We start from the raw sequence: 60,948 nt of genomic DNA, 5'->3' as shown, positions 1-60,948 counted from the left end.
GTTCTTAAAACTCAGCCTTGTGCACTATGATTTCTAGCCTTGGTGTTTTGGCAAGTTATTCACCTTTTTAGAAATAGCTGAAATATTGAAGCAATTACTGTAAACATTAGGCCATAAAAGAACAGGCTCAATTGTTGTGATAATCGACATCGCTGCAATGCTGAATCATGAAAGAGTGGAAACAGTTGTCTGGCATAGAATAAAATAGAATAATACTTCCCAAGGGACTTTCCCAAGATACGAGGAGATAAAACAACTTAGCAAGATAAGAGGACCTGCTTCATAAATGTCACCTTGCTGAAATGTAGACCTATTAGTGCCAGTCGTAGCTCATTAAAGGGGCAGTATGCGATCACTACATACGTTTTTGTACTTTTTACAAATGCTTTATGATATTAGCTTCTTTCACTCCTTTGTTTGAAAATCTAGTAAACAAACACTGTGTAGCCTCAAAACACAGTTACAACTGTCATGTTGATCTTGGATCCATAGCTCTGTCTATGAATTTGAGAGTGGTTACATTTCTCCAGCTCCATCACTCAGCTATTTACCAAATCAATGTCGAGGAGAGTACTTTTGTTTGAATTGCTGATTTCCCATTGAAACCGAGGTGTTCGAAAGTATTCTGTCTCTCCAAACCACAAATATCACTTCGAGGTCTCCTGTGGCCACCAGAACACTATCACAACACACCCTCCTCCTCTGGCATAGCTGCCCGTATACCATCTCCTTGGGCTGTGCCTGCTAGTGTGAAGAATACGAGAGAGCCTTTCCCTCTCTCCTCTGAAAATACATTCAACATGCTATTGTCACCCCTCACGTGGTTTTCAAACACTGGTAGGATGAAACTTAATAACCAGTACACTATGTCATATGGAGCACCTTTCAATCTCCTCAGGGGTTTCCCGTGCTAGCGTGCAGGGGCTACCTCCTCCCGGAGAGTTCCAGCCCTGCGTTATATACACATAATCTTAAATATTCTGTTCATTCCATTGTTTATTTGACCTTTATTTAACTAGGCAAGTCAGTTAAGAACAAATTCTTATTTTCAATGAAGGCCTAGGAACAGTGGGTTAACTGCCTGTTCAGGGGTAGAACGACAGATTTGTACCTTGTCAGCTCGGGAATTTGAACTCGCAACCTTCCGGTTACTAGTCCAACGCTCTAACCACTAGGCTACCCTGCCGATTGTACCAGTCATGTGGATCTGAAGTATTTAATGGTCTAAGTATTTGACTTACAGTACCGTGATAATGTATTTGCCCCCTTTCTGATGTTCTGTTCTTTTGCGTACTTTTTTATACTGAATGTCATCAGATATTCAACCAAAATATTAGCTCATGGGAACCTGAGTGAACAAATAACACAACAACGGGATGCTTATTTCATAAATAAAGTTATGTAGCACTCAATGCCCCTGTGTGAAAAGTAGTTGCCCCCTTTACACTCAATAACTGGTTGTGCCACTTTAGCTGCAATTACTCCGACCAAATGCTTCCTGTAATTGTTGTTCAGTCTCTCACGTCACTGTGGTTGATGTTTGGCCCACTCTTCCATGCAGAACTGCTTTAACTCAGCGACGTGTGCGTTTTCCAGCATGAACTGCTCCTTTCAAGTCCTGCCACAACATCTCAATTGGGATTAGGTCTGGACTTTCACTAAGCCATTCCAAAACATAAAATGTGTGGCTTTTTAGCCATTTTCATGTAGACTTGATTGCGTGTTTTGGATCATTGTCGTTTTTGCATGACCCAGCTGCGCTTCAGCTCGCAGATGGATGGCCTGACATTCTCCCATAGAATTATCTGATACAGAGCTGAATTCATGGATCCTTCTATTAAGACAAGTCGTCCAGGTCCTGGGGGCAGCAAAGCATCCTCAAACAGTCACACCACCCCCATGCTTGACCGTTGGTATGAGGTTCTTACTGTGGAATGCAGTGTTTGGTTTTCGCCAGGCATAATGGGACCCATGCGTTGTGAGATCTTATCATCTGTGCAGCTGCATCAGTACTAAAAAAAAGGACAACCTGGAACCTTACATGTGTGGTTGGGTGTGCTAGTGTATGGTTATAACCAGCTTTGTCTCTGTGTGTGTCTGTCCACTAGGCACAGCCTTGGTGGTCCAGCGGGACCAGGTTCACCTGCACGACAGTGTCAGTCAGTGCCGGTTCACCTTCTAGACCTCTATGCACAGTGACGGAAGCATCGTCTTCACCTACAAGGAGGTGATTCTCCTCTGGCAGTCATACATATCGACTGACTTTGGTGTGCTTGTTCTTGTGTTTAGGTTCCTATTGACATCAGTAAGGTCAGTGCAGTGAACCACCCAGTCGAAGTGGGCGTCTCTGACGGGTTTGTGGTGCTTCATGAGACTGAGCAGACACCCAGTGAATATCAACGTACTTTACTAATCTACTGTCTCTGTGTGTCTCTTCTCTCTGCATCCCTGGTCCTCCATTATGATTAGAACACTATGCCTGACCACAGTCTGACCACCATTGACCACCTAAGTCATTATGACAGATGTCCGCAGGAGGACCGTCTATGAGTACCACAAAGTGGGCATCCTTAAAAGTCCAAGATCTCCAACTCCACTGCGGTCGAGGTGCTTCCTCTGCCCAGTAAGTCAAAGTCTGCCGAGCTCTTTACAGTAAGATCCATATGGTTATTGTTTGTGCTGGGTTGGAACGAAAATCATACATTTTCGGGGTACTCCAGGGCTGTATTAATTTGGCACAAAACAGACTGAAACGGGGCGGACTATTTGAACTTGTGCAAAAAGAAGCATTTTAGTTTCCTTTGCGAAACACTTTGCTCCAGTGTGTTCTAATGAATATTTCTCTGGCCTAGGGTTCAGGAGATGTTGTTCTATTGGAAATGCCTTCTTCCTTAGTCTTTCATTGTGTGTCCAGTTCTCCAGCTGTGGTCCTTTTGTCTCTTCTGAGATCGGCTTTAACTGCAGCTCGTTTAGTGGACTGCAGAGGTAAATAGTGAAGTCCAAGTAAAGGTTATTGCCATTTGTAGGTAGAGAATACACTGGAATGTTGCTGTGAAGAACCCAAAAGAAAAAAGACCAACCTATCTCTCCCATATCAGCTCTGTGTTTTCTCATAGTTGCTGTTCTCTCCTAATCAGGTGCTCCAGTGGCTTCGACAGACATCGCCAGGACTGGGTAGACGGAGGCTGCCCTGAAAAGAAGCTTGAACGATTCACTATTCAATTCATTAGTTTTCTTCTGCTTCAAGGAAACTCATTCAAAACTGGATACTAATTCACTCCGTCTTGATTTCACAGGGGGGGGGGGGGGGGGACAGAGCTGAGTTCAGATGGTTCACACCAGCACCAAGCCACCTTACATTGTTACTCTCACTCACACTACAACCACTCCAGTTGCTCCGACAACCACAGTGAGACAACGACCGCCACTTTCGTCGCCACGACTACCTCCACCACCACCACCACCACTACTACTGCAACCAGACCCAGCACCACGGTCTCCACCGCCCTGCCCTTCACCAGTGCTCCTCCAGTGTGTTAGTAGCACTACATATCTGGCACACTTTCTGACCAAACGCATTCTCCCCAAAGCGTGCACTAGTTATATTCCTCCTCGTGGATTTACTGTAAAAAAGGACTGAATTGCGTGAAAATCCCACTTGTGTGAAAATGTGTCCATGCTTGCCAAAGCCAATCCAAAGCTTCTAAACCCATGATGTGGAGTGAAAGAGTGCGCACTCCAGGGAGACGGGTATAGAATGGGAGTTGTGCTGAGGTTTGTGTTTAGCTCTGGCTGCTCAAGGATGTAGTGATGGTGAGGGTATGCATCTATATGTGGCTCTGGTGTGAACATTGACTGCAGCCCTCTGACTTGCCATGAAATGATCACTAGGTGTCCAAACAAATCCTTTACCCATCTGTATGTTGTTTTGTTCTTTCAGATCACACAAAGAAGTGGTTGCCAATCTTATTCTAATGAATAATACATATGATCACGATAGGCAGGGCGTGCACTTTTGGGACTGTTCCATTGGTTCCATTAGGCTGGGCAAGCAATTAGCGAGCGCACCGAAAGTACTTGAATGAACGCCAATATTATTTTGACCCAGATCTGAGCGGCAGCCCAGCAAACTGAACATTCCGACAATGTTAGGTAACGTCCCAGCTTGTCCCCCTCCACAACACATCTAATTTTATATTATTTATGCTAAACACATTGTGACATTTAGGACCTTCATCAGACAGAACATCAGATATTGTTTATGCCTACATGGAGTAGTTACACATTTTAAGGATGCTTCTCTTACACAGTTGTTTGTGCACAAACCTCCTTTCAGTTCTGTGCTTCCCCCAGAGGCGGCTGGTAGGCTGGCCTGCTATAAAGCTGACATCCCGTCAGAGCTCGCGGAACCCTGCGTACTCCGAGGTGGAGTAGGGTGGAGTAGGGTGGTGGAGAAGGGTGGTGTGGTGATCATCGACCCCAAACAAGGGTTCATTATCTCTGACCGAGACCTCAGGGAGAGCTTCATGGACGGCAAGGACAGTTTCAATGACCCCGACCAGAGAATACGCTTCGTGTCAGACCAGTGCTGACTGGAACTAACCGGATCTGACCAGAACTAACCAGACCTGACCATTCAGGGGGCTTTGGGGAGGAACTAGTATTTTATACTGGAAGGAGAATGTATGCTTCCGCTACCTCGCAGTCCAACCAAGGTGTAAGAAACTGGTACTTTCTACCGTGGAATTGAGATTGTAGGCTATCGCTACCTCGCAGTCTAGTGAAGGTGCATGAATAGAGGAACAGCCGGAGTTTGTGAGACAATTCAGACACTTGGAGGACAAATTGAAGTTTGTGAGAGAAAAAAAAACACGCTTTGGCCTTCTTCAGTTCTTCCGTGGAATTTATTCAATGACCTTTTATTCAGCATATGACAAAACCTCCAGGTTGATTTAAAAAGCAATGAACGATATAAGCTAAGAATGTCATCAGCATGATGACCAGGTTTCGTTTTCCTGGTGGTCTACACTACTACAGCCTGCTGGAGATGGAAATGGCGGTGCCACAGGAGAGTCTCACGCCTATGCAGAGTTGACTGAACTCAACTACAGTGACAGAAAAAGCTGGAACAATGTACTAATGATTCTCTACTGTAAATATGCTTTACCCATTGTCATTTTCATGACATTTGTAACATTTCTAATTTGCGTGAGAATGCTGTGATTGCAGAGGACTGGACACAAAATAAATTAAACGGGACAGATGATTTGACCTATTCCTCTCCGGTCATTAAGTGATGTTTACTGTAATGCATACCTTAGTGAAGGTAGGATGAAGGTAGGATGCTGTCGAATGTCTATGGAAAACAAAGGCAGGAGCACTGCTTGATGGAAACAAGTGGGTGTTAAAGGTAGCACCCATTGGAACATAAACTGTTGTATGTTTGTTTCCATAAAGATGGATTTTATTTCTCCAGAAGCCCTGTGTGCAGATCCCCGGCTCCATCAACACAGGTGGTGCCACTTCCTCCTCTCAAAAACCCAAACAAATGTCTTTCCTCGTCTCTCTAACCTAAAAGGTTAGGCAAGCTCTGTGTGTGTGGATGAATCCCAAAATTGATAACTTCAAAGGCTTTATTTAGTTCATGACTTTGTTCCCACACTTGTAATAGTGGAAGACAAGTAGCTAGCCTTCACATTGAAATGTCTGTCTGTAGGAGCACAATGATAAGCCACAAGTTACTTGACTGATTATTTTATTGTGCACTAGAATTTTCAATGTAAAATCAAACATCAAATGTACAAGGTTAGAAAGAACTAACGACCATAGCCCTTTATTGTGGGACTTTCTGTTTACCTGAAAATACAAAATGACGTATTACGCATATTCAACAGATACTTAACATTAGACAAATCATTGATGATTAAGGATGTAATTTGGCACTTTTTGCAATAACTAACTCATATGTAATTGTTCCCATAATAATGATAGACTATTAAACATGTTAAAGGCCCAGTCTAGCCAAAAAAGTGATTTTTCCTGTGTTTTATATATGCATTTCCACACTGAGGTTGGGATAATACTGTGAAAATAATGATAATGTGCTTTTAGTGAAAAGGCTGTTTAAAAAGAACACCTGCAATTTCTGCCTGTTTTTGTGGGATGGAGTTTAGGCCTGCCTGGTGGCATCAACAGGTGGTAAATTAGTTAATAGACCAATAGGAAATGTCAGTTAGTTATTAACAGCTGCCAATAACAGCTAGTTTTCAGTTTTCCCCCCTCCACTCCCACACAGTCCTAGCTAAATTCTTGCTTGAGAAATTGCTATTCCCTAAGAAGATATTTTTGTTTGTTTTAAATTCAAATGGTAAAAAAAATTCACAGTTAGCTACTTAAATGTTTCCCAGAAATGATTTTACATTGAGATAAAAATGGCTACATTTGACCTTTAACTGTTAAAACAAGTTAAAACAATCAGTAGTATTAATCACAGCTTTCAGCCAGGAGCAACACAGCTTGTTAGTGTCCGTTCTCTTCATTACCTTATATGGCTATATTGTTACTGATTGGTTAAAAGGTCCAATAATAAAGAAATTATTGACATGTCACTTAACAACATGATATTTACGACAAATATTCTATACGAAACCAGCTTTGTTTTTAACTTCATCCATTTTTTTTGACATAAAGTATTTACTTTTTTTTTTTTATCTCATTATAAAACAATCTACAACTCTCGTCTATGTCCACAGTGCCCAAATGAGTGGTAATACTGTCAGTCTGTACTCGGCATTGTCCTGATGGTTGGTTAAAGGCAGGTAGCACTGGTGTGAGGGGAAGCTAGAGGTCATGACAGGGGTCAACATGCCTGATCAGTCTGGCTTAGGTTTCTTTATCTGAAAAAAGACAAGGTATGTGGGTCAAAATACAGAACATATACAGTATGAGACCACACACAATTGAATACAGGAACTAATGAGTTTGTAGTACATGTGTGACTATCATGGCATGCAGCATATATATATATATATATATATATATACTGGTACTGTTTATATATATATGTGTGTGTGTGTGTGTGTGTGTGTGTGTGTGTGTGTGTGTGTGTGTGTGTGTGTATATATATATATATATATATATATACAGTACCAGTCCAAAGTTTGGACACACCTGCTAATTCAAGGGTTTTTATTTGTACTATGTTCTACATTGTAGATTATGGCATCATGTAGTTACCAAACAAAGTGTTAAACAAATCGAAATATATTTATATTTGAGATTATTCAAAGTAGCCACCATTTGCCTTGATGACAGATTTGCACACTCTTGGCATTCTCTCAACCAGCTTCATCAGGTAGTCACCTGGAATGCATTTCAATTAACAGGTGTGCCTGGTTAAAAGTTCATTTGTGGAATTTCTTTCCTGTCAAGTTTCTTCAAGTGCAGTTTCAAAAACCATCAAGGGCTATGATGAAACTGTCTCTCATGAGGACCGACACAGGAAAGGAAGACCCAGAGTTACCTCTGCTGCAGAGGACAAGTTCATTAGAGTTAACAGCCTCAGAAATTGCAACCTAAATAAATGCTTCAGAGTTCAAGTAACAGACACATCTCAACATCAACTGTTTAGATGAGACTGCCTGAATCGGGCCTTCATGGTCGAATTGCTCCAAAGAAACCACTTCTAAAGGACAACAATAAGAAGAAGAAAACATGAGCAATGGATATTAGACTGGTGGAAATCTGCCCTTTGGTCTGATGAGTCCAAATTTGAGATTTGTGGTTCCAACCACCGTGTCATTGTGAGATGCAGAGCAGGTGAACGGATGATCTCCGCATGTGTGGTTCCCACCGTGAAGCATGGAGGAGGTGATGTGAGGATGCTTTGTTGGTGACACTGTCAGTAATTTATTTAGAATTCAAGGCACTCTCTCTTCTATTATTCTACAATAGAACAAAAAGTAGTTTAAAAAAATAAATAGTACAAATAAAGGAAAACCCTTGAATGAGTAGTTGTTTCTAAACTTTTGACTGGATTATGGTTCATTGTTTACCTAGCTAGCTAGCTAATGTTAGCTGGCTAGCTAGCTAGCTAGCTAATGTTAGCTGGCTAGTTCGCTAGCTAATGTTACATGTATGATCTTATTATTCGTATCTCAGAATAATTTGCTTGGCTAGCTATAGCCAATGTTAGCTAGCTAACATTGAACCTGGTTGGTTAGCTACTTGCATATTTGCGCTCTGAATGCTCCAAGAGCGAAACGCTCTGAATTAACGAACGAACAATCTGACAGCACAGTTGCAGTCACCAAACGCTCTGGATAACATAACAGCCTAACCAGCTCTGCTAGGACAAGTAATGTTAAGTGAGCTGTTCTCTCATTTGTGTCTGGAAGTAGTTACCAAGTTAGCTTGGGTGCTTGGCTGCTGTTGTTTCCACAGAATGCTCAGATTAATCCTTAAATAGATGGGTGGGGCTAAAGCTTAAGAGGGTGTGAACGATGCTGAATGGGTGTAGACAAAGAGGAGCTCTCCAGTAGTAGTACCAAAACATTCAAAGGCCATTTTCTCAAAAGTGAGTTTACAAGTTTATCAATGATCAAAGCAGAATGACTTTCCCTCTGTTCTTAACTGTAATGTATGATATACTATTTTGTAGCTCTGAGTCTCTACTTTAATCCAGTGTAAAATTTTGCTTCATAAGACCGATTATTCTCTATCCCTTCAAGAGTGGGCAGGTAGTCGCCTCCTCTCTGCCGTGACGAGACCAACATTTGTGGCTGCAGAGAGTCACGTGACACTTGATAAGTTGTTGTTCGAAAATCACAAGATATGTTTATAATTGCTAGTGAGTGACAAGTAGGGCCAGGAGTTGTTCCTGACCACATGACCTGACCAAACTCCTGGTCCTAGTGCTAAGTGACCTGGTCTGGTCCAGTACCTTAGGCTGTTTCTTGGGCTTAGTGAAGCGGTTCTGTGGGACCACGTTGAGACCTGCATTCTTCAGAGCTGTGATCCTGGCTGCAATGTCCGACACCTACAACAAAGTGCGTAACGTTAACATGAATATTCTCTCACTCAGATCAACTTAAAAGGACTTAAAAACACCATTGAATGTATATGTTTGTATGTTTTCAGGCAAATATCCACATTATGGACATCTTTCTAATTCTTTCTTTCAATCATTTTATTTTTTCTAGTTTCATTGTGACAATCACCAACATTCAAACATACAATTTTCTAGTTCTAATGTCATCATACCCGAGGTAAAACCAGAGGTAAAATCCCCCGCTTTCTCCTTTTTTCCAAAGCAAAAGTCTGCGTCTGAAATGCCACAAAGGGCTCGGGTCAAAAGTCGTGCACTACATGGAGAATAGGGTGCCATTTTGGACACTAACTAGCTAGCTATGAGACACAGAGGGCATCCAGACTTGAACACACCTGGAGGTCAGACTGATGCACCTGGGCGGCAGCTGATGCCACCTGCTCCTCCAGGTAGGACAGCTCCAGGTCAGAGGTGGAATCGTCGATGGCACGGGCACACTCCTCCAGGTCATCAAGCTCCGCCTCCAGGCCGTACGCCGTGCCCGCCGCCACATACACCTGAATGGCACAATTAATTTGGTACAGACAGATAGACTGACTGTTGGCATTTCAGTTTTATAACATTAACAGAGGTTAGCATCACAGTGTTCTTGAACCCACAGGGAATGTGAAATATTGGAAAGGCAAACACCTGTCTATATAAGGTCCCACAGTTGACAGTGCATGTCAAAGCAAAAACCAAGCCATGAGGTCAAAGGAATTGTCCATAGAGCTCCAAGACAGGATTGTGTCGAGGCACAGATCTGGGGAAGGGTACCAAAAAATGTCTGCAGGATTGAAGGTCCCCCAAGAACCCAGTGGCCTCCATCATTCTTAAATGGAAGAAGTTTGGAACTACCAAGACTCTTCCGAGAGCTGTCCGCCTGGCCAAACTGAGCAATCAGGAGAGAAGGGCCTTGGTCAGGGAGGTGACAAAGACCCCGATGGTCACTCTGACAGAGTTCTAGAGTTCCTCTGTGGAGATGGGAGAACCTTCCAGAAGGACAACCATCTATGTAGCACTCTCAGTCCTTTATGGTAGAGTAAAAGACACATGCCAAAAGCTACCGTAAGACTCTCAGACCATAAGAAACAAGCTTCACGTCTGGAGGAACCCTGGCACCATCCCTATGGTGAAGCATGGGGGTGGCAGCATCATGCTGTAGAGATGTTTTTCAACGACAGAGACTGGGAGACTAGTCAGGATCGAGGTAAAGATGAACGGAGCAAAGTACAGAGAGATTCTTGATCAAAACATGCTCCAGAGCCCGGACTTGAACCTGATCGAACATCTCTGGAGAGACCTGAAAATAGCTCTGCAGCAACGCTCCCCATTCAACCTGACAGTGGTTGAGAGGATCTGTAGAGAAGAATGGGAGAAACTCCCCAAATACAGGTATGCCAAGCTTGTAGCGTAATACCCAAGACTCAAAGCTGTAATAGCTGCCAAAGGTGCTTCAACAAAGTACTGAGTAAAGGGTCAGAATACTTATGTAAATGTAATATTTCAGTTTTTTATTTGTAATAAATTTGCAAAAATGTCTTTTTGATTTGTCATTATGGGATATTGTGTGTAGATTGATGACAGGGGAATTTTTTTTTTATACATTAGAATAAGGCTGTAACCTAACAAAATGTGGAAAAAAGTCAAGGGGTCGGAATACTTTCCAAAGGCACTGTGTGTTAAAGGTTATACAGACACAAAGACAGACAGGTCTTACATTCTCCTCCAGTCTGCTGAGCTGTTCACCCAGCCTCTTGGTGTCAGTGTTGAGGGGTAGTGAAGGGGTGTAGGGAGGAGAACAAGCGTAGTCACCCTCTTCCACCCCCTGGAGTAGGTCCTCTGTCGCATTCAACACCGTCAGCACCTCAGTGGTGATACTGCGCAGTGACATCGCCGAGTACCTCTGCACACACGCAATTGGATTTACACAAGTTTTATGTAATCCCTAAAAGCCTACGGTCTCTGTGTGGAACACATCCATTCATGTGAGAACAACACTTTTAGACAAGCAGAGAAGAGCCAAAGAGTCAAGAGAAAGAAAGAGTGTTTGACTGGTTGACTGCATATGGCGCTACCCCTGTTGCCCAAAGCACGGTCAAGTTTTCAGTTTGCTGTAGCAAAGCGGAAAGGATCTGGAGTGTGTTTTCTAGGTCCTAATTGATATGACTATCCTAACACAGAGTAATGGGAGGGAGGACAGAGGGGGGAAAAAGAAAGGGAAAGTAGTATGGCATAGAGGAGCAAGCACAGAGTTAGTGTTACAGCTGTTAGTTGCTTTGAGGTTAGAAATGTCGAAAGGGTAGATCCACAGAATTACATAGCATTTTAGGCATCTCTATGGGTAAAGCTAGGTGCTTTTCGTTTCTTACATTCTGGATCTCCTCTGAAGACAGTATCTCCTCCTGAACACAGGGGGCGCTCTCTTCTGGGTCCTTAGTTCGGTTGCTCTCAGTTTCTTTCTCGTCTGTATTCTTCTCAAAATTCTCCCCTTCGCTTTCCCCAAAATCATCCATCTCCTTCTCGCTTGTTTGCTCCTCTACCTCCCCACCTTCATATCCCCCTCTTTCTACTCCCTTGCTTTCTTCTTCCAGGTCTCGGGAAGTCTCGCTCTTTGTCTGGTCTGATACTTGTTCCTTTCTCTCATCTAAATGCTGTGGTCGGATGCTTTTATGGGTCTCTGTTTCAGCTTGCTCATCTTTCTCTCGAGCCTCTTTCTCACCTCGCTCCACGACACACTCTACTGTCTTATTCAAACTGTCCCTTACTCTTTCCTTCCCTCCAGCCTTCTCTTGAGGTTTGACTCCAGTCTTATCTAAAGTGCCAAACCTGTCTGACAGCTGTTCTAACATTAGCATCTCATTAATTATTAGATATTCATCTATCTCTTCTTCTTTCTTAAACTTGCTTTCTCCAACCTTTGTTTGATTCTTATCCTCTTCTCTCCCTTCTCTTTCAGGGTTCGCCACCATCTCTCCATCCATCTCTACCTCCATCCCACCCAGTGTGTGCTCTAGGTTGCTGATTATTTTGTCAAACATCACCTCTCCCTCCACAGTGTCCACACTTTCTGTTGTTTCTCGCTCTCTTTCTCCCACTTCTGCCTCTCCCATCCCTCCTCCCACCTTTCTCTCTGCTTCCCCTGCCCTCTTTCCTTCCTTTCCTCCTTCAAACATCCTCTCCATCATCCTCTGTACCTTCATGACTCCCTCTTCCTCTACCTTTGTGTCCATCTCTTCGCTTTGCAGCTCTCCCTCTTTCTCACTTTCATCCTCAAAGTCAAAGAGTCTGACGTCTAGTTCTCCGATGCTATCTCTCCTCTCCTTGTTCATCCTCCTCCCTTCCACCTCCATCCCCCCCAGGTACCAGGGCTTCTCTCTCACCCTCTCCAGCTGTACCCTCCTCCTCTCTCCCTCCATCTCTCCCCATCTCTCTCCATGCCACTTTCCCTCCTTCTCTCCACATCTCTCTCTGACCCAGTCCGCCACTCTATTGGACAACTTCATTCGGTCTCCTTTTCTCCCCTCTTCCCTCTCTCCCTCGTTCCTTCCCACTCTATCCAGTTCATCTTCCGTAGAGGAGAATTGGGACGCGCTAACGAGACTGGCCAGATCTCTCAACTTGGAGGTCAGTTCCTCTTTATCTCCCTCCATCTCCCACAGTGCCTCAGCGTCAATCTCCTCCCGCTCTCCACCCCCTTCTCCTCCTCTCTCCTCCCTCCCTTTCTCCATCTCTTCATCATAGAGATCCACTCTATCCAGCTCGTCCTCTGTTGATGACAACTGCGCGTCATTGACCTGTCTAGCCAGTCTGCACCGTTCGTATGTCAGCTTTTCCTTCTCTCCCTCCCTCTCTCCTTCTCTCTGCTCCTCCATCTCTCCATCGCTGACACCCACTCGGTCAAGCTCTTCCTCTGTTGATGAGAAATGTGTGACTTGGCTAGCCAGCATACGCAACTTTACGGTGTGCTCCTCTCTTCCTTCTCTCTCCCTCTTTTTTGTCCTCTCCTCCACCCGCTCTCTCTCCCATTCTCGCTCAACTCTACCCACTCTGTCCAACTCATCTTCAGTGGATGAGAATTCTGTGCCTCTGACCTGACTAGCTAGCTTGATTAGTGTTGACTTCAGCTCTCCTCCTCCATCTCCCTCCCTTTCTTTGATCCTCTTCTCCTCCTCACCCTCTCCCGCTCTCCCTCCTTCCATCTCGATTTCTATATGCCATAACCGCTCCTCCTCCTGAGTTCCTTCTCTCCTTCCCTCCCTTCCTCCCTCGTCCTCTCCCGATCTGTGCAGTTCGTCCTCAGATGATGAGAGGTGTGCGAGGCCGACTTGGCTGGCCAGCTCTCTCAGTCTGATGGTCAGTTCCTGCTCAAGATTGATGGTCACTCCCATGGTCCCTCCTCCCTGGCCTTTAGGGGCCCCGCAGCCGGGGGCCTCCCCCTCAGGACCCCGGGGTTCAGGGGTCAGCGACCTGGAGGTCAAGCCTCCATCCAAAGTCAGAGTGTCTGGGGTGACTGCGCCAGATTGGCTGGTCTTTTTCACACTTAGTTTCTTGGCCAGGGCATCCAGTAGCGTGCTGCTATACTCCTGTTAACAGCAGATACAAGACATAGAAGCTATCAGAGAAATAAAATGGATGTCCAACATGATAAGGGAAATAAGTGTGATTGAGGTCACAAGTGAAAGTGACAGACTGTCTCGCTTTACCTCTCCTCTTCCCTCCCCCTGATCCTTCTTAGTCCTCTTCCTCCTTCGCGTCCTCCTGACTTTGCCCCCCTCCTCCAGCTCATCAGCCCCGCTGCTCTCAGCCTCCATCCCCTCAGGGTTAAAGTTCACGTCGAAGATGCCTGGGCGGGATGACCGACGTGAAGAGGGGGTGCACCGGTGCTCCACAGGCACCTTTCTCTTCAGGATGGCGAGCAGAGGCTTCTGGGGCTTCGGCCCTTGACCTCGAATCTGATCTTCTCCCACCTCAGATTCAGAGTTGAGGGTGTCCGTGCTGGCGTGGTGGTCCAGCAAGGGTGAGGGGAGGCTGTGCTGCTGGTCGTCAGAGGCCTGAGAATCTGGTGCCTCTGACCCCTGGTTGTTGTTGGCGTTTGTCATTTTCCTGCGTATCTCCAGCAGGGCGGCGCCCCAGGCCCCCTCTCCCCCCTCGGCGTCGTCTGAGCCCATCTCATCGTAGGCGGAGATCACACCGGACTCCTTCTCCAAAACGCTGAATACCAGTGACTTCCTCTTGGTCAGCAGGCTGGGCCGAGACAGCTGTGTGCTCTGCTGGGCGATCCAGTTCCCGTCTGGGCTCTTCAGCACTGAGGACGCACCTCCGGACACACACACATCAGGGTAGACAGATGCCACACACACACACAAACACAGGCAGGCACACACACACACACACACACACACACACACACACACACACACACACACACACACACACACACACACACACACACACACACACACACACACACAAACACAGGGGAGGATGCATTTATCCACCAGTCTTTTACTACAGTACATCAACAATAGGTCATTATGTTTGTTTGTTTTCCCCCTATTGAACTGTACAAAGTTGCATGAATGTACAGTGCCTTGCAAAAGTATTCATCCCCCTTGGCGTTTCTCCTATTTTGTTGCGTTACAACCTGTAATTTAAATGGATTTTTATTTCGATTTCATGTAATGGACATACACAAAATAGTCCAAATTGGTGAAGTGAAATGAAAAACAAATACTAAAAAACAGAAAAGTGGTGCGTGCATATGTATTCACCCCCTTTGCTGTGAATCCCCTAAATAAGATCTGGTGCAACCAATTACCTTCAGAAGTCACATAATTAGTTAAATAAAGTCCACCTGTGTGCAATCTAAGTGTCACATGATCTTTCACATGATCTCAGTATATATACACCTGTTCTGAAAGGCCCCAGAGTCTGCAACACCACTAAGCAAGGGGCACCACCAAGCAAGCGGCACCATGGAGACCAAGGAGCTCTCCAAACAGGTCAGAGACAAAGTTGTGGAGAAGTACAGATCAGGGTTGAGTTATAAAAAAAATATCCAAAACTTTGAACACCCCACGGAGCACCATTTAAATTATTTAAAAAAGGAAAGAATAGGGCACCACAACAAACCTGCCAAGAGAGGGCCGCCCACCAAAACTCATGGACCAGGCAAAGAGGGCATTTATCAGAGAGTCAACAAAGAGACCAAAGATAACCCTGAAGGAGCTGCAAAGCTTCACAGCTGAGGCTAGAGTATCTGTCCATAGGACCACTTTAAGCTGTACACTCCACAGAGCTGGGCTTTACGGAAGAGTGGCCAGAAAAAAAGCCATTGATTAAAGAAAAAAATAAGCAAACACGTTTGGTGTTAGCTAAAAGGCATGTGGGAGACTCCCCAAACATAGAGTGCCTTGCGAAAGTATTCGGCCCCCTTGAACTTTGCGACCTTTTGCCACATTTCAGGCTTCAAACATAAAGATATATAAACTGTATTATTTTGTGAAGAATCAACAACAAGTGGGACACAATCATGAAGTGGAACGACATTTATTGGATATTTCAAACTTTTTTAACAAATCAAAAACTGAAAAATTGGGCGTGCAAAATTATTCAGCCCCCTTAAGTTAATACTTTGTAGCGCCACCTTTTGCTGCGATTACAGCTGTAAGTCGCTTGGGGTATGTCTCTATCAGTTTTGCACATCGAGAGACTGAATTTTTTTCCCATTCCTCCTTGCAAAACAGCTCGAGCTCAGTGAGGTTGGATGGAGAGCATTTGTGAACAGCAGTTTTCAGTTCTTTCCACAGATTCTCGATTGGATTCAGGTCTGGACTTTGACTTGGCCATTCTAACACCTGGATATGTTTATTTTTGAACCATTCCATTGTAGATTTTGCTTTATGTTTTGGATCATTGTCTTGTTGGAAGACAAATCTCCATCCCAGTCTCAGGTCTTTTGCAGACTCCATCAGGTTTTCTTCCAGAATGGTCCTGTATTTGGCTCCATCCATCTTCCCATCAATTTTAACCATCTTCCCTGTCCCTGCTGAAGAAAAGCAGGCCCAAACCATGATGCTGCCACCACCATGTTTGACAGTGGGGATGGTGTGTTCAGGGTGATGCGCTGTGTTGCTTTCACGCCAAACATAACGTTTTGCATTGTTGCCAAAAAGTTCAATTTTGGTTTCATCTGACCAGAGCACCTTCTTCCACATGTTTGGTGTGTCTCCCAGGTGGCTTGTGGCAAACTTTAAACAACACTTTTTATGGATATCTTTAAGAAATGGCTTTCTTCTTGCCACTCTTCCATAAAGGCCAGATTTGTGCAATATATGACTGATTGTTGTCCTATGGACAGAGTCTCCCACCTCAGCTGTAGATCTCTGCAGTTCATCCAGAGTGATCATGGGCCTCTTGGCTGCATCTCTGATCAGTCTTCTCCTTGTATGAGCTGAAAGTTTAGAGGGGCGGCCAGGTCTTGGTAGATTTGCAGTGGTCTGATACTCCTTCCATTTCAATATTATCGCTTGCACAGTGCTCCTTGGGATGTTTAAAGCTTGGGAAATCTTTTTGTATCCAAATCCGGCTTTAAACTTCTTCACAACTGTATCTCGGACCTGCCTGGTGTGTTCCTTGTTCTTCATGATGCTCTCTGCGCTTTTAACGGACCTCTGAGACTATCACAGTGCAGGTGCATTTATACGGAGACTTGATTACACACAGGTGGATTGTATTTATCATCATTAGTCATTTAGGTCAACATTGGATCATTCAGAGATCCTCACTGAACTTCTGGAGAGAGTTTGCTGCACTGAAAGTAAAGGGGCTGAATAATTTTGCACGCCCAATTTTTCAGTTTTTGATTTGTTAAAAAAGTTTGAAATATCCAATAAATGTCGTTCCACTTCATGATTGTGTCCCACATGTTGTTGATTCTTCACAAAAAAATACAGTTTTATATCTTTATGTTTGAAGCCTGAAATGTGGCAAAAGGTCGCAAAGTTCAAGGGGGCCGAATACTTTCGCAAGGCACTGTATGAAGGAAGGTACTCTGGTCAGATGAGACTGAAATTGAGCTTTTTGGTCATCAAGGAAAACGCTATGTCTGGCGCAAACCCGACACCTCTCATCACTCCGAGAATACCATCCCCACAGTGAAGCATGGTGGTGGCAGCATCATGCTGTGGGGATGTTTTTCATCGGCAGGGACTGGGAAACTGGTCAGAATTGAAGGAATGATGGATGGTGCTAAATGCAGGGAAATTCTTGAGGGAAACCTGTTTCAGTCTTCCAGAGATTTGAGACTGGGACGGAGGTTCACCTTCCAGCAGGACAATGACCGTAAGCATACTGCTAAAGCAATACTTGAGTGGTTTAAGGGGAAACACTTAAATGTCTTGGAATGGCCTAGTCAAAGCCTAGACCTCAATCTAATTGAGAATCTGTGGTATGACTTAAAGATTGCTGTAAATCAGCAGAACCCATCCAACTTGAAGCAGCTGGGGCAGTTTTGGCTAGAAGAATGGGTAAAAATCCCAGTTGCTAGATGTGCCAGGCTTATAGGGACATACCCCAAGAGACTTGCAGCTGTAATTGCTGCAAAGGATGGCTCTACAAATTATTGACTTTGTGGGGGTGAATAGTTACGCACGCTCAGGTGTTCTGTTCTTTGTCTTATTTCTCCTTTGTTTCACAATTAAAAATATTTTTCATCTTCAAAGTGGTAGGCATGTTGTGTAAGTTAAATGATACAAACCCCCCAAAAATCTATTTTAATTCCAGGTTGTAGGAATAAAAAAAATAGGAATAATTCCAAGGCGGGTGAATACTTTCGGAAGCCACTGTATTGTATCTTGAAACTGTAATTGTCTAGGACATGGAAGACAAGCGAATAAATAATTGAAAAAAAAAGTGTAATTTTGAAAATGATTAAGCTAGGTAGGTGTGTGGAAAGACCGTTGTAATGGTGCGTGTGAATAATGACTAGCAGAGTTGCGGTGGCCAGCAGGGTCTTACTGGAGTTGTCCAGGCGGTCAACACTCTTCCAGTTGGCCAATCCTGCCGCTCCTCCCTCCTTTTTCAGCCCATGCTGAGAGTCCTGGGAAACCCCAGAGCACTGCATCATAACGTTGTCATCCAGCAGCGAGAAGGCAGAGTGAGACCGCTGAGACAAATACAAATAATGAAATAGTTGAATCTCTAAAGAGAGGTAAATATAACCAACATAGGCCACACTCTATATACTGTATATATAAACATGTTCTGTACGGGTCTTATGTGACAGACTGGGTTTTGAACCTGGGTCGACTGCATGCCGCAGTTAGCCCTCTGAGCTAAAGCCTAGGCAAGGCTACTGATCACGTAAGGTAGTTCCCTTACACTCCGTACTAACCCATATAGAGGCCTTGGCGCGGGCTGATGTGGTGCGGGAGATCTTGCAGCTGGGGGAGCTTGAAGCCAAGGGCAGGTCACCACTCTGGTTGTCGGGGAGCCAGTCCAGGTCATAGTCTGGCTTCATCTCAGCTAGATTCTTCCTCCGCCGGATGATCTAGCATGAAATAAACTGAGTTGAATTCAATTGTATTGAAATGAATTGAAATTAAATTAAATTGGACATACTTTCTGCACAATGGTTGTGGCCAGTTCCTCAATCAGCTCTTCTCTGTGGTCTCGCAGATACCTTGCCTCGCTCTGCTTGTCCTAGTCAGAACAACAACGAAGTCAGCCAGACAGTCAATAAGATGTTTACTCTTTTTAGACAACTCCATCCTACAGAATATGTTACCTGACTGTCGGTGTGTCCCTCTGCCTTGGCGATGGCCTCGTCGATGGCCTCCTCTGCCACCCTCAGTGCCACCGTCAGGGTCTCTGCCATGCTGTGCTCTGAAAAGGGATGGGGACATAACCAAGAGGTTTCTTTAGATTAAAGTCTGTCTTGCTATACACTCACCAGCCAGCAGAGGGTGGTAGTCTGTCTTGCTATACACTCACCAGCCAGCAGAGGGTGGTAGTCTGTCTTGCTATACACTCACCAGCCAGCAGAGGGTGGTAGTCTGTCTTGCTATACACTCACCAGCCAGCAGAGGGTGGTAGTCTGTCTTGCTATACACTCACCAGCCAGCAGAGGGTGGTAGTCTGTCTTGCTATACACTCACCAGCCAGCAGAGGGTGGTAGTCTGTCTTGCTATACACTCACCAGCCAGCAGAGGGTGGTAGTCTGTCTTGCTAGTGGTTTGTTTGTCTTTTTGGAATACTTTTTTTGTTTTTATATATTTTTGTAATTGTTATTTTTCAGAGGGGGGTTACATGTACAACAAAACAAAAAATGAAGGTAACCCCGATTCATTGATCCATTATAGAGATCAGTCCTTTCTGGAGCCCAGATCATTTATTTATAAATCCCATCGTTAGATGATTCGGTAGCTGACCTAAGTTGTAAATATGGGAGAAAATAATAAGGAATTACCCAGTAATGTGAATGTATTTTTCAAATCTTGGAAAGTTCTCAAACCATTACTGTCCATGATATCAGTAAGGGTTCGGATTCCACATTTGCACTACTGGGGGGATGCAAAAGGCCGCCCTCCAGATCTCAAGGCATTGTTGTGAAATATTGGAGGACGGGCATGACATTTAGATTTTTCAATTTTGCACCAAATAGAAAGTGTGAGCAATAGTAGCACCAAATCGTAATTTACATTAAGGGATAGATCAGTGAAGGTCACCTTTTCCGGGGCAATCTCTATATTCTCAATCAGGAGGCAGAATAATAATGTCTGGAACAATTTAAGATGGGGCCAAATGCTAGAGCCTGGAAATACAATTGAAAGTTTGGAAAATATAAAATACATTTTATACCGCACTATGAATTTTATCCCAATAGCCAGAAGGGGGAGCCATGGGATGCATTTAACTACAGAAATTCAGCCATGGCAATATTCATTTTGAATATAGATATTCAGCCAGTGAAAACAACTGGGATATTATTCTGTCTACTGATGTCGGATTGAATTGATTTGAGCGTTCTGTTAAAGTTTTTGGCAATGGTTTAATCTAAAGAAGGAAATATATCTACTCCCAAATATTTAAAATGGGGAACGAATTGCGATTCCATAAGTAGAGATGGAGTCCTCCATCGGGGTCTTGAGAGGCAGAAGAGCTGATTTGGTTAGATACATTTTATAACTTCAGATTAAAGCTGAATTTATCTATGATCTTCAATGCGTTTGGGAACAATTGAGATACAGTGTCTATATATATATATATATAGTGAAATGTAATTTAAGGAAATTAAATGATCAGTAGAATCTGTGTTATTTAAATCGTTTGCCAAATTGCCTGGGCCAGGGGATCCATGGATAATAAGAACAGCAGAGGTGAAATTGGACCTCCTAGTCTGCTCAAATCAAATCAAATCAAAGTTATTTATATAGCCCTTCGTACATCAGCTGATATCTCAAAGTGCTGTACAGAAACCCAGCCTAAAACCCCAAACAGCAAGCAATGCAGGTGTAGAAGCACCTGCTGTAGAAGTCTGTTGTAGAAGTCTGCTGCTTCTAGTGATCCTGAACGGAGCAGATATTGCCTCGAGTGATGCAGCGGTCTAAGGCAAGGCATGTCAGTGTTAGAAGGCGTCACTACAGACACTGGTTCAATTACAGGCTGTATCACAACTGGCCATGATTGGGAATCCCATAAGACAGTGCACAATTGGCCCAGCATCGTCCAGGTTAGAGTTTGGCCTACTGTCTTAGTAAATAAGAATTTGTTCTTATTATTGAAAGAAAAGAAAAAACATGGCTGAGGAATTGGCATATGGTATTTTAATCATATTACTGAAATTGTTGTCAATTCCAATATGTTCCAAGACTGACCATTCTAGTTTATCAAAAGCTTTTTCTGCATCAAGAAATAATACAGCCCAAAGACCTGTTGTTTCTGATGATATAGTCGATGGGAAGTTATCCGAGGTTAAACGCTTTTTAACAAACCCACTTTGGACCGTGTGGATTAATATAGGTAAATGACATGCTGACCATACCGCCCGCATTGCGTGCGCGAGCGTTGCAAAATACCTTTACACATACAGTACAGGTTATTCAATCATTGCATCCACACGACTTGCTCACGTCAACGAGTCTGTGTAGCCAGGCGGTAAAGTAGAACTTGTCCTGCTTCTCCCATCTCCTCATTGTTTTTTTAGGAGTATATAGCCACATGGGTGATTGAAAGATGAACTGAGGCCCACACTCCAGTCCAGTTGGAGGCAGTAATGCACATTAAAGTTGGTTGTCAACTGCCATATAAAGTCCAAATAAGAAGACTGAAAGAGGAGAGATTACTAACTCATTATCTGTGGATTAATTGTCGGAGTAGAGGACCTTATGCATTTCAGGTAAAATAACAACCCAATGTTTGTATCCCAGGACAAATTAGCTAGCAACAGCAAGCTAGCTAGCTAAATTGCCATGACTGTTTAATGCTTTTCGACCAGTCCCCAAATTAATATAGTTGGTTCAGAGTTCGTTTTGAAATTTCAACCTGGGTGTCCTGATCGAGTCTGGTGTGGATGGACAAAATCAACATGCGCGCACCACCTGGTGTAGTCAGCATGTGAGTCTCGAGACTCGATGCCAATATTTTATAAACATTTCATATCTGTGATTATCAAAGATAGAGGACTATAGTGAAAACACTATGTGACATCCTTACCTTTTTTTTAATAAGAGCGAAATTAGTGCCGTGTTCACATCTCTCCTAAATGAACATTTAAGAACGTCTGTATTAATAATTTAATAGTGGACCTAATTGAACATTCTAAATAGACTTCAGTTGGAATACTTTCCCATCCTAGTGATTTGCCTATGTTCATGGTATCCAATGCCCCTTTGAGTCCATTGAGACAGGTTTGGGCTCCCAACAAGGTGGCTTCTTCCTGTTGAGAGGAGTTCTTAAAAGGTGCAATATGCAGAAATAGCTCCGCCATTTCCTCGTATCAAAAATTCTAATAGTTCGCCAACTTTCCTGTTTATGTGGCAAAACAAGCATAGTGTTTGTACCATCTAAATACGTTTATAATAAACTAACATATTGTATTTTCAGCTGTTTGAAGTTGGTGCACAAAACTGAAAGTAAAAGAGGCAAAAATGAAACTTAAAAACGGGAAGCATAGAAATAAAACAGATCTACCAGTTCTTAGACTTGCTTTCAATGAGAATGACAGATCTATAGCTCATAAATACATTTTAACTATAAAACAACGTGAGCAGGTCTCATTGCCAACAATAGCAAAGCGAGTTGGTGCCACAGTGCTCAATAGAACTAATAGGAGCTGGCAGGGTGAAAAATACACAAAAATAAGGCCTGTTTTTTTGCGATTACTTCAAAACGACGGCAAGCAGCTGGGAAATATGGTCATATTATGAAACTGGGCTCCACGGCGGATGCAATGAACTAGTTTTTATCAGAAAAGAACATTGTTAAAAATGTCATGTGTCCAGCCTACCTATTGGTTAACTTTAGCTAGCTATGACAATCAGTTTGTATTGCTAGTTAAAGCTTGCTGTTAACTAGCCAGCTGAAGTTAGATGGATGGCTAGCTACGGTAGTGAAAATTCCTTGTATGAACTGTGCGTAGTGATATCTCAGAATGCCATTACTCATCTATCGTATAAAAATGCAAAAATATTTGTATCCGGAATCGGCATCAATCAGTAGAACACGCCTGACTCTAATCCACCAGTTATACAGTCATCAAAAAGAGAGCTGGCTCAAGCAAGCAAAGGCAGCAGCGCAGTCATCAACTACATGTACCATTTCTTCACCAACTACGGAGTTGGGAAAACACGTGTGGACCTAAATTGTGATAACTGCAGTGGCCAAAACAATAACATGTTTGTGCTCTGGTATTGTGCCTGGCGGACAATGCACAAGCTCCACCACAGTCTGGACCTTCACTTCCTGATCACAGGCCACACCAAGTTTGCCCCCGACTGGTGCTTCGGCCTCAACAAGCAGTGAACACTGAGTGAACACTGTCTGAGATTGCTGGTGTTGTGAAGGACAGCACTGTGACAGGGGTTAACATCCCACAGCAGGTTGGACTGGAGGATGGTACGGTGCTGGTGGAAAGCTACGGCTGGCAACAACACTCTGTACTTCAGGCCTCCTCTACAGATCAAGCAGTACCAGCAAATAAAATTCATTGTATGAGGTTATTCTTATCTAAACTTGGGAGGTGAATTGATGTTGTGCAGGGTTGTAATGTCTTCAGATTTTTTGTTATTCCCTGTTTTACAGCTTCAATGCTCTGGAGTCTGGTGTTGTTGCCAAGGAGCGTTCGGTCTGTCGGGACCAGGTTTCAGCTGCATTGCATCCTTCCTCCTATAGATGGTCAGCCTGTAAAGCGCCATCTGGGCTGGACACAAGCTAACTTTTTGACAAGATCAGACAATTTTATGATGAAGAGTTTATGGACATCACATGCCCTGCACCAAAGTCAAGGGCAGGACAGCAACAGGCTCTCCGAATATAGATTCCCTTGTTCATGCGTGGTTTGGGCGGACCAGTCATCAGCACTATCTGCAGTGGCTCTATTAAAATGACTCTGTTATAAAACACACACGATATACGTTGCTGCTACTATTTTTTTATCATGCTGCTCAGCCACTTTATCCCTGATTGTATGCATATAACTACCTCGTCTATCACTATAATATGATTTTGTGACATACCACAACAATATCATGTGATCGTATCAAGTGTCCATCACATAAAAATATGGCGCAATCATCTGTTTATGTACTGTACATGTTCACCTCACTCTAGTTTCAACTCAGGTTGCATGGTCTTATCTTGTATGGAATACTATGTGATAAGTGCATGTGTAACAGTATATAAAGTATGCTAATGTACTGGTGTGAAGGCATTTGGGCAGTGGTGTAAAGTACTTAAGTAAAAATACTTGAAATTACTACTTAAGTCGTTTTTTGTGATATCTGTACACTATTTTATATTTAACTACTTTTACTTCACTACATTCGTAAAGAAAATAATGTACTTTTTACTCAATACATTTTCCTTGAGACCCAAAAGTAGTTTTGACAGGAAAATATAACCAGAATATAAAGAGTGGGAGGCCCTGGTGCACAACTGAGCAAGAGGACAAGTACATTAGTGTCTAGTTTGAGAAACAGACACCTCACAAGTCCTCAACTGGCAGCTTTATTAAATAGTACCCTCAAAATACCCGTCTCAATGTCAACAGTGAAGAGGCGACTCCGGGATGCTGTTCGTCCTTCCTCTATTTCTGATGTCAATCAGTTCTATTTGTAACTGGGCTATTTCACAAAAGTTCTGTACATTTTACAGACCCCGTCTGTTTTACATTGGTTATCTTGTTATTAGTCCCACCCTTCAGCTCCATTCAACCTATCCCACTGTGCAGTAGAAAAGTACTGAACCTTTCTATTCTCATAGTTTCTACAGAATGTAAATTAAAGATAAAAAATGTTGCTAAAATCATTATTATATTATTGATCGATTGACTTTGACTTTTCAAATCACCCAGTGTTGCTATCTGCAGTGTTAGTTCTAGGTAAATGTTGCAATTCTTCAGCCATTCCTGGACCTGTGACCAAAAACAAACTACATATGGACAGTACCAAAATAAATGATCTAATGATTCTGCCTCCTTGCAGCAAAATCTGCAGAGCTGCAAAGATTGTATCCCCCATATATATAACATTCTATTAGTTGCAAGAATTTTGGACAATAATTTAAATTGAAAAATTCAAAGTTTTGAATCTGGCGTTGTTTTGCGTGTCAATTCATAAACCATGTGCCATGGAATCGGTACACCGAAAATCTCTTCCCAACTATTTTGCAATTTAAATGGCACCGCTGTCAATTTTTTGGTCCTTAAATGAAACTGGTATATATTTTTAGTTATCACAATTTTCTTGAACCATTTTTGGTCTTTAATGCAGGGCAGACGGACAAGTTCCTTACCTTTTCCCCCTAGACCTGCCATACAGTAAGCGTCCCACACCTTAATATGATGTTATATGTTGACAATAATTTGAAAATAAGTAAATGTATAGTTATTTTGCAAAAGAAAAGCCACGAGATAGCCACCATTTATGATATGCATGCCACCGGAACCGGAAGTTATTTTATGAACAAAAATAATAATGATTGGGGTGCTTATATTTGTTAACAAATATACACAAGTATGTAATGGAAATAGTTATTTTTGTGTATCTCCTTGAGATACCTCAGAGAGGTCACAGCCAGGGATCAGCCATTATGGACAACAACCATGGTTAAGTGTCTTGCTCAAGGGCAGATCAACAGATTTTTCACCTAGTAGACTCAGGGATTCAAACCAGCAACCTTTCAGTTACTATCCCAACATTCTAACCACTAGGCTACCTACGGCACCCCTATCTGTTCTTTCAGTAAAGACATGAAATGCTTTAGAAGGGGAAAGCCAGAAGCCTACCTTCACTCTGTCTGTAGAAGGCATTTTCACTACAGACGCTGCCCTCGTTGCCGATGCTCTCCTCATACGTGCTACCCTCTGCAAAAAGATACAACACACAGGGCATGGGTCATGTTCAGTAGGTCACAATGTAGCAAAAAGGTGTGAACAGGAAAATAAAATGGGTATTGGAAAACTTAAGGCATTGGACAACTTTGTCTGTTTCAAATAATTGTCTCCTGTTATGTGCGTAAACCTCTACTGGATTGGTGGGTCCCCCGCGGGATGGTTGAGCTAACGTAGGCTAATGTGATTAGCATGAGGTTGTAAGTAACAAGAACATTTCCCAGGATATAGACATATCTGATATTGCCAGAAAGCATCACAATCACACATCACACTATCCTTGATTTAATCTTGTCTTTACATATACTAAATAATATATGTGTGAAATTTGATTGGATTTAGAATGGACCATTATCATGCACCTGTCTCGAAACAGGGGCAGCAGAAAAATACATGTCATCTATGCACTTAAATAGCGAATGGTTCATTTTCATGCCAGCCAGGTAGGCTATACTCCTGTTGTATAGATAAGCAATGTGCTTAATATTAGGAAAGTTGAGAAATAAATATTGTAAGCCTATAGGAAGCTGATGGGATCCTCCTCTTTTTAATAGAGGCCATGTTTTCTCACGCAATTGCATGACCTATTGAAATGTTGGGAAACATGGGCTCAAGAAGACATTGATTAGATTTTCAATTACATTTGCATTAATAGAGTGCTGAGTAGCATCAGAGATTGCAGAAACCTAATTACCATGACTAAATGTGAAGTGGAATTTGACTGCCATCATGACTGGTGACCGTCGGTGTGGCGGTATTACAGTCACCATAACAGCCCTAGTCATACATTCTCATTCTGCTTTGAGCTCTATTCAGGTCCTCTAAATATGCACATAAAGCTGAGGTTATTTGTTGTTATGTAACTGCATTACTGAGTCTTGTGTGAGGCATTATCAACCTTATCCCTGGACTGCGTGTGCCCAGTGTTCATGTAGTTCAGAAGTGGATTGGGGAAGTGGATATGGTCATTTCCAGTCCTTTTAAGGAGGAAGGCAGTGAACTTGAGTGACATGAACTAGATTTGAGAACAAAGCCTCATTCTGTTTTCTTTGCGACTCTATTGCTAACTGGCTGTGTATTGGGGGTCCACAGGCACGCACAAGAACGCACGCACGCACACACACACACACACACACACAGTCCCTCAAATCGTTTGGAGAAAATATCCTTTCAATTTTATTCAGCTACGTTCAATTGCATTCTTCATACTATAAAATAACATAAAATAATAATTTTGGGAAAATTTTATTTCACCTTTATTTAAATTTAACTGGTTTTAACTTGCTTGACCATTGCTGTGGGTCATATAACTGTTTGTTACATGCAATATGCTATGTGGACTCAATTTTGTGATGAATCAAAGGTGTGGTTGAAATTATTCTGTCACTGTGTCTTCTTATTGTCTGGACTTTAGGCCAATATATCATGGCCGCAAGGCATATGAACTACCAGCTTATAGAACAAACAACGCAATTATCACAACACATGAGTTGAAATATGGCTTTTGTTTCTGGCTTGGCTTCCTCAGTGATTTTACCCGCTACTGTGCACAAAGTAATTTAGTCCGTGTTAGTCCATAGTAGGCTTTATGAATATGGCAGAGGGCATTAAGTAGAATGTAATCCACACATGTACTTACTATGTTGTCAAGTACAGACACGGATAATGCATTCACATTGCATTATACAATTACATTCGAAGAACACACACACACACACACACACACACACACACACACACACACACACACACACACACACACACACACACACACACACACACACACACAGAGAGAGCTTTATGACTATGGCATTAAGTAGAATGTAATCCACATACTAATAATAGTCACACAATTGAGGTATTCACATTGCATTCTACTATTACATTCATATAACACAGATTTTAGCTTCTGTTCCTAAACTCAGTGTGGCCTACACATTGCCCGTCTCAGGATGTGTACAGTAATCTGGTGAACTTGTTATATGAAATTAAAGCCTGCAGGCGCTTAGTACTGTTTCCTTCTCCCTCAACAGTCCTGCTGCACCCACCTCTTGACCTGAAGGCAATCAGACCTCTCTAATTCCCAAAAGTTTTGGGACACTGTAAAGTCCATGGAGAATAAGAGCACCTCCTCACAGCTGCCCACAGCACTGAGACTAGGAAACACTGTCACCACCGATAAATCCATGATAATTGATCATTTCAATAAGCATTTCTCTACGGCTAGCCATGCTTTCCACCTGGCTACCCCAACCCCGAACAACAGCTCTGCACCCCGCACAGCAACTGGCCCAAGCCTCCCCCCGCTTATCCTTCACCTAAATCCAGACAGCTGATGTTCTGAAAGAGCTGCACAATCTGGATCCCTACAAATCAGGTGGGCTAAACAATCTGGACGCTCTCTTCCTAAAATGATCTGCTTGCATTGTTGCAAGCCCTATTACTAGTCTGTTCAACCTCTATTTCGTATCGTCTGAGATTCCTAAAGATTGGAAATCAGCCGCGGTCATTCCCCTCTTCAAAGGGGGAAACACTCTAGACCCAAACTGTTACAGACCTGTATTCATCCTGTCCTGCCTTTCCAAGGTCTTTTAGAGCCAAGTTAACAAACAGATCACCGACCATTTCGAATCCCACCGTACCTTCTCCGCTATGCAATCCGGTTTCCGAGCTGGTCACAGGTGCACCTCAGCCATGCTCAAGGTCCTAAACGATATCATAACCGCCATTGATAAAAGACAGTACTGTGCAGCCGTCTTCATCGACATGGCCAAGGCTTTCAACTCTGTCAATCACCGTATTCTTATCGGCAGACTCAACAGCCTTTGATTCTCTAATGACTGCCTCGCCTGGTTCACAAACTACTTCTAAGAATCTTTGGACACTGTGTTAACAAACCTCCAAACGAGCTTCATTGCCATACAACACTCCTTCCTTGGCCTCCAACTGCTCTTAAATGCTAGTAAAACTAAATGCATGCTCTCCAACTGCTCTTAAATGCTAGTAAAACTAAATGCATGCTCTTCAACCCATCGCTACCCGCACCTGCCTGCCCGACTAGCATCACTACTCTGGGCGGTTCTGACTTACAATATGTGGACAACTATAAATACCTAGGTGTCTGGCTAGACTGTAAACTCTCCTTCCAGACTCATATTAAGCATCTCCAATCGAAAATTACATCTAGAATCGGCTTCCTATTTCGCAACAAAGCCTCCACTCATTCTGCCAAACATACCCTCGTAAAACTGACTAACCTACCGATGCTTGACTTCGGGGATGTCATTTACAAACTAGCCTCCAACACTCTACTCAGCAAATTGGATGCAGTCTATCACAGTGCCATCCGTTTTGTCACCAAAGCCCCTTAAACTACCCAGCACTGTGACCTTAAAGCTCTGGTTGGCTGGTCCTCGCTACATATTCGTCGCCAAACCCACTGGCTCCAGGTCATCTATAAGTCTTTGCTAGGTAAAGCTCTGCCTTATCTCAGTTCACTGGTCACCATAGCAACATCCACCCGAAGCATGTGCTCCAGCAGGTATATTTCACCAGTCATCCCCAAAGCCAAAACCTCCTTTGGCCGCCTTTCCTTCCAGTTCTCTGCTGCCAATGACTGGAACGAATTGCAAAAATCACTGAAGTTGGAGACTTACATCTCCATCACTAACTTTAAGCATCAGCTGTCAGAGCAGCTTACCGATCGCTGCATCTGTACACAGCCCATCTGTAAATAGCCCATCCAACTACCTACCTCATCCCCATATTTGTTTTTGTTTTTCTGATCTTTTGCACACCAGTATTTCTACTTGCACATCCTCATCTGCACATCTATCACTCTAGTGTTAATTGTTTTTGTCGCACTGCTTTGCTTTATCTTGGCCAGGTCGCAGTTGTAAATGAGAACTTGTTCTCAACTGGCCTACCTGGTTAAATAAAGGTGAAATAAAATCAAAAATAAATAATAAAATGAAAATGGATGGCCCTCCCTTCAGCAATATAAGTAGTATTTTACCTAAATCCTCCCTGAACGCTTAAAATGTGTCCTTTAAGCATGATATGACATTAGAGGTATTTTGAAAGTTGTGGGTTTGCAGACCACTGTGGAAAAGAGTAGGGGTGTAGGAAAAGCATTGCATGACTCTATCATTGTATTTGCCGGTCAGAGAAAAAAAGGGCATTTTATAAACATTTCATGCAATTCTAATTAATTGTACATATTAGCATCATATTTTTTTATGCCACACAGATTACCAAAATGACAGGCTTTGAATGGACAGACAGATAGGCCTATGTGTTAATCTTATTATATTTCTCTAATGCCAAATCAGTGTGTTTTGTTTGCAATGAAACTGTCCCTGTTTGCAAATAATTAGGAATCTGAGCATGTTACTTTCAAAAGTTAGGCCTACCCTTCCACCCTAGAAAGAGTAGGCCTACCAACGTAGAAAAATGTAAGCTTTAACTGCTGGCTACTCTTCTTCCATGGCTTAACTCTATGAGAGGTTTTATTTTTTCTCCTCGAAAATCTTACGCTAACAAGGGGTAGGCCTGTGCTTCTTGGCCATTTTCTTCAATAAAAGGTAGACATACCCCCTCAATTTGAGTCTTGGTTTTAATGTAACTGTCATACCTGAATCTTTTTCACCTGTCCTTGTGATTGTCTCCACTCCCCCCCAGGTGTTGCCCATCTTCCCCATTATCCCCTGTGCATTTATACCTGTGTTTTCTGTTTGTCTGTTGCCAGTTCGTCTTGTTTCAAGACAACCAGCATTTTTGTGTCAGCTCCTGCTTTTCCCGTCTCTCTTTTCTCGTCCTCCTGGATTTGATCCTTGTCTGTCCTGTCCCTGAGCCCGCCCGCCTGACCACTCATTTTGCCCTTGAGCCTGCCTGCCGTCCTGTACCTTTGCCCCACCTCTGGATTACCAAAAGGGTTTTGATCAGCAAGAGCAGAGCAGCCCGGGGCTCAGGGTTGGAATATCCATTGCAGTGTGTAATGCAGTTGTATTTACACCATCCCAGCAGCTATCTTAGAAATATATCATTTTGCTCTGTGCTTTGCTTCCCAGAGCATGCACTTCGTAGCCCATAGCCTAGGTTATGGATCATTTGACTTGAGACAACACTAAATAGCCTATAGGCACATTTGATATTAAGCGGAGAATCAGAGATGAGGGACGACATCGGGCACATATCTATTTATAGCTTAATAAGCAATTAATTCTAAAACACTAAGAAATATTGACATTTTATCAATTACAAATTACTCCCCTGGACTAGATTATAAAAATACTACACCTTCCCGTTGACTGAAATTGAAAAAGCATGACCCTCCCCATTTTCCTCCATGTAACCATTCTGTAAATGTTGATCCATCCCTAAGATGCTGGAAGATTTGACACAAGCAGAGAGTCTCTGCACTCGTACGGTCGATGCGATTAAAGTTGTGGCAGCAGTAAAAAAAAAACTGTCCAGTCTGTATCCAGTACCTGTGAGTTCTCCCAGCGTCCCATGCTCCGCCAGGTGTTTTCTGTATAGTGTCTTCAGCACCTTGGCACTACCAAACCTCTTGAAGCGACACTTTACATTGTTGTAATACCACTCCAGGGACTGGGTCTTCAGAAGCCTGGCACGATGACAACAGAGAGGAGAGAGAAAGGAGGACTGATTAGATGTGGTGATATTACAGTGCTTCAGGAAAATATTCACACCCCTTGATGTTTTCCCTGATGTTGTGTTACAGCCTGAATTTTAAATGGATTAAATTGAGATTGATTTTTTTTGTCACTGACTTACCCACAATACACCATAATGTCAAAGTGGAATTATGTATTTAGAAAATTTTACAAAGAAATGAAAAGCTGAAATGTCTTGAGTCAATATGCTTTCAACCCCTTTGTTATGGCAAGCCTACATTAGTTCAGGAGTACAAGTGTGCTTAACAAGTCACATAATAAGTTGCATGGACTATGTGCAATAAAAATGTTTAACACGATTTTTGAACGACTTCTTCGTCTCCACCACACAAACAATTATCTGTAAGGTCCCTCAGTCGAGCAGTGAATTTCAAACACAGATTCTATTCAGGGACTATTTTTGGGGGTGGTTGTAACTTTTAGGACGATTCCATTAGCTCCATTGTTCTGGGTCAGGGCTAAGGCATTCTGTGACCTCTACTGTCATAACTTTGTAGGGTGTGTATGGGCTTTGCATGTGTGACCACATGTACTGTACCTCTGAATCAAGGGGACCATGGCCAACACACACACACACACACACACACACACAGATCCCTTGTCCTCATCTCACTATGTTGAACATCTGCCAACTTATTCTAGTTAGGAGATCTCTGATTGTAGACATATTTATTTCCCTTGAATCGATTGTCTATTTCCTCCCCAAAGGACACTGGGTTAGGGTTAATCCTAACCCTATTTACCTAACCCTAAACCTAACCCAAACCTTAAACCTTAAACCTAACCTTAACACCTAACTCTAAACCTAACCCTAATTGTAACCCTAACCCCTAAACCTAACCCCTAAGCTTAAAATAGCCTTTGTCTTTGTGGGGACTTGAGAAATGTCCCCAACGAGGGAGAATTTTCCTTTGTTTTACTCTCCTTTTGGGGATTTCAGTTCCTCATGACGATAGAAGAACAAGATCACACACAGACCCACACACACACCTTGTCTGCCAGGGAAATCATCTTAATTCTAGCTGCGTATGTAGGTAAAAAGTCCACAGGTCTAAATCCTACAGTGGAACAGCTGGGCAGAACAGGGCTGCCATTAGAAACAGCTGGTCCAGAGTTTACAGGCCTTCTGTCTCCTCCTGTACAATCGCAGTTAATGACCTGCCAATGACCTGCTCAAATCCAATTATTTGTCACGTACACATGTTTGACAGATGTAGTGAAATGCTTGTGCTTCTAGCCCAGTAATATGTAACAAGTAACATCTAACAATATCTAACAATTACACAACATATACCAAATACACACAAATCTAGTAAAGGAATGGAATTAAGAATGCTAATTCCGGAACACTGTCAACCAATGACACACTGACTGATATACAAATAATAATGAGTATTTATTTATGATGCAAAGTTCTTTGTCGATCAGTCAGTCGGCAGTCAGTAGTCAGTTGACTGTATTGTCTCTTGAACACTCTCAGCCAAAAGCCTGCTTTTCTCTGTATACTCTCAGCCAGAGGTCTTCACGGATTCAGTTGTACCCGAATACCCGAGAGGGACCGGATTCTGAATTCTAAATAATGTCACAGGTCTGGGTCGGATCTGAAATGATTGTCACGGGTCTCGTTATGTGTAATTTTAATGACTTGTCCAGAAGGACCCATATAGATCCGAACCCGACTGCTGCAGTAGAGAGAGAAAATGTGTAGAATTTATGCTGCTGCTCTTTGCTTTACACAATCGTGAAAAGCAGCTGGGCTTGTTGTTGTTGTTGGCCAACCATAAGTCATCAAAGTGGCAATAGGCTACTGTCATAGAGCCTCCTTGTGGGGCAAAATTTAGGAGATATCTAATCAATGGAAGATGTAATTAAGATGACGGAGTTAAAAGTAAAATGAGGAGGATAGTCTACAATGACCAAGAGCCAACAGACTGCTGCTTTATAATTCTGAATGGAGTTATTTGTAATTATGAGAAAGTGCATGCACTACAGCCTTTTCTGCTGCTTCCCTCATTCGGATCGGACCGGGTCTGGATCTGAACAGGCCTACACGGAATGGGTCTAGTGTTCCTCGGGTACTTTCGGAACAGGTCTCTATATAAAAAATACATGAAAAATGATGCATATCGGGTCCGGCCCAGATCCACTTTCGGAACAGATCCAACTTATTTGACATGTGAAGACCTCTACTCTCAGCTAATTCGGCTATCCTTCACCTGTTGCTTCCTGAACCCAGTCAGCCAATGACACATGGTCTCTTGAACACTCTCAGCCAATAGGCTGCTTTCCGCTGCACACTCACACAATCAGTCTTCACCTGCTGTCTCATATAGACTCTTAGTCAATGAACTGTGAACCCCTGTACACTCTCAGACAATCAGACTTCACATATTACTCCCAGCCAACCGTTGCCAAGGTTGATTCACTTACAAAGGCCCCGTTTACACCTGGTAACATGCAACCTTTGTTCTGATTGTGCCCACATTTCTAAACAGGTGTAGACAATCAAAAGACAGGTTGTGATCAGATTGAGATCAGATCTTCCTGCCCACCTCCGGAGGTAGTCAGATACACACTTGTTCTGGATAGCTTACAAGTGTATATGAATTCTATAAATCATCATTAGACTGGCGCTAGTGTCAAACGCACACTCGTTGGCCATTTCGACTTGTAAAAGCCAGCAATCCGCTATTTTACAACATTTGCACCAGAGTTGGTAATGTATCTGTCTAACATCAGCTCCATTGCGCTGAGGTGGGAGGGGTGGAAATATTTGAGGTATATTTCAGTCAGCACAACTAGACCGACCAAAAGCTGGTTTTAGTGGTGACACAATTGTTTAAGGCATTGATTTTGCCAACGGAGGCACACACAAGTAGCCTTATCAGTAGCCTACATCACCAATGTTTTATGAAAATATCACCAACAGCAAAACAGTCAACAGATGTTCCCCTTTTTAATTTATATTGGACATGTACACACTGTATATTTGTCCAGATTCTGTGAAAAGTTTGTACTCGTTTGCGCGATGCCCATTGCATGAAGGATGTCAGTGACTGTAGGAACCCTGTTTAGGAGCATCAATTCATTTAATTAAAAAGACTGATATTGTTTTTTTGTTTATTATCTTCAACTTTACTCTGAGGGACGTAACTGTCAAATCGCGGGGATTTCGATTGCTGTCCATGCTGCTGAATCCGCTTGTAGGCTGTTCATTTACCTGGCAAAGTCACTATTGGCCATATCAACGGCGATGATAGTCATATCAAAGCTCCATAGTCTATGTAGTCTTACTATTATATGCCCATGGGGCGCAATTATGGTTCCTGTCGCCTAACTCTATTTAGACTGTAGCTTATTTAAAACAAGACGGTTTTTTGTTTTATTAGAATTTGATTCAAATGATTCACTGTCTTTTTTAGGTCTAATCAATGGTGACTTATCATGCTAATTGGCAATGTTTGGCCCATGGCTCATGATGCGTTTTATAGTTGGCCTACATAAGTGTGAATGTTATGTTTAACAATATATTTCCATATTAAAGCCATGCAATTACTTAGAACAATGTGGACTGTTCAATGTATTAAAACAATATGGGATAGCCTTACATTTTGGCATTTTGTTTATGTAGACTGTTTAACAAACTAGGCTATAATGGACTAACATTGGAGCTGATAACAGAAGACCGTAAATACACAACTTGAAGCAACCACATATTTAGCCAGGGTAGGACCAGGACATCTGTTCACAATGTGGACACAGAGGACAGATAAGAGGCACATTTTGTGTAGACACATGTCTGAAAATGTGGGCACAATCAGAATGTGGACAAGATCAGGACACAGAACCCATGTTAGCGCCAGGTATAAACAAGGCCAGAGAGATGCTGGACAAGTCATGCAGGGCAACTAGCATAGCCTACACAGTTCTTCTGCATCCTGCCTCATTGAACAGACTCACTAAGACATGAAAGCACCACCTGTAGTGCAGCTGCTTGTCTCTCATGACAGTCTAAATCGACTTACTGGGCAGACCATGCAAGAATTAATTCTGGGTGCCAAAATGATGCACCTGCATTAATTTGATTACTCTGTTGTCGCAGATATTTTTCCTGTGCAGCAGGAAATTTAAATTGTAATGTATTTGAGATTTAAAAAGGCTTCTAAAGTTTGTAATTTCCACTTTAAAATGTCAAAGCATTTACCAACCCCTTTCCTGTTGTTGAAGTAATATTTTCCTGCTGTGAGAAACTGGTCAAATTAAAGTAGTACTGTACATATGTAGAGGCATTGAGTTCTGGAGGAGCACCAACCCACTTCAGCCACAGTTGATGCATTTAATACAGTTGGTCCACAGAGAATCAGAAGTGTTCGACATCTTCAGAGTGCAGTAGCTAATTGTGAGGATGCGATCCTCATCTCTAAAAGACAGAGACATTTTCCCGATTTTCCACATTTTGTATTGTTACAGCCTGGTTTTAAAATTGATTAAATTGAGATTGTTTGTCATAGGCCTACACACAATGCCCCATAATTTCAAGGTAGAATCATGTTTTTAGAAATGTAAATTTTGTATGAAAATTTAAAAGGTTAAATGTCTTGAGTGAATAAGCATTCAACCCCTTTGTTCAGGAGTAAACATGTGCTTAACTAGTCACATAATAAGTTGCATGGACCCACTCTGTGTCCAATAATAACTAATCTCTGTACCCCACACATACAATTATCTGTAAGGTCCCTCAATCACGCAGTGAATTTCAGACACAGATTCAACCACAAAGACCATGGAGTTTTTCCAATGCCTTACAAATAAAGGAGACATTGAAAATAAATCTCTTTGCGCTTGGTGAATTTATTAATTACACTTTGGATGGTGTATCAATACACCCAGTCACTACAAAGATACAGGCGTCCTTCCTAACTCAGTTGCCGGAGAGGAAGGAAATCGTTCAGGGATTTCACCATGAGGCCAATGGTGACTTTAAAACAGTTACAGAGTTTAATGGCTGTGATAGGAGAAAACTGAGGATGGATCAACAACATTGTAGTTACTCCACAAAACTAACCTAAATGACAGAGTGAAAAGAAAAGCCTGTATAGAATAAAAATATTCCAAAACATGCATCCTGTTTGCAACAAGGCACTAAAGTAATACTGCAAAAAATGTGGCAAAGCCATTCACTTTTTGTCTTGAATACAAAGTGTTATGTTTGGGGCAAATACAATACAACACATTACTGAGTACCACTCTCCATATTTTCAAGCGTAGTCGTTGGCTGCATCACGTTATGTGTATGCTTGTAATCTTAAGAACTGGGGAGTTTTTCAGGATAAAAAAGAAACGGAATGGAGCTAAGCACAGGCTAAATCCTAGAGGAAAATCTGGTTCAGTCTGCTTTCCACCAGACACTGGGAGATTAATTCACCTTAATTCACCTTTCAATAACCAAATCTACACTTTAATTTCTTATCAAGATGACAGTGAATGTTCCCGAGTTACAGTGTTTACTTAAATCTACTTGAAAATCTATGGCATGACCTGAAAATGGTTGTCTAGCAATGACCAACAACTAATTTGACAAAGCTTGAAGAATTTTGATAAGAATAATGGACAAATGTTGCACAATCCAGGTGTGGAAGCTCTTAGAGACTTAATCAGAAAAACTCGCTGCCAAAGGTGCTTTTACAAAGTATTGATTCGGGGATGTGAATACTTATGTGAATGAGATATTTCTGTATTTTATTTTCAATCAATTTGCTAAAATTACAACAACAACAAAAATTAACTTAGTTAATTATGGGGTATGGTGTGTAGCTGTTTAAAATAATATATTTAATAAATTTTGAATTCAGGCTGTAACACAACAAAATGTGGAATAAGTCAAGGGGTATGAATACTTTCTGAAGATATCTATGAGTGTCTGATACACAGTGTGAATACGAGCCTATATCATAAGCTATAATATTACAAAAGAGACCAACCATTGGCTTAGTATTTACAATTTCTAGATGAGCGTGTCTTAAGATATTTACTGTATGCAAAGCAGCATGGCTCATGAATAATACATGAGGTTAATGAGTGCTTCAACATAACACAGAGGTTGTGGTCCCTGTGGACTGATGTGATTTAACCTAACCATTACTGGACAACCCAGGGTAAGCTCAATTAACTGGTCAGCATTAATATGCACATAGTAGCTTGCCCATAAACAGTACTGCATGACCACAATATATCTTGAACAGAACGAAATATCAAATCAATGGGGAGAAGTGTGGCTTTAGTTAAAACCTTTACCAAAGATCAGTGTTACCTAAAGCAAACAAACTGCAACACTTCCAGTCAGAGAGACTTATAGGGTCATAACTATATGACCCTATTTTGCATTTGCTTAAAATATGTGTCTCTAGGCCTACACGGGTGATAAACTTAGTAAATGTGTGTCTCTAGGCCTACACGGGTGATAAACTTAGTAAATGTGTGTCTCTAGGCCTACATGGGTGATGAACTTAGTAAATGTGTGAGTGGTAGTTGCCATGTTGAGGTGCGACAGTGTGTGTGCATGTACAGTATGTTGCATAGTGAATATAAAGTAAGTTGACACAGGCGGTGTACAGGTGTCACAGACAGTGACGTCTGAGAGAGGAGACTGTTGATATTACATGTGTTTATGACAGTGTGGCTACCTGACATCTCCAGTACTAAATACATGTTAGTCACTGAGGTCGAAGGCTCAACACAATCTCACACAGCGGATGAAGACTGTCACTGTCATTCATCATTGGCAAATAGGCTAACTACAAAATGCACACACACATAGACACACCCACACACATAGACACACACACAAACATTGACACACCCAAACACATAGACACACCCACACACATGGACAATTCTATGACCGTCTTCTATTTCATCTCCAATCCACCATCCTACGACACCTCCTCCCACTTTCATCCCCGCTTATACCTGTACACAGAATCACACATTCCTCCATCCCCACTGACCTCCCTTTCTGACACGCAGAGCAGACCCAGGCTTTGTCCTTCTTGCTGTAGGAGCGGCAGGTCTTGCAGATGTTGTACTTGCAGTCCAGACACGGGCGCTTGGGGTTGACCAGGAAGGTGAATGGAGAGCAGCAGCGGATGCAGCAGCGCTCGTTGAAGCGATGCTGCCGGGAGAGGAGGGAGCAGCGACTTCCCTCCTCATCCAGCTCCTGCTTCAGCTCACTGAGGGAGGATGGTGGAGAGGGGGGGGGGGGGGGGGTAGGGGGAAGAGAGGATGAGGGGGAGAGAGGATGAGTGAGAGGGGGAGGGTGATTTCCACCAACTGAAGTTATCTATTACGATTTTGGGGGGGGGGAAATAATAGTGTAAAATTATCAACTGTACAGGAAGACTTCTTGATGCAATTAAAGCCTTTATTCCAGGGAAAACTCCACGGCTGGATGGCAGACCAGTTGATGTATATTAAACATTTTATAGTCTACTCAATGATACATTATTAGCATGTTTTAACCACTCCTATACAAGTTGTCAACGATCAGGTACTCCGCAAGGTTCCGTTTTGGGACCAATATTGTTTTCACTATATATTTGACCTCTTGGTGATGTCATTCGGAAACATAATGTTAACTTTCACTGCTGTGCGGATGACACACAGCTGTACATTTCGATGAAACATGGTGAAGCCCCAAAATTGCCCTCGCTGGAAGCCTGTGTTTTTTTATTTTTTTATTTATTTTTTTCACCTTTATTTAACCAGGTAGGCTAGTTGAGAACAAGTTCTCATTTGCAACTGCGACCTGGCCAAGATAAAGCATAGCAGTGTGAGCATACAACAAAGAGTTACACATGGAGTAAACAATTAACAAGTCAATAACACAGTAGAAAACAAAGGGGGGGTCTATATACAATGTGTGCAAAAGGCATGAGGAGGTAGGCAAATAATTACAATTTTGCAGATTAACACTGGAGTGATAAATGATCAGATGGTCATGTACAGGTAGAGATATTGGTGTGCAGAAGAGCAGAAAAGTAAATAAATAAAAACAGTGGGTTTCAGACACAGTGGGCTTCAGACATAAGGAAGTGGATGGCTGCAAATGTTCTACTTTTAAACTTGGACAAAACAGAGATACTTGTTCTAGGTCCCAAGAAACAAAGAGATCTTAAATCTGACAATTATTGTTGATGGTTGTACAGTCGTCTCAAATAAAACTGTGAAGGACCTTGGCGTTACTCTGGACCCTGATCTCTCTTTTTACGAACATATGAAGTCTGATTCAAGTACCGCTTATTTCCATCTACGTAACAGTGCAAAAATCAGAAACTTTCTGTCCAAAAATGATGCAGAAAAATGTATCCATGCTTTTGTCACTTCTAGGTTAGACTACTGCAATGCTCTACTTTCCGGCTACCCAGATAAAGCACTAATTAAACTTCAGTTAGTGCTATACATGGCTGCTAGAATCTTGACTAGAACACCAAAAATTGATCATATTACTCCAGTACTAGCCTCTCTACACTGGCTTCCTGTTAAGGCAAGGGCAGATTTCAAGGTTCTACTGCTAACCTACAAAGCATTACATGGGCTTGCTCCTACCTATCTTTCCGATTTGGTCCTGCCGTACATACCTACACGTACGCTACGGTCACAAGACGCAGGCCTCCTAATTGTCCCTAGAATTTCTGGAGGCAGCTGGTGGCAGGGCTTTCTCTAGAGCTCAATTTTTATGGAATGGTCTGCCTACCCATGTGAGAGACTCAGACTTGGTCTCATCCTTTAAGTCTTTATCGAAGACTCATCTGTTCAGTAGGTTCTATGATTGAGTGTAGTCTTACCCAGGAGTGTGAGGGTGAACAGAAAGGCACTCTCTCTCTCTCTCTCTTTTCAACTCTCTAGAGACAACAGGAGCAGTAGAGATCCTCTGAATGTGATCGGCTACGAAAAGCCAACTGACATTTACTCTGAGGTGCTGACCTGTTGCACCCTCGACATCCACTGTGATTATTATTATTAGACCCTGATGGTCATCTATGAACATTTGAACATCTTGGCCATGTTCTGTTATAATCTCCACCCGGCACAGCCAGAGGGGGACTGGCCACCCCTGGTTCCTCTCTAGGTTTCTTCCTAGGTTTTGGCCTTTTTTGGGGGTTTTTCCTAGCCACCGTGCTTCTACACCTGCATTGCTTGCTGTTTGGGGTTTTAGGCTGGGTTTCTGTTCAGCACTTTGAGATATCAGCTTATGTAAGAAGGGCTTTATAAATACATTTGATTTGATTTGTTTTGAGAAGTTCTGATTTCACTATGACTGAAAAAGAAACCAGGTAGTAAGTATAAAGATGCAGTCTATCTAAAAAACTGGAGGCCCCTTACACTTCAGTGCTGTGATGCAAAAATCCTAGCAAAGGTGTTGTTGGATATTATTCATCCTGATTAGACAGGTATTTTAAATGAACGATACATTTGAGATAAGCAAGTACTTAAAACAATAGAACGCTTTTAATCTAGGAAACCAGATCTGGTATTCATGTGTCACGCCCTGACCTTAGAGAGCCTTTTTATGTCTCTATTTTGGTTTGGTCAGGATGTGATTTGGGTGGGCATTCTACGTTCTGATTTTCTATGTTTTCTATTTCTTTGTGGTATGGTTCTCAATCAGAGACAGCTGTCTATCGTTGTGTCTGATTGGGAATCATACTTAGGCAGCCTTTTCCTCTGTTGGTTTTGTGGGAGGTTATCTTTGTTAGGGACACGATAGCCCTGTTAAGCTTCACGGTCGGTTTGTATTGTTTATTGTTTTTGTTGGCGACATTTATCTTAAATAAAAAGAAATGTACGCTCACCACCCTGCGCTTTGGTCTACTTCCCATGACGATCGTGACAGAACTTCCCACCTCCAAAGGACCAAGCAGTGTGGTAAAGAGGACTCCTGGACATGGGAGGAGATCCTGGACGGTAAGGGACCCTGGAGGCAGGCTGGGGAATATTGCCGTCCAAAGGAGGAGATAAAGGCAGCGAAGGAGGAGCGGCGGCGATATGAGGAGGCAAGTCATCGTAGCAGGCACGAGAGGCAGCCCCAAGGGGCACACAGGGAGATTGGCGGAGTCAGGGGTAAGACCTGAGCCAACTCCCTGTGCTTACAGAAAGGAGCGTGGTACTGGTCAGGCACCGTGTTATGCGGTAAAGCGCACGGTGTCTCCAGTGCGCTCTCATAGCCCGATGCGCTATATGCCAGCTCTCCGCAGATGCCGTGCTAGAGTTGGCATTCAGCCAGGAGGGATTGTGCCGGCTCAGCGCTCCTGGTCTCCGGTGCGTCTCTTTGGCCCAGGTTATCCTGCGCCAGCTCTACGCACGGTATCCCCAGTTCGCCAGGAGAACCCAGTGCAGCCTGTTCCAGCTCCCTGCACGTGCCGGGCTAAAGTGGGCATTCAGCCAAGAGGAGAGGTGCAAGTGTCAAGCACCAGATGTCCAGTGCTCCCCCACAGCCCGGTTCGCGCTGGGCCTGCGCTCTGAAGGTGCCGGGCTAAAGTGGGCATTCAGCCGGGAAGAGTGGTGCCAGGGATACGCACCAGATCTCCAGTGCTCCCCCACAGCCCGGTGCCTCCTCCAAGGACCAGGCCTCCAGTAGGTCTCTGCAGCCTGGTCCATCCTGTGCCTCCTCCAAGGACCGAGCCTCCAGCGACGGTCCCCAGTCCGGAGCCTGATTGGGAATCATACTTAGGCAGCCTTTTTAGGCAGCCTTTTTCCGTGTTGGTTTTGTGGGAGGTTCTTTGTTAGGGGCACGATAGCCCTGTTAAGCTTCACGGTCATTTTGTATTGTTTATTGTTTTTGTTGGCGAATAAAAATAAATGTACGCTCAACACGCTGCGCTTTGGTCTACTTCCCATGATGATCGTGACATCATGGAAGATTTTGAAAAAGTATGATAAAGTAATTTTGATAAAGTATGACTAGAATAGATATGTACAGTAAATGCTTGGACTATTTTAATTTTGGTGAATCTCTTATACAATAGGTTAAAGTTATGTATAGAACTCCAGGTGTAAAATAGTACAAATTGGCTACTTCTCAGAAAGTATTAAACTGTCAAAAGGAGCAAAACAAGGTTGTACACTGTCTGCATATCTATTTATTGTGGCCATCAAAATGTTAGCTATTAAAATCCAATCCAACAATAATATAGAGAGGCTAGAAATCCAGGGCTTAAAAAAAAAGGTGTCATTTTACGCTGACGACTTAATTGAGTTTCCTCTTAAATATGCAATCTGGATCCCTGCACAGCCTCGTAGATGATTTAGATCATGTTTCTAACCTCTCTGGATTACAACCCACCTAGGATAAGTATACCATATTACATATTAAGTTGCAAAAAAATACAACACTTACATTACCGTGTAGTTTACCAATAAAATGGTCTGATGATGAAATGGACATACATGGTATTCATATCCCTAAAGAAATAAAGGAACTACCTTACTCTGCCTATCTTAATCGGTGCACGGTCAAAATGGAAGTAAGCATATACCGATTAAAACACCATTTTTTTAGCAATCTTTTTAATTATTAGGACATGTAAACACCTTAATTGGTGTTCCAGAGGTGTACTTGATCTGTGCATGTGCTAGCACCAGCCAAGTGAGCCTCCCTCTTTAGTGTGTGTGTGAAGTGTGTCTGGAACAACTGAATGTATGCATCTTAGAAGTAGTTTTCACATACATTATGTTCGAAGTTAGAATCAAATATGCTTCCCCAAAATAATGTTCTCCGTGGTAGAACTTATATTTTGATTGGCGATTTGATTTTTCTGCCATCAGGTAGCCTCATTTCAGAAGTGTCCATGTAAACAGTATTATTAGGGAATCCCTCTTCTTGCAAAGCATGTAAACATTTTAATTGAACTATTATATTAATCAGACTATCCACAATAATCACATTATTGTGTGCATGTAACCATACTCATTGATGAGGGACTAGTATGATGAACTGATAACTGACAAAAGAAATGTAATAAAATCAAACCCAACTTCTTTTGTCACATACTCCTGAATACAACAGGTGTAGACCTTACCGTGAAATGCTTACTTACAAGCCCTTAACAAACAATGCGGTTCAAAAAAGAGTTACGAATATTTTTACCAAATAAACTAAAGTAAAAAATAATAAAAATGAACACAAAAAAATAATGACGCTACTGGTACCGAGTCAATGTGCGGGGGAGCAGGTTAGTCGAGATATTTTGTACATGTAGGTCGTGGTAAAGTGACTAATCATAGATAATAAACAGCGGGTAGCAGCAGTGTAAAAACAAATGGGGGGGGGGGGTCAATGTAAATAGTCTGGGAGGCCATTTGATTCATTGTTCAGCAGTCTTATAGCTTGGAGTTAGAAGTTGTTAAGGAGTCTTCTGGTCCCAGATTTGGCACTCTGGTACTGCTTGCCGTGCGGTAGCAGAAAGAACAGTTTATGATTTGGGTGACTGGAGTCTCTGACAATTTTTTGGGCCTTCCTCTGACACTGCCTAGTATATAAGTCCTGGATGGCAGGAAGCTTAGCCACAGTGATGTACTGGGCCGTACGCACTACCCTCTGTAGCGCCATACGGTCAGATGCTGAGCAGTTATCATACCAGGCGGTGATGCAACCGTTCAGGATACTCTCAATGGTGCAGCTGTAGAATTTTTTTAGGACCTGGTGACCCAGGCCAAATTATTTCAGTCTCCTGAGGGGGAAAGGTTGTTGTCATGCCCTCTTCATGACTGTATTGGTGTGTTTGGACCATGATAGTTCGTTGGTGATGCGTACACCAAGGAAGTTGAATCTCTCGACCCGCTCCACTACAGCCCCATCGATGTCAATAGGGGGATTTTAGGCCGGCCTTTTCCTGTGGTCCATGATCAGCTCCTTTGTCTTGCTCACATTGAGGGAGAGGTTGTTGTCCTAACACCACACTGCCAGGCCTCTGACCTCCTTCCTATAGCCTGTCTCATTGTTGTCGGTAATCTGTTGTGTCGTCAGCAAACGTAATGATGGTGTTGGAGTCATGTTTTGCCATGCAGTCGTGAGTGAACAGGGACCACCTGTGGAGGCCAGTCAGGAAGTTCAGAAACCAGTTGCAGAGGGAGGTGTTTAGTCCCAGGGTCTTTAGCTAAGTGATGAGCTTTGTGGCACTATGGTATTGAAAGCTGAGCTGTAGTCAATATACAGTATTCTGGCATTGGTGTTCCTTTTGTCCAGGTGGGAAAGGGCAGTGTAGAGTGCAATTGAGATTGCATCATCTGTGGATCTGTTGGGACGGTATGCGAATTGGAGTGGATCTAGGGTATCCGGGATCATGCTGTTGATGTGAGCCATGACCAGCCTTTCAATGTACTTCATGGCTACCAACGTGATTGCTACGGGGCAGTAAGCATTTAGGCATGTTACCTTCACTTCCTTGGGGACAGTGACTATGGTGGTCTGCTTGAAACATGTAGGTATTACAGACTCGGTCAGAGAGAGGTTAAAATGTCAGTGAAGACACTTGCCAGTTGGTCTGCGAATGCTTTGAGTACAGGCTCTGGTAATCCGTTTGGCTCTGCGGCTTTGTAAATGTTGTCCTGTTTTAAAGGTCTTGCTCACATCGACTACCGAGAGCGTTATCACACAGTCGTCCGGAGCAGCTGGTGCTCTCATGCATGCTTCAGTGTTACTTGCCTCGAAACGAGCATAAAAGGCATTTAGCTCGCCTGGTAGGCTCGTGTCATTGGGCAGCTCTCGGTTGGGTTTCCTTTTGTAGTCCGCAATAGTTTTCAAGCCCTGCCACATCCTACGAGCATCAGAGCCGGTGTAGTATGATTCAATCTTAATCCTGTATTTACGCTTTGCCTGTTTGATGGTTCACCTGAGGGGGTAGCGGGATTTCTTATAAACGTCTGGATTAGTGTCCCGCTCCTTGAAAGCGACAGCTCTAGCCTTCAGCTCGATGCGGATGTTGCCTGGTATCCATGGCTTCTGGTTGGGATATGTACGTGTACAATGTGGAATAATAATAACTTTATAAATGAACATGCAAAATGTAATCATGTGTGTCAAATATGTAAGCTGAAAACACTGTATGTTAAAAGCATTGTTTGTGTGTGTATGAGTGACCCTTGCCAACAAACAAAGAGCTGTGAATGGATCGGTGGTTCACCAATCAGAGCCTTGATGGGCTCAGCCACAGTAACAAGGGGTGATGTATAATGATGAAACAATATTTTTTTTTATAGAATGTTTCTTTGCGACCATCCCAATGACTGATACACAGGAATGTTCTTGCAACGTTCTCATGAAACGTGTCTAGAACATTCATATCTTATCATTTGAGAACATGGCAAACATGTTCTGTGTATGTTTGGTGGGACGTTGAATGAATATTCTCCTAACCCTCAGAAAACTGGACACGTGAATGTCCTTGCAACATTCCCATGAAACGTGTCTAAAATATTCATATTTTAATCGGGACATGGCAACCATGTTCTGTGTATGTTTGATGGAACATTGATGGAATATTCTCTGAACTCTCAGAAAACTGGACACATGAATGTTCTTGCAACGTTCCCATGAAACGTGTCTAGAACATTAATATCTTATTTTCTGAGAACATGGCAACCATGTTGGCACTCTTTTACCAGGTACTGCAGGAATGTGAAAATAAAAGAGAGCCGCACACTCTAGGAGCTCAGATGCATAAATGTAATTACCAACGTTTCGACAGCCAAGCTGTCTTCATCAGGGTATGAACTGCAGGAATGTGAGAATAGAATGGCAACACCTCAGTGGTATTGGGTAACATAAAACTCAGCAAAAAAAGAAACGTCACTTTTTCAAGACCCTGTCTTTCAAAGATAATTCGTAAAAGGGTTTGGAAACTGTTCCCCATGCTTGTTCAATGAACCATAAACAATTCATGAACATGCACCTGTGGAACGGTCGTTAAGACACTAACAGCTTACAGACGGTAGGCAATTAAGGTCACAGTTATGAAAACTTAGGACACTAAAGAGGCCTTTCTACTGACTCTGAAAAACACCAAAAGAAAGATGCCCAGGGTCCCTGCTCATCTGCAAGGAGGCATAAGGTTTGAAGATGTGGCCAGGGCAATAAATTGCAATGTCCATACTGTGAGACGCCTATGACAGCGCTACGGGGAGACAGTACGGACAGCTGATCATCCTTGCAGTGGCAGACCACGTGTAACAACACCTGCACAGGATCGGTACATCCAAACATCACACCTGCTGGACAGGTACAGGATGGCAACAACAACTGCCGGAGTTACACCAGGAATGCACAATCCCTCCATCAATGCTCAGACTGTCTGCAATAGGCTGAAAGAGGCTGACCTGAGGGCTTGTAGGCCTATTGTAAGGCAGGTCCTCACCAGATATCACCGGCAACAATGTCGCCTATGGGCACAATCCCACCGTTGCTGGACCAGACAGGACTGGCAAAAAGTGCTCTTCGCTGACGAGTCGTGGTTTTGTCTCACAAAGGGGTGAATGTCGGATTCGCGTTTATCGTCGAAGGAATGGGCGTTACACCGAGGTCTGTACCCTGGAGCGGGATTGATTTGGAGGTGGAGGGTCCGTCATGGTCTTGGGTGGTGTGTCACAGCATCATCGGACTGAGCTTGTTGTCTTTGCAGGCAATCTCAACACTGTGCGTTACAGGAAAGACATCCTCCTCCCTCATGCAGTACCCTTCCTGCAGGCTCATCCTGACATGACCCTCCAGCATGACAATGCCACCAGCCATACTGCTCGTTCTGTGCCAAATTTCCAGCAAGACAGGAATGTCAGTGTTCTGCCATGGCCAGTGAAGAGCCCGGATCTCGATCCCATTGAGCACGTCTGGGACCTGTTGAATCAGAGGGTGAGGGCTAGGGCCATTCCCCCCAGTAATGTCCAGGAACTTGCAGGTGCCTTGGTGGAAGAGTGGGGTAACATCTCACAGCAAGACCTGGCAAATCTGGTCCAGTCCATGAGGAGGAGATGCACTACAGTACTTGATGCAGCTGGTTCTTTTGATTTTGACCCCCACCCCCCCTTGTTCAGGGACACATTATTCCATTTCTGTTAGTTACATGTCTGTGGAACTTGTTCAGTTTATGTCTCAGTTGTTGAATGCTGTTATGTTCATACAAACATATACACAAGTTTGCTGAAAATAAACGCAGTTGACAGTGAGGGGACATTTCTTTTTTTGCTGAGTTTATATAGTTTCTCCCTCTTAACTCGGATCTCTGAGACCACACTGAGTGTGATGTGTCTTTCAGTGCCTCCGGGCTCTCACTCATCCCTTCATCCCTATATGATTTTGTGTGATGCTCCTGCATGTCAAAGGAGAAATTGAAAAGCAGGATGCATAGAGCAAGCACTTGGGGACAGATGGGTAGAGCGAGAGAGAAAGCCTTAGCCAAGGTACACTAGCTGCATGGAATGAGAGTTTAGCCTCTTGATGCAATAACAACTGAAAGGGGTAAATCAAATCAAATTTTATTTGTCACATACACATGGTTAGCAGATGTTAATGCGAGTGTAGCGAAATGCTTGTGCTTCTAGTTCCGACAATGCAGTAATAACCAACAAGTAAATCTAGCTAACAATTCCAAAACTACTACCATATAGACACAAGTGTAAGGGTATAAAGAATATGTACATAAAGATATATGAATGAGTGATGGTACAGAGCGGCATAGGCAAGATACAGTAGATGGTATTGAGTGCAGTATATACATATGAGATGAGTATGTAAACAAAGTGGCATAGTTAAAGTGGCTAGTGATACATGTATTAAATAAAGATGCAGTAGATGATATAGAGTACAGTATATACATATACATATGAGATGAATAATGTAGGGTATGTAAACATTATATTAGGTAGCATTGTTTAAAGTGGCTAGTAATATATTTTACATCATTTCCCATCAATTCCCATTATTGAAGTGGCTGGAGTTGAGTCAGTGTGTTGGCAGCAGCCACTCAATGTTAGTTGGCTGTTTAACAGTCTGATGGCCTTGAGATAGAAGCTGTTTTTCAGTCTCTCGGTCCCAGCTTTGATGCACCTGTACTGACCTCGCCTTCTGGATGATAGTGGGGTGAACAGGCAGTGGCTCGGGTGCTTGTTGTCCTTGATGATCTTTATGGCCTTCCTGTGACATCGGGTGGTGTAGGTGTCCTGGAGGGCAGGTAGTTTGCCCCCGGTGATGCGTTGTGCAGACCTCAGCAGACCAGCATTCTCACATAGGTATTGCTCTTGTCCAGATGGGTTAGGGCAGTGTGCAGTGTGATTGAGATTGCATCGTCTGTGGACCTATTTGGGCGGTAAGCAAATTGGAGTGGGTCTAGGGTGTCAGGTAGGGTGGAGGTGATATGGTCCTTGACTAGTCTCTCAAAGCACTTCATGATGACGGAAGTGAGTGCTACGGGGCGGTAGTCGTTTAGCTCAGTTACCTTAGCTTTCTTGGGAACAGGAACAATGGTGGCCCTCTTGAAGCATGTGGGAACAGCAGACTGGGATAGGGATTGATTGAATATGTCCGTAAACACACCAGCCAGCTGGTCTGCGCATGCTCTGAGGGCGCGGCTGGGGATGCCGTCTGGGCCTGCAGCCTTGCGGTGGGTTGACACGTTTAAATGTTTTCCTCACGTCGGCTGCAGTGAAGGAGAATCTGCATGTTTTAGTTGCGGGCCGTGTCAGTGGCACTGTATTGTCCTCAAAGCGGGAAAAAAAGTTATTTAGTCTGCCTGGGAGCAAGACATCCTGGTCCGTGATGGGGCTGGTTTTCTTTTTGTAATCCGTGATTGACTGTAGACCCTGCCACATACCTCTTGTGTCTGAGCCGTTGAATTGAGATTCTACTTTGTCTCTATACTGACGCTTAGCTTGTTTGATTGCCTTGAGGAGGGAATAGTTACGCTGTTTGTATTCGGTCATGTTTCCGGTCACCTTGCCCTGATTAAAAGCAGTGGTTCGGGTTTTCAGTTTCACGCGAATGCTGCCATCAATCCACGGTTTCTGGTTAGGGAATGTTTTAATCGTTGCTATGGGAACGACATCTTCAACGCACGTTCTAATGAACTCGCTCACCGAATCAGCGTATTCGTCAATGTTGTTGTCTGACGCAATACGAAACCTATCCCAGTCCACGTGATGGAAGCAGTCTTGGAGTGTGGAATCAGATTGGTCGGACCAGCGTTGAACAGACCTCAGCGCGGGACCTTCTTGTTTTAGTTTCTGTCTGTAGGCAGGGATCAACAAAATGGAGTCGTGGTCAGCTTTTCCGAAAGGAGGGCGGGGCAGGGCCTTATTTGCGTCGCGGAAGTTAGAATAGCAGTGATCCAAGGTTTTTCCAGCCCTGGTTGCGCAATCGATATGCTGATAAAATTTAGGGAGTCTTGTTTTCAGATTAGCCTTGTTAAAATCCCCAGCTACAATGAATGCAGCATCCGGATAAATGGATTCCAGTTTGCAAAGAGGGTAGTGTGTGTGTGTGTGTGTGTGTGTGTGTGTGTGTGTGTGTGTGTGTGTGTGTGTGTGTGTGTGTGTGTGTGTGTGTGTGTGTGTGTGTGTGTGTGTGTGTGCAGTTAACAAATTATAGCTCAATGTCATTAAGCCATTGTGTCATTAATAGACAGTAACTAAAGTACCAGTCAAAAGTTTGGACACACCTACTCATTCCATGGGTTTTCTTTATTTTTTACTATTTTCTACATTGTAGAATAATAGAGAAGACATCAAAACTATGAAATAACACATACCAAAGTTGCCACCATTTGCCTTGATGACAGCTCTTGGCATTCTCTCAACCAGCTTCATGAGGTAGTCACCTGGAATGCATTTCAATTAACAGCTGTGCCTTGTCAAAAGTTTTGGCCAATATTATTTCCTTCTTATTGCATTTGAGCCAATCAGTTGTATTGTGACAAGGTATAGGGTATACAGAAGATATCCCTATTTGGTAAAAGACCATGTCCATATTATGGCAAGAACAGCTCAAATAAGCAAAGAGAAACAACAGTCCATCATTACTTTTTTACCTTTATTTAACTAGGCAAGTCAGTTAAGAACAAATTCTTATTTTTAATGACAGCTTAGGAACAGTGGGTTAACCTGCCTTGTTTAGGGGCAGAACAACAGATTTTTACCTTATCAGCTCAGGGATTCGATCTTGCAGCCTTTCGGTAACTAGTTCAACACTCTAACCACTAGGCTACTTGCATGAAGGTAAGTTAATCAGGGAAATTTCAAGAACTTTGAAAGTTTCTTCAAGTGCAGACGCAAAAACCATCAAGTGCTTAGTGAAACTGGCTGTCATGAGGACCGCCACAGGAAAAGAAGACCCAGAGTTATCTCTGCTGCAGAGGATAAATTCATTCGCGTTAACTAGCTGTGCAGATGATGATGTGCAAGTAGAGATACTGGGGTGCAAAAGAGCAAAAGAATAACAATATGGGATTGAGTTAGTTGGGTAGGCAATTTACAGATGGTCTGTGTACAGGTGCATTGATCAGTAGCTGCTCTGACAGCTGATGCTTAAAGTTAGTGAGGGAGATATAATCAGCTTAGTGGGAGTATCATTTGTTTTTCAAATGGACAATTACCCAAAACACACCTCCAGGTTGCATAAGGGCTATTTAACCAAGAATTGATGGAGTGCTGCATCAGATGACCTGGCATCCACAATCATCCGACCTCAACCAAATTGAGATTGTTTGGGATGAGTTGGACCACAGAGTGGAGGAAAATCAGCCAACAAGTGCTCAGCATATGTGGGAACTCCTTCAAGACTGTTGGAAAAGCATTCCTCATGAATCTGGTCGTGAGAATGCCAGGTGTATAAGTGTACAAAGCTGTCATTAAGGCAAAGGGTGGCTACTTTGAAGGTTTCTAAAATATAAAATACATTTTGAATTGTTTAACACTTGTTTGGTTACTACATGATTCCATATGTGTTATTTCCTAGTTTTGATGTCTTCACTATTATTCTATAATGTAGAAAATAGTAAATATAAATAAACACCCTTGAATGAGTAGGTGTGTCCAACCGTGTGTCATCACTGTGTCACTGTGTCATCTTCAAATAATATTTTTGCAGGAATGATTTTGCCGAAGATTGTATCACCGCCGGGCTGGGCAACCTGACTGGTACTGTAACGATCGTCTGTTGAAGAAGGTGTGGACCAAAGCGCAGCGTGGTAAATGTTCATACTTTTAATTCAACTGAATCAACTCAATAACAAAAATAACACAGAGAATGAACGGAAACCGGAACAGTCCTGTCAGGTGCAGAAACACAAAACAGAAGATAACTACCCACAAAAACACTGTGGGAAAAAGCTTAGTATGGTTCCCAATCAGAGACAACGATAGACAGCTGTCCCTGATTGAGAACCATACCAGGCCAAAACAAAGAAATACAAAAACATAGAAAAAGGAACATAGAATGCCCACCCAAATCACACCCTGACCAAACCACAATAGAGACATAAAAAGCTCTAAGGTCAGGGCGTGACTGGTACTGTATATCACCAGCATTTGATTAAAAAAGGATCACAGGATCTGACGCTAACTAAACCATCCAGTGTCTTATCTCTGAAACTACCTCTACATCAAGGAGGACATTCTGAATAATAATCAATCTGATGATGAATACAGCTGAAATTCAATCAAGCCACACTTCAGGGAAACCAGCAGTGCGTTATGCTGTGTAGAAACTGCACCATCAAGCTCGCCCAATCTCCCCAGCCTGACTGTACAAATCCAGACATAAATGGAGAACAACAAGATTAGTTGATGGTAAGCGCCTGCCCTGTTTACGAGAATCAAACACAGCAGCAGCAGCGAAACTCACTTCCTAATCACTGGGGAAGTGAAGGGTCAAACGTCTGGTTGGAAGATAGAGCGGTGAAGACCACCAACAAGAGTATGCTGGTTATGCGAAGGTTGTACAGCTGTGATATAAACTAAGTGAAGCCTTGGTCTTTACAAACGGGTCATCCTCTGGTCAGTTGCCACTATCTTGAGATCAGTCAAGGAGGAATGAAAAAAAGGTTCAGCTTAAGCAAAGCCTAGTTAGAATCTCCAAGGACTGAGCACACACTCCTTATGCGGTTTCTACATTCCAGGTTGTAAGGGCCAGCACATCTCTACTACTCTTAGTCAAGTGGATCAAGCCTCCGTGGTAGCTACATCTCCATAATGTTGACACATATCTTATTGCACTGAATGTTGCAATAGATCACGAGTGAATGCTGGCCAGACACCAAAGATTCAGGCCAAGACTTTGATCAGTCCAAAACAATCTAATAATCTTGGCCAAATCCCCATGTTTCAGTTACCACTAAATCGACAACAGCCTCCTGAACCAGCCTGGTTGCGTGATAGCTCACCACTTTAACACAACTCTCAGACTGGTTCTGCGAGGCTAGATCAACTCTGTGCCCATTAGGACAGAATAACTCACTGTGGTTTTCAACAGGGAAAGAGATACAATCTCACCCTGTACATAAGCATGCATTAGTGAGAGAGAGCGAATGAGAGAGAGAGAGAGAGAGAGAGAGAGAGAGAGAGAGAGAGAGAGAGAGAGAGAGAGAGAGAGAGAGAGAGAGAACTGTCCCTGAAGGTTCTGGAGCATAATAGAGAGATAGGACAGAAGTGGTGACATTCTAATGTTATTTTAACCCTCTGAAGGCTCACTCAGCAGGGCTAAGGAAAGGTGAGAATGCTTCTCACTGCTCACTACCTCACCAAGCATAACTCAGTACATGAATGCATTTCATTCATTGCGATTGTGGGTATTCAGAACCAACCAAGGACATCTTTTAGTTTCATTCAGTTAGTATCCAATTATCACAAACGGCACACTGTGGTGTTGACGCTTGTATCTAAGGACCTTCAATAGCTGTCATTTGAATTCATACACCCCTACCTAGTTATGCAAATCTGAAAGGACTGGTAATGACTGGATGGGTATAAGCAATATAGTACTGTACAGTAATGACTCTATTTCCCCCTTGATAGGCCATATTGATTATCCCCATCCAATCCTCTCAGATCTCCCCAGGTCCCTTGGGGGTTTGAGATTGGGTGTATACCAGTTTCCATGGTGATTTAGGCAGGAGGTGAGTCATAGTCAAACAGGAAAGGGCAGGCTCTTCCTGTCTCTTGTTTTGGAGACACAGTGGGCCAGAGGCAGGATGGGAAATCTCCTGTGATATCCAATGCCTGGACTCCAGCCACCCATGTCATAGACTGTTCTCTCTGCTACCGCACGGCAAACAACAAGTCTGGAACCAACAGGAGCCTAAAGAGCTTCTACCCCCAAGACATAAGACTGCTAAATAGTTAGTTAAATAGTTAACCAATAGCTACCCGGACTATCTGCATTGACCCTTTTTGCACTTACTCTTTTGACTCATTACATATGCTGCTGTTACTGTTAATTATCTATCTTGTTTCCCAGTCACTTTATCCCTACCTACAGCATATGTACATACCTAAAGTTCCAGTCAAAAGTTTGGACAAACCTACTCATTCAAAGGTTTTTATTTATTTTTACTATTTTCTACATTGTAGAATAAGAGTGAAGACATAAAAAAAATAAAAACTATGAAATAACACATATGGAATCATGTGGTAACCAAAAAAGTGTTAAACAAATCAAAATATATGTTATATTTGAGATTCTTCAAAATTGCCACCCTTTGACTTGATGACAGATTTGCACTCTCTATTATTCTATTTTTTTTCTCTCTGCGTTGTTGGGAAGGACCAGTAAATCAGCATTTCACTGTTAGTCTACACCTGTTGTTTACGAAGCATGTGACAAATACAGTGTGATTTGATTTGACCTAGATGGAAATCTGTGATCCTCCATATCCCATAGCAAGTCCCAACAAGTTGATTACTTCATAATATTGAAAGCCTTCAATGGCACTACCCATGCTAAAACAGGCTTTGTGGCAAGTGTGCCCTCCATCCAACTCTATGGTCCAAAGGTCCAAACTTACCTGAGGCGCTCGTCCTCTTTCTTCCGGAGCTTCATGTCCCGCTGCACCACTTGTAGAACGTGCTCTGCCTCATCGTCCGTCAGTCCCGACATGTCCAGCTTCCGCCTCATGGCTGACTCAGGTACCACTGTCAATCCAACCCCCTGCCCCAATCTGTTGTCTCCACTGAGCTCAGGACAGACTGTAAGTGGATGACAGACATTGGGAAAAGGTCAAAGGGGGACGTTTCTCTTAGATTATGATATAAGGACAGTTTGGGTTGTTTCTTCTAATGGTTAAGGTTGGGATTTGAGTGGGTTAAGCTTGTCTTAAGTGTGTGCCTAACGTAGATCAACACAGCACAACAGAGAACTATGCTCAGTGTCGTCTCCTCCTTTAGCAAAAGTCATTTTCAGTGAGCTCACTTAGATAAAAGGGTTATTTGCTGAGGAATAGTGTTCCACCAAGAACTGTTTTCGTCTGAAGAACCCTTTTTGATAAACAACGGTTCATTGTAAGACAAAGGGTTCTACCTAAAACCTTGAGGATTCTATGTTTCTTTCTTTTATATAGTGCCTGAGCATTAGTGTTGACCTAAGTATTTCAACTTTAAAATCAGGAGTTTGAATAATCAGATAAATATAAAGAGATGTGTGAGAATCCTTTAAAATGTATATGGAAATATTGTGAATGTATCTGGTATTCCCTTAATCACTTTACATTTACAGTACTGACAATTAAAAGTTTTGCCATGATTTCTGTCTTTCAAATGAGTCTTTTTTGTGATTTTATAAAGCAGAGAATAGGTGAATTGAAGGGAGTATGAGTGAACCAGGAGTGTCCCCATGGGGACAAACCGAATAACCATATATGGTTCTACTTTGCACCTTTTTTCAAAGACTGTATCACACACCTCACTGCTGTATCTATCACTAACAACTAGCTACATCAAGATTCAACTAAAACAAATATACAGTTGAAGTGAATGTGAAATGTCAGAATAATAGTAGAGAGAACTATTTATTTCAGCTTTTATTTCTTTCATCACATTCCCAGTGGGTCAGACGTTTACATACACTCAATTCGTATTTGGAAGCATTGCCTTTAAATTGTTTAACTTGGGTCAAACGTTTCGTGTAGCCTTCCACAAGCCTCCCTCAATAGGTTGGGTGAATTTTGGCCTAATCCTCCTGACAGAGCTGGTTTAACTGAGTCAGGTTTGTAGGCCTCCTTGCTCGCACACGCCTTTTCAGTTCTGCCCAGACATTTTCTATAGGATTGAGGTCAGGGCTTTGTAATGTCCACTCCAATACATTGACTTTGTTGCCATTTTGCCACAACTTTGAAAGTATGCTTTGGGTCATTGTCCATTTGGAAGACCCATTTGCAACCAAGCTTTAACTTCCTGACTGATGCCTTGAGATGTTGCTTCAATATATCCACATCAGTTTTCTACCTCATGAAGCCATCTATTTTGTGAAGTGCATCAGTCCCTCCTGCAGCAAAGCACCACCACAACATGATGCTGCCACCCCCCATGCTTCACGGTTGGGATGGCGTTCTTCGGCTTGCAAGCCTCCCCCTTTTCCCTACAAACATAACGATGGTCATTATGGCAAAACAGTTCTATTTCTGTTTCATCAGACCAGAGGACATTTCTCCAAAAAGTACAATCTTTGTCCCCATGTGCAGATGCAAACCGTAGTCTGGCTTTTTTATGGCGGTTTTGGAGCAGTGGCTTCTTCCTTGCTGAGTGGCCTTTCAGGGTATGTTGATATAGGACTTGTTTTACTGTGGATATAGATACTTTTGTACTTGTTACCTCCAGCATCTTCATAAGGTCCTTTGCTGCTGTTCTGGGATTGATTTGCACTGTTCACACCAAAGTACGTTCAGCTCTAGGAAACAGAATGCGTCTCCTTCCTGAGCGGTATGATGGCTGCGTGGTTCCATGGTGTTTATACTTGTGTGTACTATTGTTTGTACAGATGAACGTGGTACGTTCAGGCGTTTGGAAATTGCTCCCAAGGATAAACCAGACTTGTGGAGGTCTACAATTTTTTTCCAAGGTCTTGGCTGATTTCTTTTGATTTTCCCATGATGTCAGGCGAAGAGGCACTGAGTTTGAAGGTAGGCCTTGAAATATATCCACGGGTACACCTCCAATTGACTCCAATGATGTCAATTTGCCTATCAGAAGCTTCTAAAGCCATGACATCATTTTCTGGAATTTTAAAGGCACAGTCAACTTAGTGTATGTAAACATCTGACCCACTGGAATTGTGATACAGTGAATTATAAGTGAAATAATCTGTCTGTAAACAATTGTAGGAAAAAATTACTTGTGTCATGCGCAAAGTAGATGTCCTAACCGACTTGCCAAAACTAAAGTTTGTTAACAAGACATTTGTGGAGTGGTTGAAAAGCAAGTTTTAATGACTCCAACCTAAGTGTATGTAAACTTCCGACTTCAATTGTACAAATTAAACCTTTTTTACTTCATAGGTCTAATGAAATGCTGTGCCTGTGTTGATTTCACAATATAGAGCATGCACCAGGAAGGAATACATGGTGACTCTGCAGTCTTTTGTCAGTGTGTGAGTTTTCTGGTATGCAGGTCGGGCAGAAAGACCTTCCTATCCAATCCTTACATAGCATCATTTGTCTTCCTGTGTACAAACAATGCAGTAGGGGAACCATAAGCATTCCCGAAATGCACACTTCTTTACAAAATGTTATAAAAATGATCTCCTTTTACAGAAGACTGAATTGTAATTAGTCCCTTTTCACTCAGCAATGAGATGCCTTTACTTGAGTGAATGAATATAACCTAATCATCCGTACATTGAAATATTACTGTAGGCTCTGACTCTCTCTTAAATCAAGATACCATTGTCTAGATTGGTTCCAAGTCCTTCATTTCCTCGACGACAAAAGACCATGGTTGGTATTTTGTGTGTACAAGAAACACAAAGCTAAATATTTAAGATGAACAATGATGAATGAAAAGCTCAACTAACGCTCTGTGTTGAAAAACAAGACTGAACACAAGATTACAAGTGTGACTGATTGAAGGAAAACCTGGGTGGGCTACACTGTGCTAGACACTTGTACTCTCAGATTGAACAACACCTTGAGCTGTCTGACTCTTCAGGAGCAGCCAAATACCCCCCCCCCCAGACCTGGGTTCAATACAATTTGAAAACCTTCAAATACTTTTAGCATTTGCTTCAGCCTGCCTGAAGTGCCAGATTAGTGGGGTTTGCACTTTTTCAACTGTTGTATTGGATCCATTGCACCAGGCAAGGTCAATCAAGCCTAGATAAAGTATTTGGAATGATTTGAAATCATATTTGAACCCAGGTATGACACGTATCACTGGCTTGTTAATAACTCCTGATTAAGGTACTAACTACAGCAGGTGATTAGGACTGCTCTCAGCACAGCAGCACCCTAAACCCCCATGGTGAGAGAACACACATTTCAATCTGCTAAGCCACAACAATCAAGCCGTTTTGTAAGGAGAATTAGTACTCAAAGACCTGAATTGCATTTCCCAAGTGTTTCCTTTTCTCTCATTCTGGCTCACAGAGCAACATTTCAAACAACGTTTAACTGTATATGAACTAGAGGACAATCAGGACAGTCAGACCCGAACTCGAATGGAGCTAACGACAACCAGACCTAGACCCGACCCGTACCCTAATGGGTCTGGGTCTAGACCAGACCCGATTGGACCCGAGTGACAAAAAAAAAGAACATCAGCCAAGTTGCCATTCTGGTAAACAAATAGGTTTTATATGTTGGCTAGGCCTTCTATAAATCATGCAGAGCTGTGGTCGGGTCCATTCGGGTCTATTAGCTGTAGTTGACTCGAGACCCGATGACAATCAAACACACCCGACCCGGACCCGAGGGAAAAGTTAGAATTTTTGGACCCGGACTCGCTCAGGTCCTGGGACGGGTCTGAGAATCCAGGTTCAGGTGGACCAGTGAAGACCTCTAATACCGTATGTCAGAAGTCCCGGAAGAGATTCAACGGTGTGTGTGTGTGTGTGTGTGTGTGTGTGTGTGTGTGTGTGTGTGTGTGTGTGTGTGTGCGTGTGTGTGCTTGCGTGTGTGTGTGTGCTTGCGTGTGTGTGCTTGCGTGCGTGTGTGTGTGCATGCGTGTAGGCAGTCCAAAAGCTGATGTCTCACTCCAACTCTGACATAATAGCGTATGATTACTGATTTACAATCTGTTGAGCTGATGTGAGGAGGAACACAGGAGTCCATTTTCCTGGAGTTAACAGGAAACATTGCCTGCATCTGTACAATCGTGTTAATCCATTCAGTATCTCTTTTGGAGGGGGAGAGAGAGATAGAGAGAGAGATTGAATGTACATTTGTGAATAATTCGTTATTATACCAGCACTACCTTGTGATGATAGTGATGAACAGTGAAATCAAATTCATATTAATGATTTGGCTATTACTATTAGGATATTCTGCTTCATCAGTATAGTATTACCATCACTTTTTGACGGGGTGTAATAATAACATGTTAATTTGTCACTTAAAACGTAGCTTATATCGAAACATTAAAATATAGACAAATAAGTAACTCACCGGTCCGTGCCCTAGGCTTCTTCTTCTCAGTTCCACACCGGTACAGTAAGCAAATCCCGGTCTCTGGCCAGCGCGCATTAACACGATTTATAAAAACCAGAAACACTCTAGCCTACATGATCATATCCGTGTAAGTCAAGTCCATTTCATTCTCATTTCATGTTAGACTCTTCAGAATTTCGACTGACTTTTTAGGCAACTCATGCATAAAGCTAGTAACCTATGTTTCAGTCTATGTACAGTACGGAAAGGGCGGCATCTGGACTACTATCAAGCGCAATTGAGGTTGCAAACACCTGCTAGCGACGTGTAAACCGTTATTTTACTGTTTGGAATGAACGCAGCACAGTAGGCTAAACTGTAAATTCATTTGCACAGCCCGTCAGTAATATCACAAAGACTATCCCACAGTAGTTACATTCATCGACAAAAGTTAATATAATTGAGCAATACATTTTCCATGAAATGTTTTTAACTGAATGAGAATAAAGTCATCATATTCTAAGCTTCCATCATCTATTTCTAAGGAGCAACTACAGCTGGATTTGAGGGTAACTTTTCATGGAACAAAGTTTAACACTCCATAATCACATCGGCCTACTAAACCTGAAATGCAATGAAATAATACACTTGTAAATACAAATTTGTTCGTGGGCACATTTGATCACATTTTAATGTAAGTCATGATCAACCGAATGCTCACGGAAGTTTTTATCCTGGCATCCCTTTCCCATTTCAGATAGCCTTGCTCCTCACACCCTTACTGAACCCAACCAGAAAACAATGCATTCTATACACGCATCAGCCCAGCATGAAAAAAAGAGAGAGAGAAAAACAGGTACTCAACTGCAAGAGATGGTGAAATAAATACAAACTAATAACCAGGAAACTCCACAGCCTGTGACTATATCCCAGAAAAGAAGAGCAAGCTCCTGCTGGAACAGTGAACAGTGAACAGTCACACAGTGAGGTTTCCTGGGGTAAGGAGGCTTTTTGTAGCCTGGTCCCAGATCTGTTTGTGCTGTCTTGCCAACGTGAATGGTCATTAGTGTGACACAGATCTGAGTCCAGGCTTTTTGAGGGAGCCAGTAAAATGATTTTTTGGGAGAATGAAGCTGGACTAGTGATTGCTTCATGTGAAACCCAGTCACATGAGGATCCAGTCAGCTGGGGCTGCTGCCAGGGCTTTGGTGTGGTGTGGGAGGGCAAAGTTCACTGGGGGCCTCTGCTGCTCCATGGTATGTCTCTAATCTCTGATGCTTGTAGTAGACTCGGTATCAGAGCGCAGAATCACACCGTAATCATGCTATGCCCCATATACTTGGGGCGGCAGGTAGCCTAGGGGTTAGAGCGTTGAGCCAGTAACCGAAAGGTTGCAAGATTGAATCCCCGAGCTGACAATGTAAAAATCTGTCGTTCTGTCTCTGAACAAGGCAGTTAACCCACTGTTCCTAGGCCGTCATTGAAAATAAGAATGTGTTCTTAACTGACCTGCCTAGTTAAATAAAGTAAAAAATATATACTGCATTAAGTAGTACACTATACTGGTAGTTGAATTGAGAGAGAGAGAGGATTGGAGAGCATAGTGGGTGTGTTGCATACATGCATGAGTGTGCGTTGTGCACCCGTGTGATAAAAGTACAAAAGGGAGTTGAGTGTGTAGCAGGTTCTAGTGTATCAGCATGAAGCAGGCTATGTGGCTGCTGGGCGTCCTGTGTCTGCAGGTCTGTCTGCTCTCCACCACAGCCTTTTCTGACCAGACAGATGAACAGCAGCCTTACAAACCAACCAAGCCATGGTAAGACATTCCAATCCTCTGTTCTTTACTGGTCAGAATGAACTGTGTTTTTCAACCCACAGGGTTAAATAGAACACAAATATAAATGCGTCTCCATGGGTCTAACAACCTTTGGGGTCGGGGAACAT

General features: G+C 42.8%; 1 protein-coding gene across 3 annotated transcripts; it reads right to left on the bottom strand.

Moving 5' to 3' along the window:
* Positions 1-5,738: 5,738 nt before the first annotated feature.
* myripa (myosin VIIA and Rab interacting protein a) lies at positions 5,739-60,057 on the bottom strand. 3 transcript variants are annotated; one of them, XM_031810608.1, is made up of 16 exons: positions 59,023-60,057; positions 54,436-54,616; positions 38,401-38,622; positions 31,187-31,323; positions 25,593-25,670; positions 18,876-18,973; positions 18,710-18,790; positions 18,483-18,638; positions 18,107-18,254; positions 13,792-14,405; positions 11,458-13,671; positions 10,806-10,991; positions 9,442-9,603; positions 9,262-9,324; positions 8,942-9,037; positions 5,739-6,896 (listed from the first exon to the last, which is right to left on the bottom strand). In XM_031810608.1, the coding sequence occupies exons 2-16, from the start codon at positions 54,543-54,545 to the stop codon at positions 6,873-6,875; spliced, it is 4,389 nt and encodes a 1,462-aa protein (XP_031666468.1). In that variant the 5' UTR covers positions 54,546-54,616; positions 59,023-60,057; the 3' UTR covers positions 5,739-6,872. The 3 variants fall into 3 exon arrangements, with proteins under 3 accessions (XP_031666468.1, XP_031666469.1, XP_031666470.1); XM_031810609.1 differs by having other exon boundaries at positions 13,792-14,393; positions 59,023-60,056; XM_031810610.1 differs by lacking the exon at positions 9,262-9,324 and having other exon boundaries at positions 59,023-60,055.
* Positions 60,058-60,948: the final 891 nt, after the last annotated feature.

The sequence above is a fragment of the Oncorhynchus kisutch genome, linkage group LG30 (genome assembly GCF_002021735.2).
Source record: "Oncorhynchus kisutch isolate 150728-3 linkage group LG30, Okis_V2, whole genome shotgun sequence".
Classification (NCBI taxonomy): domain Eukaryota; kingdom Metazoa; phylum Chordata; class Actinopteri; order Salmoniformes; family Salmonidae; genus Oncorhynchus; species Oncorhynchus kisutch.
This window is presented reverse-complemented; position numbering and strand designations above follow the sequence as displayed.

What these genes read in the sequence shown, in the direction of transcription:
- myripa (XM_031810608.1), bottom strand. Translation starts at nt 54,545, where the DNA reads ATGAGGCGGAAGCTGGACATGTCGGGACTGACGGACGATGAGGCAGAG. An exon ending in AAAGAGGACGAGCGCCTCAG is followed by an intron (nt 38,623 to 54,435) that starts GTAAGTTTGGAC and finishes ATCCTCCCTCAG; the next exon opens with TGAGCTGAAGCAGGAGCTGG. An exon ending in TCAGCAGACTGGAGGAGAAT is followed by an intron (nt 9,604 to 10,805) that starts GTAAGACCTGTC and finishes TGTGCCATTCAG; the next exon opens with GTGTATGTGGCGGCGGGCAC.